General features: G+C 40.6%; 1 long non-coding RNA gene across 1 annotated transcript; it reads right to left on the bottom strand.

Annotated features, from left to right (window-relative positions):
* Positions 1–16,504: 16,504 nt before the first annotated feature.
* LOC140533200 (uncharacterized) lies at positions 16,505–57,467 on the bottom strand. Its single transcript, XR_011976827.1, has 4 exons — positions 57,314–57,467; positions 20,033–20,163; positions 18,189–18,325; positions 16,505–16,840 (listed from the first exon to the last, which is right to left on the bottom strand). It is a non-coding gene; the product is annotated as an uncharacterized lncRNA (long non-coding RNA).
* Positions 57,468–72,089: the final 14,622 nt, after the last annotated feature.

Raw genomic sequence — 72,089 nt, forward strand, 5'->3', positions numbered from 1 at the left:
GGTAAAGGAGAAGCCAAACATAGAGAAATTTTCATATACCATCTTCCTGAAACTGAAACGTCTTACTACTTCCTCTCCATTTGTCTAGTTCAATTCATCCTTCAAGTTTCATCTCAAGGGAAGCAGTATGCTATAGGAAAAATCACTGAACTTGGAGTCATAGCATCTGAGTTCAAATACCAGCTCTGTCATTTACTGTCTGTGAACTGGTGTACATCATTTAACTTTTCTAGGCTTATCTTCTCCTCTGTAAAAGGATAGTACTGGCCAGCCTTCAATAAACCCCAAAACATAGATTACCTAGGTAAGAGCTCTCTATTTGACAAAAATTGCTGGAAAAACAAGAAAGTAATTTGGCTAGGTTAGGTTTCACCAATGTTGTAACATTCTTCATAACAAAGTCATTTTTAAAGAGAGGATGTTAGACTGGATGACCTCTGAGGTCCCTTCAAGCATCAAGGTCCTTCTTCCATAAGTTAAATCCCATTTCCTCCCCTCCCCAGCCCATATTGCTCACTATGCTTTCTAGACTCTTATGATACTTACTGTCTATACTATCCACTGAGTACTTAAATTGGTGGGAGGGTAGGGGTAGAGGATGGAGGTGAGTGTTCGGTAGTGGTGTTTTGGTGTTGGTGTTAGTGTTTTGTTGCTGTTCAGTCATGTCAATTTTTTCATGACCCCATTTGGGATTTTCTTGGCAAAGATACTGGACTGGTTTGCCATTTCCATCTCCAGCTCATTTCACAGATGAGTAAACCTAAGCAAACAGGATTAAGTGACTTGTCCAGGGTCACACAGCTACTAAGTGTCTAAGACCAGATTTGAACACAGGAAGGTCAGTCTTCCTGACTCGAGGCTTAGCACTCTATCCAATGGACCTCCTCGCTAATGTGTTTTAAATGAATTATAGATCATATTGGGACGATATAGGGAAACTCCTGCTTTGGTGCATTGAGGCATCTCCCATGGAGTTAGACATGTATTCTGGTCTCTTGATGAAGAACATGATCCTTTTTGAGATGATACAGCAGCTCCTGATTGGCCATTAATGACAGGAGTTGCATCAGAGGTGGTTGATCAAAGTCAGGAGGTGCCATTTACTTGATTGGTGACAAGAGGAACTAAGGAGAAACAACTCACTCTCTCCTTCAGAGTAGCAAGTGTGAAAGCAATAAATATTTATTAAGTGTTTAGAAAGTGGCAGGAACTGTGCTAAGCACCCAGGCTACAAACACAAGTAAGAATTCTTCCAGCATGAAGGGAGGAGGGGCTTTCACTCCCCTCCCCTCTGCAGCGATGATGGTAATGAGAACATGGCACTTGCCTACAGAGGCCTGTGTCCTCTATTTCCTTCTGCTTTTTGCTTCTTCCCTGATCAAAGGCCACTCACCGGGCAGTGATCCTGAGAAATGGATGTTTCCAATCTTGATGGTAACCTCATGAATCTGAAATGTCAAGATTTTCTGGGTCCAGTGCCATCTGCCCAGCAGGCAGTGATTAATGGGTGTACTAGCACCACTACCAAGAGAATGACTAAGAAAAGGACGAAGAAAACAAGGGCTGAAGACCTTGCAAGTTGACCAGTGTGGGTTTGAGGTGGAAGTGAAATCTCTATTTCAGCAGTCTTTACCTTTTGGGGAAAGTATAATGCTTGTGATGGCTTGTTCTATGTTTCTGTATTTGTGAAAGCTTCCTTTGAGTCTTTTGTGTTTTAAATATTTTCAGAAGTGGACAAAATTTAATTATTGTCCTATACCCAATATCCATATTATGCATTGAATACCCATTTTCAGGAAGACCCTAGAATTGAGCCATATATTAGTTTGGTTTCAGAGAATTCCCAGAAGTTACTTTAGACTGAGGGCAATAAACCAAGGAGAACTAGAGCTTCCTGATCTCACTATCTTAAGGGTCAGGCTCCCCCTCGGGATGAATGAAATCTGTGTTAGCCTAGAGCTAGAGCCCTTTTGGGAGGGGCATCCCCATGCTCATGTCACAGAACATAGAGAACATAGTGGTTATCAAATACAACATTATTTAAAAAAAAAACACATAAAGATAGGCCTAGTAAATTGTCTAAGGTGATAGAGGTAAGTAACCCATTAAGTCAAGATTCTAATCCAGGTCCTCTGACTCCCTATTCAGAACTCTTTTCCCTTCATTAATAGTGGATAAGACAGAATTCATTATTTAGCTGAAAAATATAACAGTAAGTTGAGTCCATGAATGTAATTTAAAATGGTTTTTTTAATGTCAATCAAAAAGGCACAGCTATTTAGTGACTTTTCATCATACTCTATATAGAGAGAGACCTTTTAAATGTTAAACTATATTACAGGAACATGAAAACTTAAGCTGGAGTTAGTACATGAAGACTTGGAATGCCACTTCTGAAAGGCAGCCAGTTCCTAACTGGAAAGATGCTTTAATACTTCTGGCCATAGAACACAGCAGGGCAGTTTGACCGAAAGAACCCTAGGCCCAAAGCCAACAGACTCTCAAGTTCTAGGGCTAGTCACATTCATTTTCCTTTGTCAGCTTTGCCAACTCCAACAGGTATAAGGTAGAACCAAAGAGTTATTTTCATTTGAATTTCTGTAATCATTAGTGATTTAGGGCATATTTTTTCATATAGCCTTTGACAAATTGGCTTTTTTTCTCTGAAAATTGCCTATCCATATCCTTTGACCATTTATAGATGGGTTAATAGCTCTTATTCTGATGAATTTGACTCAGTTACCTTTCTAGCTTAGAAATGAGACCTTCACTAGGGAAATTTTTTCCCATCTACCTGCTACTCTTCTAATTTTAGATGAGGCAGAAGGAAAATGAGTGATATGAGATAAGAAAGAGGAGAGAGGAGGGACTTCACAGTAATTTACCTCAATTTTTTCTGTAAAGTATGATACAAGGTTCCCAGCTAAGAAAGTGGAGGGAGGGAGGAGGGAGAGACCTAGGTTGAAGAGAAAAGAAAAAATTTGGAATGGCTGCTGTGAAGAATGGTTTAATGAGTTGATAAGGTTAAGATATAACCATGATTTCTGATGTTTTTTGTAATTAATATAATTTTGTATTAATACAATTAATACAATTTTATAATTAATACAATTACATTTATATCAATTACATTTATAATTTTCATGCTATTGAATTAGTCTTGTATTCCTGACATAAATTTGACCTGGTCATAGTATATAATATTTTACTGTACAGCTATAATCTCCTTGCAAATATTTTATCTAAATTTTTTCCATTGATATTTGTTAAGGATATTGGTCAATAGTTTTCTTTCTCTATTTTGATTCTACCTGGGTTAGGTAGCAATATCATATTTGTACCATAATATAAATTTAGTAGGACTCTTTCTTTTTCCTTTTTTTTACCAAGCAATTTATGTAACATTGGAATTAATTATTCTTTGAATGTTTGATAAAATTCACTTGTAAATCCATCTTGTCTGAATTTTTTGTCTTTGGGAGTTCACTTAATGGTGTATTTAATTTCTTTTTCAAAGATGAGGTTAAATTCTCTGTTTCTTATTCCATTCATATGGGCATTTTATATTATTGTAAATACTCATCTATCTCATTTAGATCGTCAATTTTATTGGTATGTAATCAAGCATAATAGTTTCTGGTAATTTATTTTATTTCTTCTTTATTGGTTGTTAATTCACCTTTTTCATTTCTGATACTGGTAATTTGATCTTATTTCTTTTTTTAGTCAAGTTAACTAATAGCTTATGTATTTACTTGTTTGGTTTGGTTTTTTTTTAGCAGTTTTGCTTTTTTAAATCAGTGAGATTTGTTTGGGCTTTTTATTTTATTAACCTTTTCTTTGATTTTTAGGATGTCTATTTTGGCACCTAATTGGAGGATTTTTTAAATTTTTTGCTTTCTGAGGGGGTTTTTTAGTGACACACCCTTTCTCTCTTTTATTGGTGAATGTGTTTAGTTAATTTTCCCCTCATTGTTGTCATTATCTTTTAATGAAGTCATCAATTGGTTCTATAATTCGTTCTTTGACCAATCCATTCCTGAGAATCAAGTTATTTACTCATCAATGAAGTTTTAATCTTTTTCGCCCATAGTCCTTTATTTAATACAATTTTATTGCATTATATTCTTATAAGAAATGTTTGGCATTGCGTTTTTCTGCATTTGTGTAATTTTTAGACCCTGACACGTGGTCAATTTTTCTCAAAGTGTCAAATGCAACTGAAAAATATGTTTTTCCTGTTACTATTCCATAAGCTCCATCATTTTTCTAAAGTTATATTCAGGTCCTTAACTTTTTACTTGTTTATTTTTTGTTAGATTTATCAAAGACTGAAAGGGGTGAATTTAGGTCCCCCACTTTTATAGTTTTCCTGTCTATTTTTCTTTATAACATAAAGAAAAATTTCATTTATGTATTTAGATACTTCACCACTTGGTACATATATGTTTAGTACTTATATTACTGTATTATCTATTAATATATTTCAGCAAAATGTGGTTTATCTTTGGTTCTCTGCTTCTCTTTTCTTTCTCTTATCTCTCTATCCAATCATAGATTTTTATTCCATCTTTCCTTTCTTTTTAAAAAATATTGCATCATTCATAAAAAATCACAGAACATTTCATCTAGAAGGGACCTCAATAACTCAACTATGCAAAATGTAATTGAGGCAGGAGATGGAGATTAGGTATGAATAGACATATGCCCAACTAGAGAATGGCTGGACAAAGAATCCTATTTTCCTCAATATAGCCTGCCCTGGTGGGGTGACAAGTGTTGCATAGATTGGGGGGAAAAGGGTAGGAAACTCTTATATGTTAGAGGTTATCCAACATCTTCATTTTATAGATAAGGAAACCTATCTGTACAGAGAGGTTAAGTAACTGACCTGAATTACATAGGTCATAAGTGTTATAGGCAGGATTTGGATCTAAGTCTTCCCAATACCTGTTCAGGTGCGGTACTCTTTCCACTGTATCAATATAGTGGATATTGCCATATAGCTCTCCACTATACAATACTATTATGTTATGGCTGCTCCTACATTGAGAATTACCGGCTCTTAATAGTATCGTTTTGATGTGATGCCTTTTCAAAATAAATGTGTTCATTCCTCAATTATCAACTCTGAATACTGGTGGCAAGGTCTCACATCTTACCCTGTTAGACTCTGCCGTTGCCAGCATTCTCCATAACTCTAAAGGCCTGAAACAAGCAGCCAGCCACTCCAGGAAGGAATGAGAGCAGCTGTAAATCATTTTAAAGATAATTAAGACTAATGAGCTAACTCAGCAAGGGGTTGACTCTAGTCATAGGAAATGGTTCTTCATTGATAATGTGGTAGGGACCACAGTAGAAAACAGGACAGAATCTAAGTTATTAAAGGCAAACTAAGAATGAGAAATGAAGTCCCATCCCCTTAGCTGGTCCCTAAATTCTGCACCAACCGTTTTAGAAACACCTCTTATCACTGATCATCGACCATAGGTTTTGAACTCCTGAGTCTCCATTTTTTCTCCCCCTCTATTGTTAACTATGTTTCTCAAAAACCCAATTTCTACACAATCTTGGTAGGAGCTCTTAGAGAAAATTTAAGTGCTGACAGTATTTTTCCTCTAATAAAATAAATAATAAATTTAAATCATATAACTTTCAGGTTTAAATTTAAATAAAAAACTAAGTAAAAATAAAAATATATATAATTTAATGGATTAATTTAAATTAATTTAAATAATTAAATTATATATGTATTGAAAACACTGCTTGAGGCAATGTTTTTGTATGAGAATGAGATTATTTTCCAGACTGGCATTATGTAGGTTTTCTCAGTCTGAGGTTTATGACCTTGTTTTGGTTTTTAGTATTTTGATAACTGTATTTCAATATGATGAGCTTCCTGGTTTCATGTATTTTATCATATGCATTTAAAAGCATTATTCTAAGATGACCATAGACTTTGTTAGACCGAGGGATTCATCACATATAAGAAGACTCCTGGCATAATGGATGTTCTGCCCTCCACACCTACTTTGTGGCAAGCCACTAAACCTGAGTCCTAGATCACCTGGTTCTGATAGGTGAGCTTTTGCCAAGACCTAGACTTATCTGCCTATACTGCACCATGCTACCAAATATGTATCCTCTCCTTCTAGAAACTCTTATGTTGTCATTCCCTATTAGAAGGTAAGACCCTTGAGAGCAGGAACTGTTTTACTTGTTTGCATTTATATCCCGGCACTTAGCACAGTGTCATTGCAAGTTACTTAAAAATATTTTTTTCCATTTATCTATCATCTTTCTGTCTACGCATCTATTCATACAAGTTTTTCCACGTTTCTCTAAAGCAGCTCCTTTCATCACTTCTTATCTAATTTTCCAATTACTCAAGGTTTTTCTTAATCTCTTCACTTTTATTTTCTTTCATTTCCATTCTCTATGATTAGATATGAATTATTCTCTACTCTTTTGATTTCTATGGCAATATCACCTATATTGGTACAAATCTGTTTTAGGAAACAGCAAGGGATTACCCCAATTCAACTCATCAGCCAATATGCATTTTTTTAAGGGCTTGCTGCTAGGCAGTGGGAATACAGACACAAAAATGAAGCAACCTTGGCCCCCAGGGAGCTTACTTTCTAAAGAGGGAGCCAGCATGTGCATACATAAATATTTCCCTTCCCTTCCCTTCCCTTCCTTTCCTTTCCTTCTTCCTTTCTTGTCTCCCCTAAAACCTTAGACTTAGTGCACTCTGAAGTCCATGGATTGAACAACAGTGGGTCCCTGTCCAAGCTCCACTCAGTGACTGTTTTTGGTTTCTGGGTGAAACAACTACCCAGATGCTCCTGCCCCTCCCAGAGGGATTTATGTATTTGTTTATTTTTCTTTTCTATTAAAGGGGCCATCCTCCTGACTACTTTTAAAAGAGGCCTATTCACTGAATGGGTATTACCTCACTTTAAGTGAGTGCCTGAAAAGACCTTAGCCTAAAAGGCCAAGGTCGCCCATTGCATCCTGGGCCATCTCTAGTCAGCCTGATGACTATCTGGTCACTGGATCCAGATGGCTCAGGAGGAGAAAGTGAGGCTGGTGAACTTGCACAGCCCTCCTTCACTCAAAACAAAGTCAAGTGCAAGGCATGTCATCATTTCTTTGATGTCATGGTCCCCTTTGAAAATGAACGACGAGGGGGTGGAGCCAAGATGGCGGACTAGAAAGACACACTTATGCAGGGTCCTCCCCACAGCCCATAAAATACCTGTAGAGAGGGACTCTCAACAAATTTTGGAGCAGCAGAAGTGGAGAACAACAGTGGAGGAGATTTCCAGCCCATGGTGACCTGAAAGGCCCATGGAAACGTCAGAACGAGGAGCCGAGCTTGGAGCCCAGCCCAGCCTTGGCCAAGCGGAGCTTCGCAATGAGACTCTGGGAGGAGGACACCTTCGGGGGCAGAATCTCCAGTCTCAGTAGCAGGTCCTCAGATCCCTCCACCCACAGGCACTAAAGATCAGTGACCAAGTTTTATCATCAGGCCAGGAAGGGAGAAGGACCTTCCCATAGCTCTGGTAGCAGGAAGCAGTCACAGAGCCTGTACAGCAGCCCTTAAGGAAGCTCCTTTGTTGGAGCATAAAAACCCCTGGAGGCAATGAAGAGCTGAGTCTTGCCTCTGCCCTGTGTGGAGGCCCTGGGGGAGTTGGTCTTTGTCTCATACTGAATGGGAGCCCTGCCCATCCAGCTTATCTGAAAATCAGCCCCCAGGGCTGACTTGGGAACTGGAGGCCAGGTGGCTGTGGGGAGGTAACTGCTAAAATTCTGGGCATAAAAATCCCTCTCTGCCTCCACACGCTTGATTGTGCCACCTTGGAGGAACTGAGATCTCACAGATTCCCAGAGTATACCCTACTCTTGACAAAGGACCCAAAAGTCAAGTAACTGGTTGGGAAAATGCCCAAAAAAGGGGAAAAAAATAAGACCATAGAAGGTTACTTTCTTGGTGAACAGATATCTTCTCCCATCCTTTCAGATGAGGAAGAACAATGCTTACCATCAGGGAAAGACACAGAAGTCAAGGCTTCTGTATCCCAAACATCCAAAATAAATATTCAGTGGGCTCAGGCCATGGAAGAGCTCAAAAAGAATTTTGAAAATCAAGTTAGAGAGGTAAAGGAAAAACTGGGAAGAGAAATGAGAGAGATGCAAGAAAAGCATCAAAAGCAGGTCAACACCTTGCTAAAGGAGACCCCAAAAAATGCTGAAGAAAATAACACCTTGAAAAATAGACTAACTCAATTGGCAAAAGAGGTTCAAAAAGCCAATGAGGAGAAGAATGCTTTAAAAAGCAGAATTAGCCAAATGGAAAAGGAGGTTCAAAAGCTCACTGAAGAAAACAGTTCTTTCAAAATTAGAATGGAACAGATGGAGGCTAATGACTTTATGAGAAACCAAGAAATCACAAAACAAAACCAAAAGAATGAAAAAATGGAAGATAATGTGAAATATCTCATGGGAAAAACAACTGACCTGGAAAATAGATCCAGGAGAGACGATTTAAAAATTATGGGACTACACCTTGATCAAAAAAGAGCCTAGACATCATCTTTCATGAAATTATCAAGGAAAACTGCCCTGATATTCTAGAACCATGGGGCAAAATAAATATTGAAAGAATCCACCGATCACCACCAGAAAGAGATCCAAAAAGAGAAACTCCTAGGAACATTGTGGCCAAATTCCAGAGTTCCAAGGTCAAGGAGAAAATATTGCAAGCAGCTGGAAAGAAACAATTCAAGTATTGTGGAAATACAATCAGCATAACACAAGATCTAGCAGCTTCTACATTAAGGGATCAAAGGACATGGAATGTGATATTCTGGAAGTCAAAGGGACTAGGGCTAAAACCAAGAATCACCTACCCAGCAAAACTGAGTATAATACTTCAATGGTCTTTCAATGAAATTGAGGACTTTCAAGCATTCTTAATGAAAAGACCAGAGCTGAAAAGAAAATTTGACTTTCAAACACAAGAATGAAGAGAAGAATGAAAAGGTAAACAGCAAAGAGAAGTCACAAGGGACTTACTAAAGTTGAACTGTTTACATTCCTACATGGAAAGACAATATGTGTAACTCTTGAAACTTTTTTCAGTATCTAGGTAGTTGGTGGGATTACACACACACACACACACAGAGAGAGAGAGAGACAGAGAGACAGAGAGCACAGGGTGAATTGAATAGGATGGGATCATATCTTTAAATAATGAAATTAAGCAGTGAGAGAGAAATATATTGGGAGGAGAAAGGAAGAAATGGAGTGGGGCAAATTATCTCTCATAAAAGAGGCAAGTAAAAGACTTTTCAGTGGAGGGAAAAAGAGAGGAGGTGAGAGAAAAAACATGAAGCTTACTCTCACCACATTTGACTAAGGGAAGGAATAAAACGCACACTCATGTTGGTATGAAAATCTATCTTACAATACAGGAAAGTGGGGAAGAAGGGAATAAGCAGGGTGGGGGGGGATGATGGAAGGGAGGGCATTGGGAGGAGGGAGCAATTTAAGGTCAACACTCATGGGGAGGGACAGGATCAAAAGAGAGAATAGAAGCAATGGGGGACATGATAAGATGGAGGGAAATATAGTTAGTCTTATACAACACGACTATTATGGAAGTCATTTGCAAAACTACACAGATAGGGCCTATATTGAATTGCTTGCCTTCCAAAGGGAAGGGGTGGGGAGGGAGGGATGAAGAGAAGTTGGAACTCAAAGTTTTAGGAACAACTGTCGAATACTGTTCTTGCTACTAGGAAATAAGAAATACAGGTAAAGGGGTATAGAAAGTTATTTGGCCCTACAGAACAAAAGAGAAGATGGGGACAAGGGCAGAGAGGGATGATAGAAGAGAGGGCAGATTGGTGATAGGGGCAATTAGAATGCTCGGTGTTTTGGGGTGGGGGAAGGGGACAAATGGGGAGAAAATTTTGGAACCCAAAATTTTGTGAAAATTAATGTTAAAAGTTAAATAAATTAATTAAAATAAAATAAAATAAAAAGTTAAAATAATAAATTTTAAAAAAGAAAAAAAAAAGAAAACTCCAAAAGGGATCACAGAGAGTTGGACACAACTGAAATGACTGAAGAACAAAAATTCCAGACACTGTGCTAAGAGGTTTACAAATTTGTAAGGGAGAAAAGGATATAGAGATTATTCTATGAAAAGCTTGTACTTTGGCTTTGAAACATGTAGCTTCACTAGTTCCTAACTGGTGAGAGACTGGGGTTCTATCTCCCCACCAAGGAAACTCAAGAAATGACACCTACTCCACTCTTCCACCAAGAAACTGAGCCCTTCAGACTGGTGTAGTGAGCCAGCACTGTAAGGGGCAGTCCACACATGATAGCAACCTAGCACAGTGTTAAAGCAGGTGACATTTTATGTAGGGAGGGTCAGGCTCTTGCTCAGGTAGTTTTGATTGGTATGACAGGGCTAATGCTCAGTCATCAAGATCCACACTCGTCATACTCTAAAATCTCAGGGCACAGAAGTTTCCAATACAGAAGATTTAATAAAAACAGAACAAGATTACCAAGGAGAAGGCATTTTTAAAGCAGGAACATCCTGCCACAACAGAGACTAGGCCCCAAAACTCAGAGGCACCCAGTCCACTTAATACCACACAAGATGGAACCGCATTTCCAAACATGATCAAACAGCCTCCTAATCAGCCAGGTGTTGGATTTTCAATCACAAGCCTCAAAAACACATAATCAAGTATCAGCTAAGCAGGTGTTTGAGGCGTCGATTGAGATAAACAGTTCCCCTTTATGGTTATTTAAGAGAGTTTTAAAGCATTAAAATGGAGTTCCTCACACCCGGAAGCCTCAGACTTCAATCAGTTCTACCTTGCATCTCAATCCAGGTCTTAAATGGCACTGAAGATTCTGAAAATAATTCAGATAAAAGGTGTGTTGTGGTAGAAATCACAGCCTTGAGTTTACCTACCCGAAATCTCCATTCCTCTTAGCTTGTTTTTGTCACTCTTAAGGTGTGGCCCTTAGGAGGAAATCAGTGCCTGAAGGAATTAACTGGAATGCACTTTACTTTATGTCCAGTCATCAACAAAAGATTGCAGCCCAGCAAACCTCACTCAAGAAGGCTCAGGCAGTTCTCGTAGGCTCCAAGGGCCTCTAGGAACCCAGGAATTCCTCCCTGTTCTCTTGCCAGTTCTCTGCCTCTCTATCATAGGAACAGAAAATACAAGGAATTCTGAGAAGAAAGAAATCGTGTTTTGAGTTCAGACCCAGATGCAAAGGAAGACAATTGGGATTTTTAAAAAACACCAATACTAAGCAACTTCTTGAATCAAATGGAAAGTGTTTTTGAGAGGCTATGGCCTCCTAATGGCTCCAATCTATTTCACATGTGGTTTACTGGAGACGGTGGGAAGGCAGAAGAACAGGTAATGAAGAGCCTTGGGTCTATCACACAAGGACTGGTTGAAAGAGATGAAGATGTTTAGTCTTTAAATGAGAAAATTCAAGTAGTCATCTTGAAGTGTGTAGAGAAGGGTCTTTTGGAAGAGGCATCAGACTTGGGTTTCTTTGACCCCAAAGGTCAGAACTAGGGGCAATGTTTGGAAGTTACAAAGATGGAAATGAAGGCTTAATATCAGGAAAAACTTCTTAACACAACTGGAGATATCAAAAAAGGGGCATGAGGTACTGTGAGAGGTGGTGGATCCTTTACTGGAGGTCTTTAAGCAAAGACTGGATGACCAATTGTTGAGTATGTTATAATGGAGAGTTCATTCAGAGACACACTGCCTTCAGAGAATGAAGTCAGCAAGACCCAGGTTCAAGTCCTAACTCTAATATATACTGGGTGATGTAAGCCACTTGCCTCTTAGTGGCAGGTAGGTGATGAAATGGATAGAGCTCTCAACCCAGAGTCATGAAGACCTGAGTTCAAATGTAGCCTCAGATACTTCTAAGATATGTGACCCTGGACAAATCACTTAACCTTTATCTGTCTTAGTTTTCTCAGTTATAAAATGGGGATCATCATAGTATCTGCCACCCAGGGTTGTTTTAAGGATCAAATGAGATATCTGTTAAAGCATTTAGCTCAGTGCGTGGCACATTTAAGTACTTAATATATGCTTATTCCTCCTTTTCTCCCCTCAATATACCTAGGCAAGTCTATGATTCTGGGAACTCATGTAAATAGGGCATAAAATTAATAATGATCACATATTTATGTGATATTTACAAAGGGTTTTCCATACACCCTTGTGAGGTAGATGGTGTTAGGGCTGCTGTCTCCCAAATCTATTTGTCAAGCTCCTAGTCCCCACATTTCAATAGATGCCACTTAGATACCCCGCTGATGCCTCACATTCAACATGTCTGAACCTGAACTCCTTATCCAGTGAAATCTGCTCTTTCCCCTCCCCTCCTCCTCCCAACTTCCCTATTTCTGTTGAGAGTACTACCATTCTCCCAATCAAGCAAGTTCTTAATCAGCCAAAAAGCATTAACTTTTCACCAGTCTGTACTGTCTATGACTTCGAGGGCTTATGTTCTAAAGTGTGATCCAGCACATAGATAAGTAGGAACATACAAGATACATACAGAGTAATGAAAAGGGAACATGAGAGAAGAAGGCTTTAGCAGCTGGGGGAAATGTGAAAAGCCTCCTACAGAAGGCAGAATCTGAGCTAATTGTGGAGGAGGAAAAAAATGGAAGAACTACAAGCTTAGGGAAAACATCTCTCCACATAAAGAAGCCTCCTGAAGAAATAGACCTGTGGAGATGGGTCAGTAGAGACCCTCAGGCATTACTTTTATTGCCCTCCTTTCAGACAACAACAGGCTGAGCAAGGCTGATTCTATCTTGAAGGAGGTCTCCACTATTTTAGTCTAAGCACAAAGAACTGCATTTTCCCACTGATTTTTATCAGTTCTTGTATCTTCAAACTTTCTCCCTATTTCCTTACTGCTTCAGAATACAACTTCTCAAAAAACAAAACAAAACAAAACAACTCACATACATAAACACTTATTTTGAAAGATAGAAAAACTCAATCTTTACTCTAGGAAGCTATGCGCACTAATAAATTTCTTTTCCTTTCAGTTTGGCTACTCACACTATCTGAGAGCCCCTCCCGCAACATACACACACCAAATGTCATCAGTTTCAATCTCCTCATTGTATAAATGAGGAAACTGAGACCCAGAGATGTTACTCAAGTTCCCTCACCGGTAGTAAATAAAGCAGGAATTTGACCTCAGGACCATGGACTTCAATGAAATCCAACATTCTTTCCACACTGCCAAAATCTGACCTGTTGCTTCTACCTTTGCAAAAACTCTCACAACCTTCTCGTCTTTTTCACTTCCATTGCCACCATCACCTTCTCACCTACATCATTATAGTAGCCTAATTGAATTAAATCCTTAATGGTTTCTCCATCTTCAGGAGGTGTCTAAATTTCGCTTATTTTGCTTTATTTCTGAGGCATCGGAGTAGGAGTGTGTTGGAGCTAGCTCAAATTGTGTCATAGGAGCTGAATGTTAATTTTCAGTATGAGAAGATATTGGAACAGGGAAAAGCTGAAAATTTGAGCTTGATGTATTTATTGTTTTGTTGATGGTCTAGACTTAAGAAAGTGATAGAGATGACATTGATAATAAAGGAAAAACTCACAAGTGTGTTGTTTCTATTTCGTTGTTTGTTCTTGTTTTTCCTTCCAGGAAAGCCAGTAGTTAAACATTTAACAGTACTCATGCATCTGAGTTTTCTTTCTGAACCATGTAAACTCCTTGAGGGAAGGTTCTGTTTTGTTTCTGTCAGTACCCCTAGCATTTAGCACAGAGCCTTTGGCTTAGCAGGTGCTTGAAATAGAACGTTTATTGTCAAAGTTTCATCTTTTCAGTCTGGCTTCCAGTCACCACTCAGATACTATTAGTCACAATTTGTATCAGTCTGTCAGAGATACTTGCTAAACACCTACTGTGTGTCAGACAACACTGTGCTAAGCTCTGGAGATACAAAAAGAGGGTAAAAAAATCGTTCCTGCTCTCAAGGAGTTCCCAGTCAAATGGCAGAGAAAACGTGCAAACAGCTATACACAAAGAAGATCTATACAGGCGAAATTGGAGATAATCGACAGAGGGAAGATACTAGTATGAAGTGGGGTTGGGCGAGGTTTCTTGTGGAAGGAAGCATTTTAGCTTTGACTTGAAGCATTCCCGGAGGGGCCAGACAGTGAAAACGAACCTCTCTCATTTCATTTCCTGGAATTATAGAAGATGATATCACTTGAGGCTCTGCTAGTCCCCTCCTCCACCTTCAACATTTGGTATATTTATGAACTACTGACAGTTGGGAAGTTTGGCATCCTCACCCCAGAACTCATCATACCCTCCTAGCATCAGATGAGAAGAAACAGCCAGGATCAAATTAAGAATCTGAGGCTCTGATGTCTTTCAGATCTCATAGGATTTTATCTTGTGCTCTGAAATATTCCTTAAACCTATGCCTTATTTTTGTTCCAATAGTAATTATATTCCCATAGTTGGAATTCTTTGGGGGAGGGAGAATGGGGGGAAAGAAAGAGGGAGTGAGGGAAAGGGGAGAAGAGAGGGGAGTAGAAAGGCGAGGGGAGGAGAGGGGAGGAAAGAGGAGAGATGAGGAGAGATGAGGAGAAAGGAAAGAAGTAAAGGGAGGGAGGGAGGTGGCACACTTAACTTGGAGTCAGGAAGACCTGAGTTCAAATCTTGCCTCAAACACTTACTAGCTACTTGACTCACTTAACCTTTCTCTCAGTTATAGCTTTCTCATCTGTGAAAAAGGAATAATAGCACCCCACCTCACAGTTGTTTTGGGGATCAAATGAGATGACACATGTACAACACTTTACAAATCTTATAACACTAAATAAATACGATCTATTACTACTCTCAGTCAGTCAGTCAACATCAGGAAGCAACCTAGTCCCTGCATCCCAATTAATATATCCCCAATAAGTATGCTCACATTCTCTGTGTAGGGTGGTACCTCTTACATGTCCTCCCATCTCATTGCATTGATTAAAGCACTTTAATTGATTAAAGATCACATTGCAGGATCCCAGAGGACTGGAGATGAAACATGCTGTCTGCCTCCCAGGAGAGAGGTGATATACTGAGTGCAGGTTGAGACATTTTGGGGATGTGACCAGTGAGGAAATTTGTTTTGCTTGACTACGTATTTTTAACAGAGGTTTGGTTTTCTTGACTTCTCAGTGGGGGGAGAAGGAGAAGAGGAAATGAGAGGGATAGAATGATGGATCTTCATTTGAAAATTAAATGAAATTAAATTAAAAACCAACAGAGATTCATTTAACAGAGCAAGCTCTGCTGAATCCCCAGTGTACTTAAGGTTCTATTCCACGTTACTGCTGCCAGCTAGGAGATCCAGCTCCCCCTTCTGCATCGGTTACCTGGCTAAGATCAAACAAACATCTCTTCCGATGTCCTTAAATGAGCCACTCCATTTGGTTTTAAAATGAGAGCTAAGAGACACAATCAACTGAGTTGCATCTTGTACTTGGGTAGCTTTCAGTGTCTGGACATGTTGTGTAGTGGGAAAGACACTGACTACACCAGGAGACAGGAAACCTAGGGTTCTAATCTCTAATCTCTAGGGTTCTAATCTTCTAATCTCTGCACTTTTTTAGGTGCATAACCTTGAGCAAATCACTTTACCTCCCTGGCCTCAGTTTCCTCATCTATCAAATAAAGAGGTTTACTGTTACCCAAATGGAAAGTGACAGCTTTGGAGTCTGATGATGGATGACCCAGGTGAGAATCCCAGCTCTCCTACTTACCGTCTGTGTGAACTTTAACGACTTACTTTTACACACACACACACACACACACACAGAGCCTTGGTCCTCTTAAATGTAAAGCAGTCAGACTAGACAGCCTCTAATATCCCTCCAAGCCCTAAATCTATGATTCTAACTAAAGAAAAGGCCTTAAACTTCACGAAAGTTATTATGACTGTTGTCTGACTCCCCCTCTTCTCTACCCCAATTTACAGTGCCAGAATGTCCACACATAGACCCCTCTCCCTGCTCCCAGACCTAATTCTGGGTAATGGGAAACAGAAGACGGTTGAGCACAAAGCAGGGTACTTGTGCACCAGCATCCAAATTAGCATTGTCCCAGCAAATTGCCTTTGCCCTGACTTAGAAATTGGTAGGAAAAGACAGAACAAATCTAAGGCTTCTGGGAACAGGAGGTTATGTTTTAGTGGTGGAGGTGATGCATTCTGTTATATAAAACCCTGAAAGTCAAATAACCTGTAATTGGACAAGGTTGCCACAGTAGCTTCACTAGGGAATTGTTCAAAAGAGAGAGTACATGAAAGAATTCAAATCAAATAAGAAGAGGTTTGGGGAGGGGGAGAGGGGAGGTTGAAAATGCCTAACTGTAAAATTGCAAGGGAAGAGATGCACGGTTTTTGCATTTTATCCTTTTATTAAAGTCTGGGCTGTTTTTTAGATGGAAGGGAGAAAAGACTGAGAAATGCCTCTTTGCCTAGGATAGAGAAAAAGAGATCTCCTTTTTTTTGTCTGATACTATACTGTTTCAGCAGAGAGGTCTGGGTTCAATCAGTTTCTCTGTGTGGATTGCATTCCACTGAATGGCATGGGACCAGAGCTTCCCTGGGATCTTAGGTTGATACTTTCTCTTTAGGGCTTCTTTTCGTACTCCCTTTCTCCTCCACCTTCCATGTCTCAAGTCCTCCTGCATGTTTCATTGTTGTGTAGAGGCGATCCCAGGTTCTTAAAGGCTACATGAAAAGAGTGAAATCTCTGGTAAGTCCTACCAAGCTAGAAAGACATTCACTATGAGCTCATCGATACATTAGGTTAGACTAAATGAGACATGGCATTCATTAGGGGCTTACTATGTGTGAGGCACTGCGCTAAGCTGGAAATATATAGAAGAGGCGATCCCTACCTTCAGGGAACTCCCATTCTAATGGGATCAGGAGCCTCTTTCTCTTCCAAACAGCCTTTCTAAGGCTGGAGGAACCAATCATTAAGTTGGCTAAAGGATGATGCTCACTCAGCAACTGCAGCTTTTGAAGACTATGCCACAGAGGACTGGTAATCTGGGACAGTGAAAGGAAGTCCCCACACTGATGGAATCATACATCGCAGCTCATAGATTTAGAGCTGGAAGGGACCCTCAAGACCATCAAATACAACCTTGTCATTTTACAGGTGAGCAAACTGAGATAGAGAGGCCAAGTGATTTGCCCAGTGTCAAACAGTTAGTAAATGACAAATTCAGGATTTGAACCCAGACCTTCCTGACTCCTGCACCAGCAAGCAATCCACTATGCCATACTGCCTTGCATTCAGGTTCATGAATTACTGAAGTTGTGCAATCTCTTCCTCCTCTCTTCTATGACTCCCAATGCCTGGAACATCTAAATGACTGATGGGCACTTAACTTTTGTAAGTGACTCCTTGACAAAGACAACTTGCTTATTCATTCAATATTCTTTCAATATGTTTATTGAGTGATACTGTACCAGTAAAAAGAAGACAGTCCTTGTCCTCAAGGACCCAGCAACCCAGTAAGCAGGCTAAGAAGTAATATATACAAGGAGTTTTAAAATAGATTAGAATTTGATAAGTTTATAGGAAAGGCACAAAGAAAATATTATAAAAGACCTGAGGAAGGGGAAATGAGCTGGGCCTTTCCCCTTGGAAGGGGTGGCACCTAAGCTGGGCCTTTAAGGATGGGAAGGAATTCAACAGGTAGGGTTGGGGGTGGAAGGAAAGAAGAATACAGAGAGCAATCCTGGCACAGGACCTGACATAAGCAAAGGTACAGAGTTGGGAAAGGGCAGGAAGAGGGTATGGAGCAGTGAACAATATAGCATGGAACAGAGAGCCCCATTCAATCAATCAATCAGCAAACACTTTTATAAGCACCTACTATGTGCTTTCAGCCCTGGAGCTTCCCTTCTAAGGTCATCCATGTCTATTTTTCAGCCAGATGCTTTTGGAGAAAATAAGCACACATCTTTCCACAAAGAACAAAGAAAATAAAGGAAAAGCTTCTAGAAGTGCTTTCCCTCCCCTCCTCTCCTCTTGATGTTGGCATAGAAGAAATTTCATTCTTACCTCAAGAAGGGCAGTTGGTCCATGGCTTTGGTGCCTTACTGAGTAATCAGAGTTGGCACTCCATCTTGTGGGCACAAGAGTATTTGCATTAGATTCCCAGCTGTCTCAGTTAGTGTTGCTCCGGCCTGATAGTCTCCCTAAAAAAGGCAGCTAGCTTTACAAATGTCCTCATCCAATTTCATTTCCTGAGGAGGAGGAAGACTGGAGACCTTTCCCTTTAGGTTCACTGACCTCCTCCCCTGACCTCCTGCTGGGTTCTCCTTCCATCTGTCATCTTGATTCACAAGGCATAACATTCAGGGCTGTATTAGCATAGAAAAAGACAGCAAGAAATACAGTATGTGGGGGAAAACCTTCTGCTTTCTCCTTTCCCTGCAATTATCACTCAGCTGCTTCAGTAAACAACAAAATTGTTCCCCACACACATCGTTACTACTTACAAGATTAAAATAAGCTGGGGGTCAGGAAGGGGTATAATAGGTTGGTTTCAATTTGGGGTATTTTATTTTGTTTTGATTTTTAATAAAATGTTCTACCCTGGCTTAACCTTGCCCCTCCCTTCCCTTGGGAGACGCTGGAACAAGACGGGAGACAGAAATCAGGATGGCATTTCTCCTATCATACCTGAAGAAAGGATCAAAGTCAACTCTCACTAGAACGTGTTACAGTAGGAAAAAAGGAATGGGTCTAATCAAGCTCATGTCTGCCTAAGGACCCTCCTACCTCCTACATACACACACACATAGATTCTATGCAAGATCTCGGGCCTCAAGAGTAAACAAAAGAAGCAGCTACCCAGGATGCAAATTCAGGGAAGGGGATTAGGAGGAAAAGGAAAGGAGTACACATTTATGAAGCACCTACTATGTGCCAGGTACTTTGCTAAGCACTTTACAAATATTATCTTATCTTTATTATTTAATTTAATATTAATTTTATATTATTATATTATTTCAAAACAACTCTGGATAGTAGATTCTGCCATCATCTCCATTTTACATAGGAAGAATCTGAAGTAGGAGAGGGTTAATTGACTTAGCCAGGGTCCTACATCTAGAAAGTGTCTGAGGTTGAATTTGAACTCAGTTATAATATTCCTGACTTTCAGCCCAGCATTCTATCCACTGCGCCACCTAGTTGCTCATGGGGGAAGTGCAAAAGGGAGAGAAAAGGAATAACGCAACAAAGAATTCTTTTTCATCTTTGTTTTTATAAATGAACATATTTTTAATGCCAAAAATTTCTTCTCTCCATTAAACATAAATATTTGCGTAGTGAGCACTGAATTTGAAAGCTAAAGATCTGCTCTCAAAGCTCAGCTCTGAAACACGTGGCCCCTAGGAACTTGGAAAAAGCCACTTAATCATTCTAAACCTCAATTTCCTCATCTAAAAAATGCAGGATTAGACTAAGAGACCTCTAAGTTGGGGCAGCGAGATGGCATCGGGCTTGAATCAGAAAGATTCATTTTCTTGAATTTCAATCTGGCCTCAGACACTCACTATCAGTGTGACCTGGGGCAAGTCACTTAACTTTGTCTCAGTTTCCTCCACTGGTAAATGAGCTGGAGAAGGAAATGGCAAACCAGTTCAGTATCTCTGCCAAGAAAACCCCAAATGTGGTCATGAAGAGTTAGACGCAACTGAACAAGGTTCTAAAGGGTCTATAAGCTTACTAGGTAGTACAATTTTCTAATGAAGTGAGGCATAATGTTTAAACCATATCTAAGCCCTGTAGCTCTCCTGTTCCAGCACTGTCTGGGCTATATAGAGAATAGTAATTAGCAATATTTTCATCTAGGGCAAGGAGCTGAGGTGGGTGAGGGGAGGGAGAGAGAGACTCACCTAGAAAGCAAAGTCCAGGAAACTCAGATGCTTTGTTCCACATTGCTAAAGGCAGGAGCAAGGGAAGGGCTCAGGTACAGCTGCTGCCTTAAGTCATCCTAACCCACATCACCCGGTGGTTTTTCAAACTGCTGAAAATGTAACCATTTTAAGATTAGAAGCAGGTGGGGCCAGAGCTAGTCAGGGAAGAAAGATCATCCCCAGAAGGCAGCATGCTACTGCCAATATCAGGGGGAGAATAGGCAAAGGAGGAAATGTACCCCCAGGAAGGTGCTATAATCATTCTCTAAATTTTCCACATTGTGATAAACCCTGACTGTCCCACCCTCATTATGGCTTTACCTGTATGGAGTTTTTTTTATATACCTTTCCACTGGCAGGTGGCCTGCAGGCCTAGAATCCACAGAGGCTGACCACAATTAGGCGCTGTGAAGTGAAAATGTAAACCTCCCTAAAGAATGTCAGAAAAATAACCAAGACAAAATGATCAAGACAAGCTATGGGGCAGGAGAAGCAAAGGCTGAGACTGTGAAGCCTGGGGGTTAGGGTCAGGACAAGGGTTTGGAGCTGGGAGAAAAAAAAGAGAAGACACAATTCTTAAAATTTGTCTTGGCTGCAAACATAGCCAAGTTTTACCTGTGAACAAGACAGGATGCAGCCTTGCTTGGTATCATGACGTAGGAAAAAAAAATTTTTTTGTATTTTCTTATTGCTTCTTTTTATTTTGGAATTACATTCGTTTCTAAATGTCTCCCTCCTCCTTCCTTACCCATCAAGTCATCCCACATAACAAAAGTTTAAAAAGAAAGAAGAGTCAATTGTCTTCATTTAATTAAGTGCCTACTACATGGCAAGCACTGCACTGAGATAGAACGATAAAAATAAAACAGCCCTTGCTCACAAGGAGGCTTGCCATCTATCACAGGAAACAGCGTGTTTATATACATACAGAAATATACAAAATATATACACAGGAAAAAGTCAGTTCAGCAAAAACAACCAACCTGTCAACTCTATACAGTATTCCACAGCTCACTGGTGCACTTTTTCATTAATTTTACCGATTTATCCATTAGATGATTTGCTGATTCAATAAGCATTTATTAAGCCCAACACTGAAGGAGATATAATAGGGACTGGGAGAGGGATAGGAAAGAAGTTGGACACACAGTCCCTCAGCCCCTAAGCAGCTTATAGTCTAGCTGGCAAGATAAAATACACCACTGGATACACTTGTTAATGAGGAAGAATTTGGATTTCTGACCTCCTTTGAAAAGCCAATGTCATATGGTTTCAATTCTTTCCTCCCATGGACTACATATATGGGTGAGATTGAGGGATAACCAGGCATAATTTTTCCCTATGAAAACATGCGATTGGTCAGAGGAGAATAATAAACAAGAGACTCCTGAGACTAGGTCACCATTAGTGGATAAGTATCAAAGGGAGTCAAAATTGGTCTCTTTATATCTTGTATAAATGAAAATGAGCCTATAATAGAAGCCTATTCCTTTTAGCATTACTGGCCTGACTCTTTTGTAAATGCTTCTGAGTCCCAAAACATATTGAACGGAAATGGAGTATCCTGAAAAAAATCAAGCCAACTTTGGCCTCATTAACATTGGACTATAACCAAGTAAGCCAGCCAGCCCAGACGATTCCCCCTCTCCACGGCACCCTACTGCAGATGGGAGTAGGGGGTGCGCACCCAGTGACTGCTCCCACACTGGTCATCTCTGCTCCAGACCATGTTAAGGACATGAAGATTGAAGTGTGAAGCAGAAAAGCAAACCCACTGTCTTGACGCCATCCTTATTACCCTTCCCTTCCAAGACAGAGAGAAGCAGAATGAAAAGATGGATTAGGTCTCAATTACACCAAAGTCACTTCAGAAAATAGCATGATGGCGCTCTAAGGACAGGGTGCATCCGACTGGAATGATTCCTGCCAGCTGCTCCTCACGCAAATGCTTTTATGCTTTTAGAGGGATCCGGATCAAGCTTCCTGGAGGGGAGGTAGAGCTGTGGCTCAGGGTCAGGGACCAGAGAAAAGAGCAGGGAAAGAACAGAGGCTTTGGAAGTCGGGGTCCCACATGGATAGCATCTGGCAGTCTGCAGAGACTGGAGATGCAGGAAGGGTGAGCAGCTTTAAGAGCTCCATAAAGAAGTGGATTCCCCATTGCCAGAGGTTTTGTGGTTTTTAAGTGTATGTTCTCCCTCTTCCATCATTCTAGTCCATAAAATCTATTTACTTTCTTCTCCCACCCATGAAAAGAGATTTTCAACCCCCAAACAAATGCAGCACTCATGTACAGCTCCCTTCTCTGTGTGTAAAGGGGAAGAGGAAGAAGTCTCTTAGTACAAGCATGTGTGTGTTTGTCTTTCGTTGCCAAAGAAGACCATGCCATCAGAGAAACAATGACATGACTTGCACTTGACTTTGTTTTGAGTGAGGGAGGGCTGTGCAGGTCACCAGCCTCACTTCTCCTCCAGAGTTATCTGAATCCAGTGACCAGATATTCATCAGGATGACTGGAGATGACCCAGGATGAGGCAATTGGGGTTAAGTGACTTGCCCAAGGTCATACAACAAAAGAGAAGGAATAGGTTCATGTAGCATATATTGGCACATGAAGGCCTTGGGATTTCCCTTGATTGAGGAATATTGATGGCCTCATAGGATTAAAAGCTAAGAGAGATCATCTAATAGAGAAATTCTTTTTTGTTGTGAACCCCTTCTGGTGAAACCTATGGATCCATTTTTTAGATTATGGTTTTCAAATGAGAGCTACATATAGAAGATTACAAAGGAAAACAATTATATGTATATGTAACATGTCTATAACAGTTATATATACATAACAAAATATTAAAAACAAATCCTCAGACCCTACATTAAGAACCCATGATAATGCATCTCCTCCATTTTACAGATGAGAAAACTGAGGCTCAGAGGTAGTTATTTTTTCAAGGTCACAAAGACAATAATAGAACAGCCAAGGTTCCAAGCTTGACTTCAGTTCCAATACTCTCTATTATACTACAGTCTTTTATGCTAGTTCTTATACTTCCATCTACATTCCCAAGGTCAGAATTCAAAAACTGATATAAAAGGCAGAGACGAGAAAGAAAGCCAATTGAAAACAGCTGTTAAAGAGCTTGGCTAACTGAAGAATTCTTTTGTGGTCAGAAAATTGGAGACATTGAAAAGAAGACGCTGAAGTCCCATGGAACACTGCAAGGGCAGGTCACCTAAACAAAGAGACTCTTGGGCCCATGCTCTTGAGTATTTTGATAGATAGAAGCAGAGCTAGAACTAAAGCAAGAAATTTCATGAAAGGGTACTAAAAATTTGGAAGTTGGAATCTCAATATAGTTCTTTCTTTGGGGCCACCACTAATCCAAAGTACTGGTGACTTGTTGGACAACTTCCAGCTGCCCTAAGCTAACTATCAATCTATCTATCAAGCAATCTATCAACAAACATTGATTAAGTAGCAGTCACTGTGCTGGATCAGGAGTACAAAGACAAAAAGTAAAACAGTTCTTGCCTTCAAGGAGCTTGAAATCTAGTCAAGAAAGAGAGCATGCATACACATCAGTTTGAACAAAATAGATACAAGATGATCTTGAGGAAGTGTTAGGAACCAGGAAGGTCTTCATGGAGAAGGTGGTGCTTAAGTTGGACTTTGAAGAAAACTAGGAATCCAGAGAGGGGGAGAAGAGGGGAGGTAATGCATTCCAAGCATGAGGAAGGGGGGAGGGGAGCACCCAATGGAAGGCCTGGAAATAGGAGGAATATTGATTAAGGAAGCCAATGTGGCTGGATAGATGACAGAAATTGGTTAGGACTGATATCTGAGACATGACATATGGAAATTTTCATCTCTTATCCTTTTCTTGTATCTTCCACAGTACCCAATATAGTACTGGCCATATAACAAAGAATTCATTGATGGATAAGTGGATTGGATAAGTGAATTTCCTCACTATAGATAGTGAATTCAATCAAGGTAAATGACTTTCCAAGTGTTCAAAGGAGACAAAACAAATGGTAAGATGGAGGAAGATTTCAAATCCTTAGGAATCACAGTTCATCTGGAGAAAATATTCTTACCCTTGTTTAGATCATAGAATAGATCCCTTTGGCAGTCTGGTGAACATTGTGGACTCCTCAGAATAATCTTTTTAAATGCATGAAATAAAATATGAAATTACAAAGGAAGCAAATTATACTAAAACACGATCACAAAACAAAATTTAAACAAGTTTAACAACTGCTGAAAACTATCTACAGACCTCCTTGAACTCCGGGTTAAAAAGTGCTGCTTGGAGGGGAAATATGTCTAAGGAAGGTGGGATAGAAGAGAACTGACAAGTGTAGCCTGATTAAGACCTCTTCTGTTCCTAGAGATGATGTCAATCAATCAACATTCATTGAGCACCTACTTTGTGCCTGGCATGCTGCTAAGCACTGGGGATACAAAAAGAGGCAAAAGACAGCCCCTGCCCTCAAGGAGTTTACAGTCTAACAGAGGGAGAGGGCTGCAGTGTTAGTCTATATTCGGGTGCACAGGAAAGCTCCAGATTCTTCTGGTTTTAGGTGTTCTACAGGGAAATTTCCACCAAGTACCACCAGAGAGCCAGAGAAGGAAGAAGCGATGGAGTCAGGTTTCATGTTTATCCCACTGAGTCAGTAAGAAGTGAAAGATGGGTTGCTTAGAACTGTTTCAAAATGGGGAAATGTCCAAAAAATGAGTGGGCAGCTGTTTCCACTACTTTGTCACCAGACTGTAGTCAATCCTCATGACTCTTAGTGTGTAATCATCTTCAATACAACCCCCAATTCCAGTCTATGGGACACACTGTGACCAATTAGGGGTGCCCGTCCATAGCTGTATCAGTCCAGCAAGCTATGTGTTCACTCCACAAAGTCAGAACACATATCCAGCTCCATAGGAACAGTTGCCCTGATTTCTCCTTTTACCCAATTATTGGTAGGCAGGGTACAAACAAGCTTGGCTGAAGTGAATGGAACATGGGACCAGGCAGATAAAGTCTTATCTTAGAGACATTTCAGTTGAGTTGCTTTTTTTTCTAGTAGTGGGAATGGGTTGCCCTCAGCAGTGCACACTCATCCCTGGTCTCTATTGTGGCCAATAGTGATACATCCATTTGTCTTTTAGTTAATGAGAGAGATAAATTAGGAATTTTTGTACTTGGAAAAAGTACCAGAAGTTTTACCTTAGGCAAATGTCATGAGCCCTCAGTTGAAGAGAAAGAGAAAGACATTGCCCTGTTGGAGGGATAAACCCTAGGATTTCAACATATGGGCAGCACTGGAGAGGCCATGAGGGGGTACAGACAGAATGGAATAGGGGAGGAGATAACCCTAATACCCACCATCTGGTAGCTTCCTATTTTTAACTAATTATTATTACTAAGTGCTGAAAATCTGTTGTTTCTAGGATGCCAAAGAACTACAAATGTTGTCAGTAAACCCTAAATTCAATATGCTTTCCATTTAAAGCGCTGAGACAAAGTCCCAGTTGTCCATTCTAGTTATGGCTTTCTCCATAGAAGAATGAACCGGTCTGTCCAATGACTAAACCTACAGTCTTGATTCAAGTAGTCTTGTGTACTGATGAAGTTAACAAACATGAGTAGATAAAAGGCCATACACTTGAACAACAAAGTTGCTAAGGGTACTACATCTTAGTCCACATTTGGATTTCTTGGCTTTTTTAGACATCAGATAAGAACACCAGGTCCCCACGAAGCCAGGGAGAGATCCCAGAGGCAATAAAGGTGCAAGCTGCCTCCTTTCATTTCTAGTTAATCCACTTCTCCCAGGTTAGCAAGCTGGAAAAGGAGAATTTGCTCCCATTCTCTCTCCAGGTCCCCAGACAGCTAAGGACAAAACAGTAACAGAGAGCCAAAGAGAAGTTGAAAAGGGATACGATTGACGATCAGTGACAGAAGGACCTTTGCTGCTCATTCACATCCATTCACAAATACCTAGGGAGAGCTTACTTACCACTCTTGGAGTCTGCCACTTCCTGAAGAGGCAGCAGATTTTGTCTTCATAGTAATAAATCTCACGCTCAAGAAAGAATTTTCTTTAAAGATGAAAAGCTCTCGTTCCCTTGACCTGATTGCTGGGAGATGGCAGCTGCTTATGCAGTCCTTTCCTAGATGCCATATGCTCAAACTCCTACTACTTGGGGAGAATTACTAATATAACTAAGGCTAGAGAGGCACTATTGTCCTGCCTTATGAGACAGGTAGAAGAACATGATGACCTCTGTCATTAGTCCTATGCATACCATGGCTAGGGCCAGACACACTAACTCCATTCATAAGTAAAGTGAGAGTTAAGAAGAATGTGACCTAAGTGGTACTATCTGATGAGCTACTGGAGATTGTAACCCAAACTAAATCAAAAAGCATTTAAGTGCCTACTATGTGCCAGACACTGTGCTAAGCATTAAAAATACAAAAAGAGGCAAAAAGCAGCCTCTGACCTCAAGGAGTTTATAATCTAATGAAAGAAGATGACATGCAAACAAATATAAACAAAGGAAGCTATATACAGGAAAAACAGGAAATAATTAACAGAAGGAATAATTAACAAGAATTAAGAGGGTTTGGGAAAGGCTTCCTGTAGCTAGAATCCCAGATCAGAGCTCTTTTTCTCTCATGGAATGTCAAAAGAGCTGGTTGGAAATTGGCCGACATGACTGAAGAAGATTCTGGATCCTTTGAAGTCAGGCTTCCCATAAAAGTCAGGTCCCCTTTCCCACCTGTTTCCACCACAACAATCCTAAGAAAACCAGCAAGTCAATTACAATTTGTCAAATATACAAGCTAGTGTTTAAAGTCTTCTATTTGTCTTCAGTATCTAATCAAAGCACCATACTCTATGAACAAACTGTTCTCTTGGTCTGTCTGTCTGTCTGTTTGTCTGTCTCTCTCTCTCTCACTCTCTCTCTCTCCTTCCTCCCTCTCCCCCCTTTCTTTCTTCTCTATCCCTCTCTCTCTTTAAATTTCCCTTTTTATTATTATGAACTTGACAAACATTAACAAAAACTGAACATTTCCCTATAAAAGAAGGAAAATAAAAAGACTGTATATGAAATCATGACTCATCAGTGCTTACGCCTTGGGTTTTTCTTCTTCTTCTTTTTTTTGGTATAGCTCATATTTGACATGGTAGTTACTACAATGCCCTGAATGTCTTTTTCTCCTTCTGAACTTTCTTCTGCTCTCTTATTTTTTTTAATGATTCACTGATTCTCTTTTCTTTCTTTTCATCCTTTTTAAAAAATTACTATCTATGTCCCCAGTTTTCCCCCAAACAAAATCCCTTTTGGTAACAATAAGTATAGTCAGACAAAACAAATCTACATTTACATTTATAAATATAGCCATCAAAGGAACTACATGACCTTGAACCCATGGTCAGAGCAGGTTCAAACCAGTTGAAGTCAGTCTTGTGGTTTCTATGGAAACTCCCACTGCTGCACCTGGAGCCCTGTTCTGACCAGATGTCATTACTCCTTGACCTCCCCAGCCTTATCCACAGACTTTTAACTATTTTGCAAAACAACTTATGTAACAGCTTCGAGAGGCTGTGCCTTCCATGAGACTTCTTCTCTGATGAAGTATATCTAAACTCTGTCCCTTCCAGATACTCCAGTAATTCAGTGCTGTGTGGTATCCCAAACTATACTTCTCTTGCCTCTATTTAAGTTGCTTGTTGTTCCTACTTTGGGAGCCCTCTCTATTTCAGGTTGACAAAAGCAACCTAATATGACCTTAGCTTTCTTGGCTGCTTTATCCCACTGTTGACTCATTGAATTTGGAATGCACTGGAACCCCCAACCTTTTTTCAGACAAGCTGCTGTCTAGCCATGAACGGCAGCTAGAATGATGCAATGGATAGAACTCTGGGACTAAAGTTAGGAAGACCCAAATTCAAATCCAATCCCAGACACTTACTAGTATGTGACCCTGTCCACATCACTTAACTTCTGTCTGCCTTGGTTTCCTCAACTGTAAAATGGGAATAATAATTGCACCTATGCCCTAGCATTGTTGTAAGAATCAAATGAGATAACATTTACAAAGTGCTTAGTACAATGCCTGGCACATGAGAAGTGCTTAATTAATATGTGTTTCCTTCCCATGCCTCCCCTTTAATCACATATGCTTTTGCCTTGGTCAGACAATGTCATCTGGCATAGATCTGATAAGAAGCCTTAATTTAGTAAGTAAAAATAATAATATCTTCATGTCATTATGTCATCATTGGCTTCAAAAACTTGCTACTTTCCTATTTTGAGCTAAGAATAATTAGAAATAGTCATTTACATATCACTTTTTAACAAGGCTCTTTCCTCCTAAATATATGAGAAAGATTTTAGAGGTATTATTATCCTTTTACAGATGAGGAAACTGGGGCACAGAAAAGACAAATTACTTTCCCTTAGATCATGAAGAGAGTAAAGATAGAGCAGAGACTTGGTCCAAGGCCTTTCTAACTTGATGGCTAGTGCTATGCTGACTGCACTATATGGCACTCCACAAAAACTCTAGTTGTTCTTACACAAAAATTGTATTTCTGACCAGTTGTCAACAGGATATAAGTTGTTCCCATAGTGGTAATAGTTTATAATGACTCATGCTCACTCTCTCACTTGCTCTCCCATGTGACCAATTGGGCATGTTTTTGAGATGACAGTCAAAGGGCCGAGGGTGAAGGAAAGTCATCTCTGGGATCATTTATCTTCACTTTAAAACTAACAAATTTTGTATGGTTAGATTTATCTTTTGGGTCTACTTCCTATTTTAGCTCCTCTAGTGGATATTTCAACTTCCTCATTTTCTTCCCATTCACCAACACCAAACCATACAGCCATATTCATAGTCCCCACCAATCACCTCCCCTTTCCATATCATCTTTCCCCATTCTTTTGCAGACTCCTTGAAGGCAGGAAAGGGCTGTCTTGCTTGCTTACATTTGTATCTCCAGCCTTCGGCTCAATTCCAAGCACCTTGTTGCTGTTCAGACATGTGGCCTTCTGTCCATGGCAAAGATATTGGAGTGGTTTACCATTTCCTTCCCCAGTGTGCCCCCTTTTATAGATGAGGAATTGAGGCAAATAGGGTTCAAATGACTTCCCAAGGGCCACACAGCTAGTAAGTGTCTAAGACCACATTTGAACTTGGGTCTTCTTGACTCAAGCTCTATCCACTGTGTCATCTAGTTGCCCTCCTAGCACATAGCAAGCACTTAGTAAACGCTTTATCTTCCTATTAAAACAAGCCCCTCACTATAATTATCATCCCTCCTCTGCCTGATATCAAGAAACAGTATCCTCACACTGGGCTCTCACTGACCCAGAATAAATATAGAACATAAAATGGGGATAATAATAGCGCCTAGCTTACTGGGTTGCTGTGGGTATCAGATGAGTTAACATCTGTGACATGCTTTGCCAACTTAAAGTGTCATATTAGCCATTATTCGATTATCTCCCAAGAATCCTTTCCTCTAAATTGCTCTCAAGTACAAAGAACAGTATACAGGAGGAAAGGGGCTATACTATGAGAAAAAGACCAAGGCTTGGCCAGAAAGGATCTGGCCAGAGTTAGAATAAAGTGAAACATCAATGCTAACACCTTCTTCTTTGTGAAAATGGGAGGGACTATGGGTGCAGAATGTTATAACCTTTTTACTCTACTGAATGACAACATGGCTACAAGATAAGGAAGAGTTGTTGTGTTTGTCCTTCGTTTTCAAAGAGGGTCATGACATCAGGGAGATGATGACATGACTTGCAATTGACTTTGATTTGAGTGAGGGAGGGCTGTGCAAGGTCACCAGCCTCACTTTTTCCTCCACAGTCATCTGGGTCCAGTGGCCAGATGTTGTACTATACAAAGGGGAAGCAACTAGATGACTCATTGGATAGAATGCTGGGCCTGAAGTCAGGAAGACTCCTCTTTCTGACTTCAAATCCAGCCTCAGACACTGTGTGACCCTGGGCAAGTCACTTAACCCTGTTTGCCTCAGTGTTCTCATCCATCAAATGAAGGAAAGGGCAAACCATTCTGGTATCTTTATCAAGAAAACCCCAAACAGAGTCACTAAGAGTTGGACACAACTGAAAAAAAGACTGAAATACAAAAACAGAGAGGTAAATGAAGTACTTATGGTTATAAAAATGAAATTCATTAATAAAACATTTTAAAAATTAGTATCAAAAATCATCACCATTCTGGGTGCAACTAGGTGGTGCAGTGGATAGAGCACCAGTGCAGGAGTCAAGAGAACCTGAGTTCAAATCTCACCTCAGACACTTGACACTCACTAGCTATGTGACCTTGGGCAAGTCACTTAACTCCAATTGCCTCATCCTGAATCATCTCCAGTCAGCCTGATGAATACCTGGGTCACTGGATACAGATGGTTCTGGAGGAGAACCTGAGGCTGATGACCTGCACAGCCCTCCCTCACTCAAAACAAAGTCAAGTTCAAGTCATGTCATCATTTCTCTGATGGCATGGTCTTCTTTGGCAAGGAAGGACGAACACACCCACACATACAACTACAGTATCTGATGGCTGACTGCTGTCAGAGTACTACCTTACCCTTTAAGGAGTATAAGGGGAAACTCCTTCACCTGGTACCAATATCAGACAGAGGAGAGGTACTCCTGGTTACAAGCTTGACTAAGAGATGATCTTCAATAGGGAGCAGAAATCCCCCCAAAGAGGAGTCAAAAAAAAGGATATATTCTCATGAAGAGTCAACATCTTTGATTTCTAAATGGGAAAGAAATAAAGCTCCCTTTACAAAGTGCTAAGAGGATTGACTTCTAAGATGTCAGAGGGAAATGAATATTATCAGTGGAGCTCCTCAAAGGCTAGTGAGAGGCTCTCAAGTTGTTCTCAAGTGGAGGGAAAAGGACACGGCATCTCCGCCTCCCCTTGATGCATGAGCTGTCCAGGAGAAACAGCTCCTCCTTGGTCAAGTCTTAACCTTTTCCTCAAAGTATACTTCATTGCTATTTTTTAATTGTTCCATATCCCTATCAAATACTGGATTCTTTATTTTGTTATATTATTATAATGTTCCTTCTCTCTTCCCCAGCACAATTATGCCACCCAAGTAGCTTCTAGAATGCCTTTGAAAGAGAATCTTTCTCTCCTAGTACACTTGTTTTCCCATTAAAGGGGGGAAAGGAGAGTTGGTGCCCAGAGCCATAAAACTAGGAGAAACTAACCTGAGCTCTGCCCCAGGGTGCTGATATTAGTTGAGGTATGAGATGCTTCCTCCTTATGGTAGTCTTCTAGCATACCACATGCAGCATGGCCATCTCTCTCTTAAGCTTCATCAGCCCATGACTCCCAGGGTTCTTTTGCAATGGTACCCCTCAACCAGGACACATCTTCTCAGCAAGCTATCCTCTACCAGCCACCAAGTTCCCATCCCAGCCTTTTCCCAGAGGTAAGAAAATCAGGGACCCTCGATTCTATTGCAAAAGCAAGGACTCTTTTCTCCTTTGCACCCTCCCTACTCTCCAAACTGAATTTTTCTTACATTCAAGAACATACATCCCTCCCACAACATCAAAACATGCATTCCCAACTCCATGGAAAGTCCCCCAATTTGGCAGATCAAAGAGTTTCCCTGCTCACTCCTGTTAGGAGTTTTTGGCAACCTAGAAATAATGCTGTCATAGCTGTCATCTTGATAACCTGCTCAGGTCCCTAGGAGTCATTCTTTTGGAAATAGCCACAGATATTTCAAAGTGTCTAATCAGTGGCATACTCATAAGGAAACCAGGAGAACTAGTAAAGTTAGGGAAGAGAAGAGATGGTCAATGCCCATCCATGACTGGGTAAGGATTGATTAGAGCTATCCCACTTGCCATGTCTTTCAGCTTACAAGGTGCTGTTAATTATGGGGTTCCATTAATGGTTCAGAAGCAGAAGGTCAGTCTGGATTGGCTCTTTCTTCTTCATCAGGTCCCTAGACTGTCAGTGGAAGGTTTAATTGGAGATTTAACTGGGTGTGGGATTGACAAAGAGACATAACCTCTGCCAGGCTAACTCTCTCCCTTGTTTGTCACTGCTACTTGTTTTCCTCTGCAGTGAATCAAGGCAGCTTACTTATGGCTTCAGCTGAAAGTCCTCTTAATTCTTCTGCCTAAGTCAGTTTGCCACTCATCTCCTGCAGAGGGGAAAGCCACAGGGGCTGGAAGCAAATTATTTTTAATGAGCTGGAAGGATTGTATCTGGGACTTGTCTGCCATAACCCAACTAAAGAGGATTTTTCTTCCTTCTCTGTCCCCTATAGAAATTCCTCATTCAAAAAGGCTTACAGTTCTCCAAATCCATCCTGCCTCTCTCCTTTTCTTTTATCTCCATCAACCCCATTATGAGGGAAGGAAAAAAAACACTGAGAAAATTGTCACATATGTAAAGTTCTATTATTTTTAAGCAGAAGAGCTTGGTGATGTCTGCTGTTTTGTTACTTACCACATACAAATATTTAGATCATTGCACCATCTTTCTTGTACAAGATCTCTACTGAGCCCACACTAGTAGGAAACCATTTTGAGTTGTTTGCCCAGTGGGAGGGAAGGGTTTCATCTTGTGGCCAACTTTGGTTTGGTGGACATTATGAAGCTATAGAAGAATCTTAGAATGGGGGCACAGGTTTGGCTCCCTGCCCCTCAATATACCCCCTATTCCAGCTATCCAAGGATCACAGGAAGCTTCAGCTGAATCAGAGTGATTTCTGCATTCTCTGTGTGATTTAAGAGAGAAATCAGTTGTGAATGGGGGGAAGATGGCATGCAGTAGGTAGGATAGGAAGGTGAACCAAGAAAAGTGGGGAATTCCTGAAGGCTAGGCTCAGTGTACGTGCACACGCACACACACACACACGCACACAAGTGCACACACACAATTGACAACTCTTAAAGGATTCTTTTAGGCATTGTTCTACAGCTGGGAATGGGGAAAAGAAAATACCTGAGTCCCTCACCTACACAAAGGAGTTTTTCTGATAACATTCCTCTTGATTCTCCAAACTGAATTTTCCTTAGGTTCAAGATCATTAATCCCTCTGATGGAGCCAAAATGAAATTAGGGAACTAAAGAGGCGGTCAACAGCCAGCCGTGGCCAGCTAATGATTAATTAGAGCTGCCCTCATTCACATACATCTTAGCATGAAAAAATGTCTAATAAAAAAAGTGTCACCTTCAGGGGGTGACTGATATGAGATACTGGCCTACAGAACATGAAGGGAAATGATGTGACTTCCTGGATAGGATATTGTTCTTGGAGTCAGGAAAACCTGAGTTCAAATCTAGGCTCAGCTATTTTCTAGTACATGATCTTTGGCAAAACATATCTTCTGGGTCTCCATTTCTTCATCTGTCAAATAAACTGGGTGAATCCAATAAGCAATAACCAGACATGGCAGAGACTAGATTTATTTTCTTTGTGGAAGCAATCAGGGTTAACTGACTTGCCCAGGGTCACACAGCTAAAGTGCTTCAGGCCAGATTTGAACTTACGTCCTCCTAACTCCAGGGCCAGTACTCTATTGACTGTGCCATTTAGTTGCCCCAGGGTCTAAGGTTTCAATCCAGTTTTGAGACCATCCTGGAAATTCTAGACTAGGAAACAAGGACCATTCAAATCAAAGAAATCCTTATGCTCTCCTTGATCCATGATTCTTGCCTTTTTAATCCAATGCTAAAACCCAAATCCAATATTGTGGTTCCAGAACATGCATTATTCTGATTTTATTCAATTAAAGGTATTTGGAGGCAGTGTGGTATGGTGACTAGAGAGACAGAAAGACATGCTTGGGTTTTGCCCCTGATACATCCTAGTTCTCAATGGTCCAGACAAGTCTCTCTAAGATGACAAATTACAGTAAAGGTCATCTACATTGGTGGAGGTGTCATCTACACTCTTTACACTGATGTAATCACTGGTTCAACAGCAATACAATCTATTTATTGAATTCATTCTATGTGCTAACTGTGAAGAAGACAGTTTGAAGAAGACATAGGTCCACTCTTCTTGGAGCTTAGAGTCCTATAGGGGTATATACAACTAATATAGAACAACTAATATAGAACAATATGTGATAAGCATATAAAAAAATCCAAAGCAAGGGGTCTATAAAGTCATTACTGACTCAGGGTGGATAAGGAAAGCCTTCTTAGAAGAGTCAACCTTTAAAGGATGGGCAAGAACTTAACAGGCAGAATGTAAAGAAGGGTCTTTCCTTCCTTTTTTTCTTCCTTCCCTTCTTCCTTTCTTTCTTTTGGAGACAATCAGGGTTACACAGCTAGTAAATGTCTAAGGTCTGATTTGAACTCATGCTCTAACCATAAGGGTATTTCCAGACACAGGGAAAATGGTAAGCAAAGATGTGGAGGCAGAAAAGTCCAGCTGAACTAAAGCAGAGTAGAATGAGAAGATGCCAGACTGGTAGGACAGTGCCAGATTGGGGAGAGAAATGGAGGCCTTGAAAGCTGGGATAAGGAGTTAAAACTGTTCTCATCAAGTACTAGGGAGCCATGGCAAGGGCCTGTCAGAGTCTTGCCCCTGTCTTTTGATAGCTATGTGACATTCACTGTTTCTTCACCTGGAAAATGGGGCAGTTTTGGAATAGAAGGCCTCCAAAGTTCCTCCCAGTTCTAAAGTCCTGTGAATCTCTCTCTTCCTGAGTTTTTTTTTCCCCTTTTCTCTCTTCTCCTTCCATATCTAGCTCCATGAATGATAGATGCCCAGAGCTACAAATCCATTTATAAAAGAAAGCTCCTTGGACTCAGCTCTCATTTTTCTTAAGCTAATGAGAAAATGCCTAATTACCCAAAGTAACTCAAGGGAAAAAATGAAGCTCTAATCAGTTTGGGTTTCCTGGACTATTAACAACTCTGGTGTGAGTGTACTGACCTAGGAGGAATATCAGAAGGAAATTCTCAGAGGAAAAGAGGAATGATGGAACTGGAGCACAAACTCCAGGTCTGGGGGAGCAGCATCTCAGAAGAACAACTGGGATTGCCTTTGAATCCTCAGTGTCTAGCGCAGTGCCTGAAACAGGAGGTGCTTAATCAATGCACGTTGAGGGTTTGATCCTTCCTTAAACACATTAATGATTAAATGTCTTAGAAAATACTTAAGCAAGCTTCCCTGCTTTTGCTACCACCATCCACAGGCTTGAAGTTTTGTGGCTTTCTGAAGGCAGTGTGCTACAGTGGAAAGAGCCCCAGGCTCCTCTGTCAGAGGATCTGAGTTCAAGTCCTACCATTGATGCTTACTATCTGTGAGATCTTGAGAAAATCACTTAAACTCCCTGGGTCTCAGATTCTTTGTGTGTAAAATGAAGGGGATTGGGCTGTATGGCCTTTGAGACTCCTTCAAGCCCTAGATCTAAGATATAATCTGACCTCTGTGTGTGTGTGTTCCTCTCCAAATCACTTTCTGTCTTTATCTCTTTTCTGTCTCTCCATCTGTCTATCTGCCTTTGCCTCTTCTGTCTCTGTATCTCTGGCTGCTTGTCTCTCTCTCTCTGTTTCTCTTTTCGATCTCTCTCTCTCTCTCTCTCTCTCTCTCTCTCTCTCTCTCTCTCTCTCTCTCTCTCTCTGTGTGTGTGTGTGTGTGTGTGTGTGTGTGTTTGTCTCTTTCTGTCTTTCTGTCTCTCTGTCTCTCTCTTTCTCTGTCTCTCCGTCTCTCTCTTTCTCTGTCTCTCCGTCTCTCTCTCATTAGTTGCCACTGCCTCCTGCTTCCCACTATCTCCCCTCTCTCTTTTAGACAGAATAGCATACCTAAGGACTATCAGACACATTTCTAGCTCTTTCAAACAAGCTCAGGGTCTGAATACCTCTGAACCACTTAATACAGTTTTTTTTCCTATTCATTATATAGCCTTGCCTCTCAATGCACAGACATCCTAGAATCCATCAGAAAAGGATGTTTTGAAACAGGGACTAATCTAAGGGTTATGTTTGCAAAGAGTTTGTACTAGGAGAGAGACAATGGAATCACAAGACAGAGAAAGCTAGGACTCAAGGGGCAGGAGATGAGGCTACCTCCATCTTGGAGCGAAACTGACTTTTTTTTTAATATTTTATTTTTATTATTATTTTTAATGTTTTACAATCACTGCCATGAAATTAAGATTTTATCCCCCCCACACCTACCCCCCACTATCCCCCTTACACCCCACTACCGCATACAATTCTGTATAGGTTCTACATATACTTTCCTATTGAGTGTATTTTCACTATAGTCATGCTATGTAGTCGGACTAAAATAAATGGAAGAAATCCTATAACAAATCAAAACATGATACACAAAAACACGCACACACAAACATGATCTACTACATTCTGCGAATGACTTCCATATTTCTTTCTCTGAGTGTGGAAGGCATTTTGCCTTAGAAATCCACCATTGGGATTTTTTTTTTAATAAGTTCTTGCATTATTAGAAATTCCAAGTCTACCAGAAAAAACTCTCACACACTGTGGTCTTTGCTGTGCACAAAGTTCTCCTGCTTCTGCTCCTTTCACTCAGCATCAGGTCATATAAGTCCTTCCAGGCCTCTCTGAAGTCTTCTTGTTCATCATTTCTTATGGCACAATAGTACTCCATTTCATATACCATATTTTATTCAGTCATTCCCCAATTGATGGGCATCCCCTTGACTTCCAGTTTTTGGCAACAACAAAGAGTGCTGCTATAAATATTTTTGTACGTGTGGGACCCTTTCCCATTTTTATGATCTCTTGGGGATACAGTCCTAGTAGCAATATTGCTGGGTCAAAGGATATGCACATTTTTGTAGCCCTTTGGGCATAGTTCCAAATTGCTCTCCAGAATGGTTGGATGAGCTCACAGCTCCACCAACAATGAATTAGTGTTCCAACTCTCCCACATCCTCTCCAGCATTTATCATTTTCTTGTTCTGTCATGTTTGCCAGTCTTATAGGTGTGATGTGGTACCTCAGAGTATACTGACTTTTTCAGAAGCCTTCACACACAGCCTTCCCAAGAATTCCAAAACACCCATTTCTGGTGGATTGTGGGATGGATGTATATATCACAAGCCAGGGCCACAATTAAGCATGCTCTAAGTCCCACTCATCACACAAGAAGTCCACATCAGGTGCTTGTGAAAACTTCTTGACTTGTCTTTGTTGCTCCAAGGGCACCAAAGTTTAGTTCTTGGATGAGTTAGGGTGACCTGGCTACATTGACCTCTTCCCTCTCCTGCTCAGGCCTGCCCTCTCCCCAACCAGCATAGCCCACTAACTGAAGGGCCAAGGAAAAGTACTTCCATCCTTTCCCATTGCATTTCCTATTTCTGACATTGTTCTCAGTGGCCAGGGTTAAACCATACACATTACACTGAGAGAGCAGGAGACATACAGATGGGGAAAGGAAGAAGTTGGTGGCCAGTGAGGGGGGCATTGTCACAATGGTAAGGATTTGTGTTTCTGTTACATAAAGATCTCTGCCTTGATGTTCATCAACAATAACTCACATTTGTTTTGTTTTATATGTAACCCAACTAGAATATATTTCTACAAAGTATCCTCCTCATAACAATACTGTGAAGTAAGTTCTAACTTACAAGTAGCATTATACCCATTTTACAGATGTGGAAATGGAGCCTCATGACAGCAAAATGATTTGTCCATGGCCACACTGTGTCAAAACCAGAATGTGAATTCAGGTCTCCTGACTCCAAGTCCTGAATCCTTACCACTCACAACAGGCTCTGTCCCCTGAGTAATTAGAGCTATTAATACATAAAAGCATATTTATCATTTTAGGAGTTTATATTTCACAAGTAAGAGCCTGGCTTAGCAAACACACTCTCATGTGCTTGTGTAGTCATATCAAAAGTCCCTACTGAAAGGATTAACCTTTGAAAGAGGAGATTCAAAAGCAAAATGTACGACTTTACTGGTAGGATTTAAAATCACGGTCACATTTCCATCAACCATCAACTTAAATGAGCCCAAGGTCATCGGCCAACTAGACTCTCTGGTCCACAGCTTACTGGTATGCCTTCCATCCAGCCACAGCTGACACCAAGCAGAAAACAGCTTCTCATAGAAGTGATGAGAGGTCACTGATACCCAAGAAAAGCTTGACGTTTCAACACCAAGAAGGAGCTTGTGTGCAGACGCCATTTAACTATTTACTTTCACACTCTAGGACTGCCAGTGCTCCACACCCCAACGGTGCTAATCGACTGACACCAGGAAACATTTGGACTCTAAGGAGGAAGAGTCATAAAACCAGAAATGTGGCTGCTCACTTTCTGCTGCTGTTACAGTATCTGGAACAACGAGTCCAATGAATTCTCCCTCTAAGGGACTCCACATAAGCTGTCTGAAGCAGCTTTTTAATCTGAAGTACCCTTCAAATGGACCATCCCCAATGGATGAAGATGATGGTACAGATGCTACACCAAAAGAATTCAGTTTGAATTGCTGTTGTTTTTTTATGGTAGTGGGGATGGATTGACTCCAGCCACCCATGCTCAGACAACCTGGATCAGAATCCATACTACTTACAGGATTTTGGACAAGTCATTCCTCCTCTTGGGACCTCAGTTTCCTCATTTGTAAAACAAGAGAGTTCTACTATGGATCTAACTCACATGATCCCATGTTCTTACTCTCTGCTCCTTTTTCCCCCATTGAACGGTAGTATAAGGCTGGATTTTGCAGAATTTTTGAGAGCCTAGAAGACTTCCTTTGTGTCAAGCTAACTGTCCTATAGAAGGCTCATATCCATGATCTGAGACAATGCTTTTCCTACCCTCAACAACGCCACTAGAGGAGACAGTGTATCCCAGGCAGAGACAATTCTCTTCCTTCTGGTTCATCCACCTACCTGATCCCTCTGCTTACTGGCTGCCTGGTGCTCTGAGGATGACTGTACCTTGAGGCCAACTCAGTAACTAGTGAGTCCTTGACTGTAACTGTCATGTCATAAGAAGGCCTAGCCTGTCCTATTCCACAACCACATCAATCTACTCTACGTCCACACCAACTGCCTAGACCCTCCTTACCCCTCCCCTACCAAAAAAATCCCTTTTTCCATCTCCTCTTTGTTTTCGTCTTCCCCTTTACAATATAAACTCCTTGAAAGTTGGAACTTTCTGGTTTTCTTGGTTGTGTATCCCAGAGTGCCTAGCACAGTGCCTAACACATAGTAAATACTTAATAAATGTTCAGTCTCTTCCCACTAACATGCCATGTGATCTCAGGAAAGTCATTTAATTTCTCTGCCTCAATGTCCTCAAATGGGAAAAATGTGGGGATGTCAAATGGAAATTATTATTATTATCATTCCTACTTCAAAGGAGGGTTATGAAAGGAAGGTTTTTAAAAAGTTCAAACATGTCAGTATCAGTTGTGGGCCCAGAGAATGTAGGCCCATCCTAAGGAAAGAATTCCAAAACTACCCTGTCCTCCCAGCTCAAACTGTTCCTCAGCCTGTCCCAATACAAAATCCAGAGGCATCTACTTAATTCCACTCTCCTTAATTTTATAGCTAAGTCCATTCCTTGTATGCCCACTAGACCGGGCATGTTGTCATTTTTACAATAGTAAGTTATTGATCTGAACAAGACAGAGCCCAGAAACAAGGTTGAAAAAAAACATTAGAGCCAGCAGGGCTGTCCCCTGGGAACGACAAATCGGGGTAGTTGTCCTGGATGTCAGGCTGGTGTAGCAAGCCAGAGTGACTTGAGTAGCAAGTAGCACATGGGAGGTGGCACCAGCAGCTAGTATCCAAAAAAAGCCAGAGTCATGGAACAAGGAGCAATCTTTTTATTTGACAGACGATGAAATAGATGCAGAGAGGTTAAGGAAATTGCCTGTGGTCACATAGCTAATTAATTAATGGTGAAGTTAGGACCTGAGATTCAGAGACAATCAGGATGTAACAGCACTACCCAGCCCTGTCCCTACCCTGCCTCATGACACTAAGACAAATTAGGCAGGAATGGAACTGGGTGCACCTCCTTCCTCCATCCATATGCACTCAGGCTGTGATGCCATCCAAGGGCATCGCCTCCCTTTGGCCAGATATAACCCTTTTACCAACTGCAGTTCCTTCTCTTCATACTTACTGTTCCTTTAATCAAGCCTACTCTTGATAACAGTTCTCATCTGAACCAGATTTCACTGATATCAAAAACTTAAGAAGAATGCACGTTGTCACTTGTCCCAAGCTCCCTCAGACTCTCATAGGTGAAATGAACCAAAAATTTTATAACTATTTCAAGTCATAGCCATACTGTTCCACTTGGCCCGATGGTCCAGACCTATTTGTGTGGACTCATAGATTTAGACCCAGAAGGAAATGTAGAGGTCATCAAATCCAAGACATTTTATAGATGAGAAAACAGAGGCAAGAGTGGTGAAGCAGCTAGTCTCCATTCCCACAGTGGAAATCTGAAGCTTCCAAATAAAGGATAGTTTCCATGACACCACACTATTCTATTAAACAGAAAACTGTGAAAGGTCAAAAGTATAAAGTAAACACGAACACCATGACGGACACATGGAGAACGTGAGAACAGGGCAGCAAAGTTTAAAGGTCAGTTTTTCTGAAAAAGTTCCCGGTTTTGTTCCACTTTCTGTGGACAAAAGTTGCTTCCTCTTTTTTTTTTTTTAACCTCCATATACTGCAGATACTTTAATCTTATATGCACATCCTCATTCCTTTCTTTCCTTTCATTATGATAAAATGGACAAGCACTCAAGGTCACTGACTGGAGAATAATTTTAAATCTGAGTCTCCATATAAGCATGGTGAAAAGACCACTTCCTTCTCCATATCCCAATGATCCCCTACCTCCCCATTATATATCTCTACTCTAACACCTCTAGCTGATGACCAAAACTTATTAAAGACAACTAGTTAGTGCAGTAGAAAGAGTACCCAGCCTGGAGGCAGGAAGACCTGAGTTCAAATCCAGCCTTAGACACTTACCAGCTGTGTGATCTTGGGCAAGACATTGGACCTCAGTTTCTTCATCTGTAAAATGGGGATAATATGAGCTACCTAACTTGCAGAGTTGTTGTGAGCATCAAATGAGATATTTGTAAAGCATTCAGCACAGTGCCTGGCATATATACTGGTACTGTATAAATGCTAGTTCTTATTACCAACCCACAACTGAATCTGCACAGGGAAATTTGGAAGCACTGAATCCCCTACACACACACACACACACACACACACACACACACACACACACACACACACACACACCCTTCCCTTTCCTTTAGTTATTCATAAGGTAGCAAGGGAAAAACTAATGAAAAGTTCAAGGATTCAGGAGTGACCAACTGAGGATCCTATATTTCTGAAACATCTGTGCACACTTTTTTGTGTCCTCAAAAACAGTGAAAAGGATGTTTGGAATAAGAAGACACAAGTCCAAATCCCCTTTCTGCCACTCACTACCTGTGGGACCTTAGAAAAGTCTCACCCACCCTAATCCTCAGTTTCCTCATCTATAAACCTAAATGGGTTGAACTAAGTGGCTTGGAACCCTTGCAACTCTAAATGTTCAATCTTATTATGCTATGATGATGTGGGTTTGGGGCATGGTTTGGATTACAATGGTTGTAGAGTCTGTAACTTGGTGATCTTCTCATGCTGAATCAATAGATGACCAACATGAAGTAGTAAAAAGAGGCCTGGACTTTACAGTCAGGAGATCTGGGAATAACACAGCAGGAAATAACACAGCAAAGAGGCAATGGGGCAGCTAGGTGACACAGTGAATAGACCAACCAGCCCTGGAGTTGGGAGACCCTGAGTTCAAATTCAGTCTCAGACACTTGACACTTACTAGCTGTGTGACTTTGAACAACTCACTTAACTTAAAATCTCAACACACAAAGATAGCTCCAGGAGTTCAATGATCATTCTTCTCTTCCTCCTCTATGTCAGATGCTTTTGTCCTCCAACCTTTCAACACAAAATCAGGGTCTCATCTTCCTCTTTGCATTCTTTTTCCTTTATAAGTGTTTTTCCTCCTAATCTTTCATGGAACTGTTGAATAGGTAGAGAAGAAATAGAGACAGTGCTTGTACCTTCTCCTCTAGCAAGGAATAAAGATTGAATTTTGCGCACATGTAACTGCTTCTTAGTTGCTACTGACAGACACCCAAACATCATATGACCTCTGAAGGTCAATGAAATATTTCCTTGCCTTTTGGGCTTGCTGAAATGGAATTCCTTAGTTCTGTGTCCCATCTGACACGGAGGAGGAAGAGAAGAAGGACCATTGAACTCCTGGAGCTATCTATGTGTGTTAAGAGATTTTAAACTTTTCCTATAAAGAATGAATGGAATTAAACATTCTGAGGAGAAAGCAACTTCTCATGTTCTAAGGGATGGCAGCAAAGACCCAAGAGGTCACCAGATAAGAGACTATCTACTGGTTGCAGGAATGAATGGAATCCAGGTGGTTGGTCATTTCTCACTATGAGAAACTTACAGTGGACAGATGTTGACCTGAAGGGGATAATGGAGGATAGTCTGTCTTTGAGTTACTGTTTATCTACAATATGATGGTTATCCTCTCTAGATATATTAAAACTGACTACCAATACTTGCTTCTAATGCCAGATGTATGGCAGGACAAGTGATATCATCAGAAAGTGATAGCAAATAAAGAAGCAATAAAATATCTCCAGAGAGCATGAAATCCTGGTCAATAAACTAAAGAACTTTGGAGCACAAGTGGTGTTTTCATCCCTGTTGCCAATTGAAAGTACAGGTTTCAGAAGAGAAAGGATGGTTAGGGGTTATGATGAGTCAATTAAAAAAAATGATGCCGGAGAATTTTCCTATTTCTGTCAAGATCATCATCATCGTTCCAGGCATCTAGATGTGCCACCTCCATGTCATAATTGACTCCTTACTCCCACTCACCCCATATATTCAGTCAGTTGCCAGGTCTTGTCATTTCTTTCTCAATAGCATCTCTCAGGATACATTCTCTTCTCTCTGTTTATATCCTAAGTCAGGTCCTCATTGCCTCTTGCCTAGATCAGAGGTGGAGGCCACATGTGGTGTCAAGACCACAGGCTCCCCACCCCTGGTCTAGACTATTGTAACAACCCCCTAATTAGTCTCTCTGCCTCAGTTCTCTCCTCACTCCAACCCATCAGTCATCCACACATTTGCCACAGTGATTTTTCTAAAGGGCAGTTGTGACCAGATCACCTCCCCAATCAATAAACTCCAATAGCACCCTATTACCTTTTGGATCAAATAGAAGCCCTTCTGTTTAACATTTAAAGCTTTTCACAGCCTAGTCCCTTCCTACCTTTCCAGTCTTCTTCCCCATTATTCCCTTTCATATATTCTACAGTCTAACTATATATTCTGTTCCTCACACACACACCATTCTATTTTCCACCACTGTGTTTTTGCTCTGCTGTCCCCATGCCTGGAATGCTCTCCTTCCACACCTCTGCTTCTTCCTTCCAAGCTCAGGTCAAATGCTGTCTTCTATAGGAGACTTTTCCTGGTCCCCAGAGCTCCCTCTAAGATTTTCTTGTATCTATTTTGTAAGGGTCTTGTTTTTGCCTACAAATGTATCTGTCTCTCCCATTAAAGTCTGATGTCCCTGAGGGCAGGGATTCTATACTTTTGTCTTTGTATCCCTAATGCTTAGCACAGTGCCTGGTCCATGATAAATGCTTTTTGATTGATCAGTTGGGAAAAAAATGGCAGCCTCTTGGACAGATGTGGAGTACATTTAATAAGAATCATTCATATGTGTGTATATGTATATATATGTGTGTATACATATCTATATATACATACATATCTAGATAGATAGGTGATAGATAGATGGATAGACAGATAGACAGACAGATATGTATGTATTTGCCTAGACTTGTGGACCTAATCAAGATGGTTATAAGCTGACAATGGAAGGAAGAGAAAACTTACCATACACAATCACCAACCAAGTAGTAGATATGTTATAGGAAGAAGGCAGGTGGAGAGACCCAATAATTCACAAGGAGGAGAAATAATAATACTCATTGCCTCATAAATGCACAAACTATAAGGAATAAGGAAAGTGAATTAGACAGCTTAACATGAGGAAATAAATTTGACCTATGGGGTCAAATGTCACTGAATATCACTGAAACTTAATGGGATCTGACTAGTGACTAGAACATAATATTTATTCAAAAGTAATAAATTAAATCAAAAGGGAAATGGAGTAGCATTGTACATAAAAAGGATGCATTCCCTATGACAAAGTCCATGAACCAGGGAGGGGAGAGTATTTGGAGAGATCTGGGTTAGAATCACCATAGAAAGAAACAGATGCAATATTATGGTAGGAGTATACTATATGTCATGAAGTCATAAGAAGGAAATGCAGAAACAGATTTTTTAAAAAAACCTATTATGTGTGGAAATATCCTAAAGGAAATTTATTAGCCATAAGGAAGAAATATCTAAGTACTTGAAATAGATTAAAGGTCCAGCACCTGGACTTGGTAGAGCATGATGGAAGTATTTCAACCACCCAAACATCTGCCAGAGCTTCCTCTCTGCCAAGAGCATGATAAATGGTAAAGTCTTATTACGATCATCTCATACTTCAAAATGCAGAGAAAGTGATAAGAGGAAAAACTATTCTGAAACTGATTATGACCATAAGAAGAAACTTGTTGCCAAAGTAGAAATGACAGCAACAACTGGAGGGAGTATTTCTGCCATATTTGAGTTTGTGACATGAGGAAGGGAAAGACAGGCATGCCATGACAGTGATATCCGCCCTAGATTTAGGATCGTCTCTTGGACAAATGTCCCATCAGGGGAGTTGGCCCAAGAACAACATGAATCTCCCAAGAAAAACCAGAAGCTATAAGGAGAAGTTGTCTCCACATAAGTAGGGGAAAACTTCCTAACAGAATTAGAGCACTCCAGACATGGAATGAGCTGCCTCAGGAGGTTTCCCCTCATTGGAGGTCTTGAAACAGAGGCTGGATGATCACTTGTTCAATCCTATTCAATTCAGTAAGCATTTATTAAGCACCTACTATGTGCCATGTGCTGAGCCTAGGCACTAGAGATATTTGCCAAAGACATTTCTGGGGATTTTGTAGAGGGGATTCACATTTCAGGTATGTGTGGGCCAACATGACTGTTGAAGTCTCTTGCAAATCTGAGACTCTGATTTGGTGAAAGACATAATGAGAAAAAGAGAATAATGAAAAATAAACAGGGAGAGAAAGAGAGACAGAAACAGAAATAGAGAGACAGAGAAAGACAGAGAGAAAAGACAAAGAGAGACAGAGAGAAACAAAGAGAGAGATGGGACAGAGAGAGAATCATGAAAACAGAAAGACAGAGGCTGAGAGATAAAGGAAGAGATATAGACAGAGAAGGAATAGAGAGACTAAGATGGGATGGAGAGAGAGAGGGAGGAGAAAATGAGAAAGAGGGAGAGAGGGAGAAAGGAGAAAAGGAAGAGAGAGGAGGGAGAGAGAAAGAAAGGGAAAGAGAGAGAACACTAAAGAAGTTAATCCACTCAGTTCTTTCCCTCTTCCTTTTTTCCTAAGCCTGTACCAGAGGACGTCTTCCCTGGAGCCTTGCCCTTGGCCTGCTAATATTAATAACTATTTGCTTGATCTAGTAGAGATCTGCTTCTCATAACAGAGGGAAGAGATATGTTACCGCAGTTGCAATTCTTCTTTTCTCTCCCCATGACTGGAATGTGATTGCAGTCCAAAGTGAGCCAGGGAGGCAGCAGGCAGCCACCGAGGCAGGCAGGAGGCAATAAAAAAGGATCAGGCTTTCTGCTACAATTAAGACATTTTAAACCAATTGGGGGTGGGAGGGTGGGAGTGAAATAAAAAGCAGAGCAGCCATTGTTCTGTTTCCTTGACAGCTGGAAATTCCACTGAAGAAGTAAAAGAGTCAAAACAGACTTAGGTTTGGTGGTCAACGAAAGACAAAGATCAGAAACTGGCCCCATTTCTGTCTACCCCCATCTCTATCCATGAAGGGAGAAGAAGGAGCATATATGTACCCCCACCCCAAGGTGTCACCTCCATGGAGCCGGGAAATTCTGTCCTTCATAGGACCCCCTTCCTAAACCCAGCCTTGAACTGAAACAGACTCAGTAAGGAAAAAGTGATGCTGCTCCTTCCCCTTTAACCTATCCCGATATCCTAAGAGAATGTATAAAATTAAATCCTGGGTCCCCAAGGAAAAAAATTCTATGAACATCACCCTTCACCCCATCCAATTACAGATCTCTAGGAAGGCTGACCTCCCCCTACCAGGAAAGGACCATTTAGGTTATATATGACTGGGTGAGTGGCTGAGATGGGCGGACTCCCTTGCCCACACTTTAACTTGCTCTCCTTTACATTTTATTGGAGGTAATCGAGATGGAGTGACTTGCCCAGGGTCACACAGCTAGTAAGTGTCTGAGGCCATAGTTGAACTCAGCTCCTCCTGACTTCTATCTACTGTACCACCTAGCTCCCCCTCTCCATTATCTTTAAAACTTTTCTAACCTGACCACAGTCCTGTGAGGTTTTCAAGAAGGACAGGAAGTTAAAATCTAATACTGATTAAGGCTGGTTGGTTCCCTTTGTGCATGTAGAAACAGACATGTGAAAATAGATGCTTTTTTCCAGGATCAGCCAATTGGAGAAAAAAAAAGCCTAATTCATACAATATGGACCATTGTGCATTGCAACTGTACCCTAACAGGCAGGCTCTGATGGCATATGGTCCAAACCCATACAGGTGACATGGTAGTTACCAGCCAAAGGACATGATAATGGGAGGTAACACAGTCCCTGACGTTCCTTCTCCTCTGTGCAGACCAAACTGACCCACAGACAAAGCCAATTGTATACTCTTCATGAAAGCTGCTGATACAAGATACTGCATACTCAAATGAGCCCAGGGTCAGGTTACCTCCCAGAAATGCCTGGTAAAATTCCCAAGGGCCAGACTATTGAGCAGGTCATCTGGGGACAAGGTCTTAAATGGCCTATTCTATTTACAAAATAGAAATTTATTTGGAAGAAGCTACTAAGCACATCTACATGCATGTATGGTCTGTGTGTATTGTATATGTGTTTAAGTATGTTTGTGTATTGTCTATGAGTGTCTTGTATATGTCTTTATATTGAGTGTGTGTGTTGTCCTGTGTATGTATAGATATTTAATACAGGTATCATTATCTCCTTTTTACAGACAAGGAAACTGAGGCTTAGTGGTTAAGTGCCCATGATGACACTAAATATGAGAAGTGGGACTTAAACCCATATCTCCTAATTGTATGTACAATACAACACTGCCTCTCAATGGGTAAAAGGGAAATACTGAGGGGGGGGGGGGGGCTTGAGCAGAAGTCATAGAATGTTTGAGACCATATAACACAACTTTCTCATTTTACAGATGAGGAAGTAACTCTCAGAAATGTTGAGTGACTTGCTCGGTTACTGGATGAGCTGAGGCTTGAGTTCAGATCTTTTGACCATTAGGTCTGGTTTGGTTTTGTTTTTTTTTTCCATCGTGCCATGATATAGAAATATACTTAGAAAGTTTGCCATTGAAGGAAGGAGAGGCTAGAGCAAAGAAAACTATCTAGGAAACATCACATATGAGCTGATGAGGGCCTGCACTAGGGTGGATTTGGAGAGGAAGGAAAAATTTGGGAATGATTTCCAAAAAAAACAAAATTTAACAGCATAATTTTGATGTCGGAGATGAAGGATAGGGCAGAGTTGGAGACTCCCAGCTTTGGAGCCTGGTTATAGGAATAATAGTGGTGTCATGGTCAGGTATGAGGAAATTGGAAAGGAGGGATATCTTAGAAGGAATACAAGTAGAGTTATGGAGGAGAAGGGAAGATCATATTCATTTTGGAGTACTTTGAGCTTGAGATGATAGAAGGACATCCAAGTGAAATGCCTGATAAGATGACATCATTCCTAGCCAAGGTGATACGCCCAGCAGTAAGCAGATACACAATGCCCAGTAGAGAATGGTACAATGACACCACCAACGGATATCAGCATCTCTGTATTATAGCATTGTGAGTTGCCCCGTCCATATGTGTGCCCGAGTCTGATGCGTCTCTAGTGGGCACCCCTTCACACAAGTTCCCTGGCCACAAATGTTCCCTATGTGTGTACCTTTTATGTTTGTTTCTGGTCATACATATTTTCTGTATAGGATCGCCTCATCCTATTGGTAGTAGGTATGGTCACCTGTGGGAGAAAGTACCTCATTTGTTTGTGGGGTGATCTTTTCTCTTCCCTTTATTTCCTATGTTCTTTGATGAAATGGTTTTTTGTTTTGTTTTGTTTTTAATTGATGTACCTCTGGCTGGCTGGCAAAAGTGAACAAGCTGATGGGGACTCATAAGCTATGGTTTCTGAGGGAGTCCTCGTGGGTTAATAGCCTGAGATCAATCTTCTGAAGGTCTTCTAGTGAGGGAATACTTCCATATTTACATACAAAATAAGCAACCTATGGACTGGAGTCCTGAAATGACTTGCCCAAAGTAGGTTATGAAAATAGAGCCAAGATTCAAATGCAGATTCCCCGACTCCAACTCCCATGCATTCTCCATTAGAACACACTGCCTTTCTCCAGGGGCTATTGGGGAAATTCATATTGTCTGGGTATTTGTCAATTTTCACCTCTCCTGTATAGCTCCATAAGAGCCTGCCTTGTTTCTCTGGTTCCACTGGGGAACAGCAGCTTGACTCACCAAGTACTCCTTGTTTCCTGTCCTTACTCTCTCATTCCCCTTTTCCATTCACAAACCCCTCATTAAGTACGTAAGTGCATGGATCGATGGATCCATAACACTCATCAATGGGGCTACTCCCTCCCTACGTACAAGACATTTAAGTATTTGGGCAACAAATAAGCTCCTCAGAAGAGCGGGAACCTACACTCTGGAAGTTTCTCAGGAAGTGAAAGGAAGAAATTAAAGTAACTACAAAAAAGGGATGGGGAGGGGGGTGAAAGTCAGCCTGCATTCCAAGCTGACCCTCCAAGATGTGAAATGAAGAGATGACCACCCATAAAATCATAGATTTAGAGCTGAAAAAAACCTTAAAGATTATCTAGTGACCCCTCCCCCCCCACCCCTGTTTTACAGGTGAGGAAATGAAGGCCCATGTACAACTTGTTCGTGGACACATAGAAAACAAGTACCAGACTGAATCTAAGCTTTCTTACTTGAAATGCAATGATCTCTCCACTATGCCACTCTTCTCCTTTCCCATGTGCTCTCTACAAATGAGTACATACACTACTCTGCCAATGGCGAGTTAGTAGAATAAATGGGGGAGGGGGTGGTATGCAGTGATGGGTTGTGTGGAGGGTATGAACTATGACCCAAAACCTTCCAGTAAGCAACTTTCAGTAAGGTTACCACTGAATTATAACAGTCATCACCCAGATATCTCTTACATTCCCACATCTGGAACCTTGGCTACATTTGATGACAATGGCCAGACCTATTCGTGTCTCACTTTCCTATTAATGACCTAGAACCTTGCCTAGCTTTTTTCTTCTTTAAAAAATAAATACTGATTTTTTACAATTACTATCATTTCCCAATATCCCACCCTCTACTACAGAGATCTCTCTTCTTACAAAGAACAGTTAAACAATTGACACATTGGCCATCTCTTGCCAGTGTATGTCTTATTTCTTATTTGTAGTCAACCATCTCTCTACTGAGAGAAGGGAAGTACGTTTCATCATTCCTCTACAGTCAATTTGTCATTGCATTAATAAGTGCTTTTTTTTCTAAATAAGAGAAATGATGACTTTATTTGAAGCAGTTAGATGGCTCAGTGGATAGAAGACTGGACCTAGAATCAGGAAAACCCAAGTTCAAAACCAGCCTCAGACACCTAAAAGCTGTGTGAACCTGGGCAAGTCGCCCAATTTCCGTTTGCCTCTGGAGAAGGAAATGGCAAACCATTTCCAGAATTATCCTAGATAGAAAACTATCTAGGAAGCCATTTCATATGAGCTAATACAGGCCTGGATTAGGGTGGATTTGGAGAGGAAGGAAAATTATCCAGAATTATCTGGATAATTATACAGAATTATCTTTGCCATGAAAACCCCCATGGACAGTATTGGCATTTGGCCACAGGGTCAAAAAGAGTCTGACAGCTGAATGAACAACAACAAAGACTTGGATGATCAACTAATTAAATTATCTCATTTTACACATCAGGAAACAGAAACCCAGAGAAAGCAAAATGACAGATTCAAGATTAGAGTAGATAGAAGAATTAGAATTAGAACCTTTGATTTCTGACTGTTAATAGTGTGATTTGCCATAGAGACAGCTTCTGATGGAATGTCATTGAGTCTAACCACCTCAATTAATAAGGTCTTCCAATATTAATTTCCTTTATAATTCCTTGGTCATTTATTTGTTGCTGTCCTGGTTCTGTTCTGCATTTGTTAATACAGATCTTCTCAAGCTTCTCTGAATTCTTCCTATTCCTCATCTCTCACTGCACATCAATCCTAATCCATTATATTCACATACTACAATTTATTTAGCCATTCCCTCAATTAATGTACACTCCTTCCCCCCTCCCCAGTTTTTGGGGTTTTTTTACTATTTCAGAAAGTATGCTAAGAATATTTTAGCATGTATGTGGTTCTTTTTTTCCTATCATTGATCTCCTTGGGATATAAACCCAATAGAGCCCTAGATCACAAGGTATGGATGCTTTAATGACTTTTCTTAAATACTTCTGTATTGTTTTTCAGAAAGGTGAGGCCAACTCAGAACTCCCCCAATAATGTCTGAATACCTGCAATCCATCACTTGCTTTGAGTCTGGCTCTTTCTTCTGAATTTTGTTTAATCTAATTTATCTCATTTGCACATTCCATTCATGAAGACTAATGAATGCTCAGTCCTTGATTCTGGATTATTCTTTGTGGATTTTTAACACCTTGCTATCGCAACTGAGTGCTGGGCTAGCTATAGTCCTCCTTCCAGGGGCCTTTCTTCCAATCTGAACCTTTACTAAATGTACCCCCCCACAACCTCCTTCTTAGATGCAAAAGAAGCTCTTTCCAAGAAAATGTACCTAGTAAAGCAGGCTCTGGAGGATGGTCTAAAATGGAAAAGTTTAGGTCAGAAAAGAACAAGAAAACAAGAAGAAAACATACACCCAAGACCCAAGGAAACTGAGGAGACGGGGAGAAATACTAGTTCTCTAAATTCAGTGGATAAAACCCAAGACCTGGAGTCAGGAAGAGCTGAATTCCAATCTGGTCTCAGATACTTACTAGCTGTGTGACCCTGGGCAAGTCACTTAACCCTGTTTGCCTCAGTTTCTTCCTCTGTAAAACAAGCTGGAGAAGGAAATGGCAAACCACTCTAGTATGTCTACCAAGAAAATACCAAATGGGATCACAGTCAGACACAACTGAAAAGCAACCAGGATGATACAGCTTTCTTTCTCAGTTCTCAATTGAGCTAGCTGATATAAGGATTGATGTAGTTATTGATATTAGGATGTCATCATTTAGATTTTATTAAAAACTCTTATAAGTATCTACATAGCATTCAGACTAACCATGCAACTTGAGGTCATTCATCCCTAGGCTAATAGAGTCACAGGTAGGCCATATCCAAATGACTTGGAGAACCAATGATTCAATGAAACTCCAGCTTCAGAGTGAGAAGATGGAACTGAGGTGCGGAACAAGGGAAGGTCACACATCCTGGGCCACTCAGTAGGAGGCAGATGTGTTATCAGAAGAGTGGCCACTCCTCCCTTGGTGAGGGAGTTGAAATTCTGGTGCAAGGTAAAGGAAAGATGGAGTGCCCCTTTCACTTTTACAAGTCACCTAAACCCTCTCCATTTTGCCAGAGAGCACCACCTAATGGTTATCACATGTATTATCTATTGAATTCAGTCCTCAGGCAAGACAGGCATAATTATTTCCATTTTAGAGATGAGGAAACTGAGGCCCAGTGGAGTTAATGATATGCCCGAGATCACCCAACTGGCCATAGGAAGAGCCAAGAGGAAAACAGTCATCTTCTGAGTAATCTGGAGTTCACCATGCCACCTTCTTGGACTTTTACATTATTTTTCACTATAAAAAGGAGCCTTTGTGTTCTTTGTGCTCCTTAAAAAGTGGCTGAGCTGGGCCTCTCTCCCACTCAGCCTCACAAATAGGCTGGTGGGTGGAGAGGAGGGCTGCTTACAGACTTTTTCCAAAGCCCCATGGGGTTCAAACTAAGAGCTGCTATTAATGGTTTCCAATCCCTACAGAAAGAAATCAGGAACGTTTCACCTTACCCCTTCAGCAATGTCATCGTTTATAGTCAGATAGGGGTGGATCAGTTGTCTCCAGCAGAAAGGGAGAGAGGCTGTGGAATACATCAGGTCATAGTGTCCTGCCTTGGCAGGCCAGAATTCATGACTACTCAGGGAAAGAACGAACTCCCTTGGGGCCAGAGATATTCTATTCCAGGAAGATGAGACTATGCCAATCTGCTTACCTAAGTCAGGTTGGCTAAGGACCCTGGCTTCTTTCCCAGAACCCCCAATTTTTGCTTGACTGGGGAGTAATAAGTAATCCAGGTATTCTGACCTATATAACCTAGCCAAAACCTCCAGGGAGATCTAGCTGAATCTTGAGGATTCTCTTTCTGATTTTTCCTTATTCACAACTAGTCTCCTTCCCCTCTCTGAGTTCCTCTTCTGTAAAATCAAAGAGCTTAACTATATTGTTTCTAAGTGTTCTTCCAGGTCAAACATTCTAAAGGTAATTCTTTTCCCTGAAAATCTGAAAAAATATCAGTCTTTGGTCTTTTCTTTCAGCCTCCCTTGGAGGTAGGTTATTTAGAGGCTGGTGATTTTCTGTAAAAGGAGAGAAAAGAATCAGAACTCATGTTTATGTCATGATTCAAGATCTACCAAGTATTATTATTTTTCATATGAGAGAACTGAGGATGAGAAAGGTTGAGTGACTTGTCAAGGGTCCTACAGCTAGTAAGAGTTATAGTGGGGATACAAACTTAGGTCCTTTTGACTCCATTTACAGCATTCTTTACTTTATAATAATAGCTAGTATTTATATAGCTCTTTAATTTTGCAAAACACTTTACAAATAATATTTTATTTGATCTTTGCAAGAGCCATGGGAGATAGATGATATTATTACCCTCATTTTTACAGATGAGAAAACTAAGGCAAATGGAGTTTAAGTGACTTGACCAAGGCTCCATAGCTAATAAGTGTCTGAGGCTGGGTTTGAACTCAGGTTTTTCTGACTCCAGGTCCAATACTCAATCTTCTGTGCCACCTTGCTGCCTCCTGAAGAGCAGAATTGAGAGTTTCTTATGGAAATTCCTTTATTTTTAGTTTGATGTAGAATATTCAGACTTTCACCATATTTGAGATTGCTTCAGTACCTTGACCTATCAACTAGAAAAGAATACAAAATGATTTCATGTCATTGTTCTATCCGAGATATAGCCCCTGTTAACCCAGAGTCCCTTTTCTTCATCCCTTCAAATAATCTTTATTGTCCCAACTAAACCTGTTTGACTGAGGGGACCAGTTAACTTTGGATTGAAAAAAGAAATGAGTAGTTCTTCAATGACCTTTCTCCCATCTGTGTGTGTATGTGTGTCTCATTTCCTAGCTTGATGTGATTGAATGACCCATTCATGTTCTCCTTTTCCAACCTTTATTACTAGGGTACCCAACTCAGACAATTTCTTCTCCTCCTCATCCTCCTCCTTCTCCATGGCTGCTTCTCTCTCTGCTGGAATACAAGATCAAAGCAGAATTCACAGACTCTCAAGAGACTCAATAAATACTTATTGATTAATTCAGATTCTAGATGGGATAAGCCATTTTGATATGGGAAATTGGGAACCCTCTCTCTCTTTCCCACCCTGCCCCCCTACTCCTTCACAGTTCCTTATGGGTTGTTTTCCTCCATTATTTTCCTGCCCCTCTCATCATCTCGGACATCTCAGCTGCTTCCTACACTGTCCTTGTCTGCCCTCCTTCCTTTGGCTCCTTCTCTGTCCCTATTTTTGTCTGCTTCTCATCTTGCTCTAGGGTTACTTGCCTACCCTTGATGGCATTCAGCTTCTTTATTCCTTCTTTCCCTTCTATTTAACAGTAGTAGGGTCAATGAAAAGGAGGAAATTGCTCTTTGTACTCTACAAATAATGCCAAAGGACCCCTCTCCTTCCCTACCAATCTTCATGTTTTTGTAGAGCCTCCTCAATACCATAATTCACCTCCTAAAAATAATAATGACTAATATATTCTGGGCTGTATCAAGTCCCCAAAGAGCCTCCTTAATAATACGTGATTATTCAAGAGATTGGCCTGATTATCTACACAGGAAAAACTAAATGGATGAAAAATTACTAGGGCATACAGTTAGATAACTGGTTCACTGAATTAATCCATCAGTATTTGTATCTTGGACAGGCAATGTCAGAGGACAATGAGAGGGCATAAGAAATACTGAGTGACGGTTTTAGTGATCCCAACCAGCTTCAAAGAGCAAAGACCTGCTTTTTCAACATAAATACTTGCCAGATGGTGCCATATGCTTGAAAATCTTGAAAAACCATGATCTCTGAAGAATCAAAATTGAAAGTAACCTCAAAGGCACCAATAGGTATCTCACCTCAGCTGGGAAACTCTGTGCGGGATTCAGTGTCCACAAGCAAAAGAAAGGCTATCAAGCAGCTTTATGATGAAGAGCCTAAGAGATAAAAGAGCTATCAGGACAGCAGTTCTGAGTAGAAGTCAAATCGGGTGAACCTGTGTCCTATATAAGAAATGATCTTGTTTCTCCAGGAACCAAAAGGGGACTGAAGGAAACTGCTTGATCTTGGACTGGATTACACAAGGTATTCCACCAAGAAAAATCACAATCCCAAGTAGCAGGAGTATAGGAGGGAGGTTTGAGATGGGAATGTGAGAAGAGTACCAGAAAATCCTGTTTAATGTTGTGTTCTTGGACAACCAATCAACCTGCATTCATTTATTAAGTACCAGGCACTACACTAAACACCAGGGACACAAAAACAAAAGTGAAATAGTCATGGGAACATAGGATCATAAATCTAAAGATGGAAGAGAACTCAGAGACCATCTATTTCAACCCCCTCATTTTACATTTGAGGAAACTGAGGTAAAGGAAGGTTAAGTGACTAATCCACTGTCACACACGTAATAAGTGGCAGAGCTGGAAATCCCTGCCCTCAAGGAATTTATATTCTGTCAGGGAAAACAGAATGCATACAAATAGGTGAAAAGTCATGGGAGAAGGTGGAACTAGAAACTGGGGAAAATCAGGAAAGGATTCATAAAGGAGATAGGAGTTGAACCTTAAAGAAAGCTAGAGATTCTGAGTCAAATGCGAGGAGGCATTCCAGACACTGAGTTCTGGACAAAGATACTATTAGCTTTCTAGGCCTCAGATGGTTTATCTCTACAAGTCCCTTCCAACTATATATTTTTATGATTCTTTGCTTTAGACATTTACCTAACTGAATAATATTAAGACTGGGCCTTGCAATTCAACCTTAGAAATGTTGTACACCCAAATTCCTTTGAATGGAAAATTTAGTTATGCACTTGAATTAACTGTGTGTATTGGACAATGGGTGGGGTTACCACTGGAGATGAAAAGGTATTGGGAAAAGGCCATCAGTCTTTGCAGAAGTACGTTTTCCCCTTTTTCATCCTTGGGTAGTAGCAATAGAAAATTAATCAAAGATCAAGACTTGCCAGGAACCCAGCTGAGAGAAGTCTTCTGTCTGGCAGTCTCCTAAGTAGGGTACAGGAATTATGGTACTCCCATAAGAAATTAATTATAATGCCCCACCTATAAACCTTCTTATGCAGACAGAAGATTTAGAGACCCTTGTGATTTGTTAGGTTGGGGTTTCTTTTCCCCCACATAAGGAAGATAATTTATGCCGAGCCATGGAGTCAGTGAGATGCATTTGTGGCACCTCAGGCCAAAGATTTTGACCTTATCAGGGCCCTTTGCGTTCTGTTTTCACTATGGTTGTCTGTTCTCCTAAGAAGAGTGCGCCATCTTGTGGCCAAACAAAGAAGTTCAGGCCCTTCTCATAGTATTTCCTCCCCTTGTTTTCTCAGAGGTTGGGTCAGGTTTGTGCCCTGATGATTTTATCACCATGGCCTTACATTATGGGATTATTTTTATTTCTCTATGTATTAAAGAAGAATATCATAGAAGTGCAGCAGACATGATAATAACAGCTTGTGTGTTTTTAGTTTTTTTTTTCAAAAATACTGCATTTCCCACAGCATGCAGCAAGTCATAGATTCAGAACTGGGAGGGACTTAAGAGACTACCTAGTCCTACACTCTCGCATTAAAACCAAATTAGGCGCTTATTTCAAATTTATACAATTTTGGAAGTAACTCAAGTTCTATTTCTCATATTTCTCACTCTGCAAAATAAAAGACAAATGTGAAACGAGGGACTGCCAATGTTATAATTAGTCAGTCAACAAGCATCTATTAAGTGCCTACTGTGTACCAGGCACTGTGCTAGGTACTGAGAATACAAAATCAAACAAAAAGAAAGACACTCCTGTCTCAGGGAGTTTGCAATCCAATTCAGAATAAACATACAAAAATGAACTGGAGAACTGGGAGGGGAGGAGGAAGAAAGAGGAGGAAAGTACAATCAATTCCTCCACTTTCACAAGGGTAACATTCCTAGAAAATGGTGCAAAAATTAAAAACGCAAATGTTGTTACATTGACCCTAAGGGAATCAAAGGGCTGGGTTCCTGCATGCATCAAAAACTGTAATCTTTCATTAGAGATAGCTGAAAATACACTTTTCTGCATATAATCCTTTATAACAAAGCATTCATGCACTTTTCCTAACACAGTAACTGTGAAATAACCCATAAAATGCAATATACAAAATAAAACTGGTAACACGTAAAACATATTTCTCCCTAATAATTCCCTAGAATTCTGTGATCTTTGGTGCTAACACCTCAATTTTTAAAAAGAAAACTTATTTCAGACAATAATCATATAACAAAGTCTAGAGTACCATGAATATTGTATGGCAAACAAAATTCTTAAAACTAAAGCATTTTTTAATCTGAATCTTACCTTCCACTACGTCAGACAGTGGTATGAGGATGTTGTACTATATATTATACTGCTGCAAACCTCTCTACCTTGGCCACCCTTTGAAAATCAAAGGAAAAGATGCTGGGACTTTAGTTGCTGCCACCAGAAGACACAAAGCTAGAGAGATCTGAACATCACCTGGGACACTGTTCTTCACAGCTGGTAGATGGCATTGGAGATTGTGAAGGAAGCATCCGCTTGAATATAATCCATCAGAGACATCTGCTTCCTCAGCCATTTGAGTGGGATCCTTAAGGGTCTCCAGGTGGAAAAAGGCTGCAGCCGCGAGGGCATGAAGTTTATCTAACATCTTTATTTTCTCACTTAGCCACATCACTGACTTTGAATTTAGAAGCAGTGTTTTGCTATACACAAAAATCTCTTATGTGGCATCACCTAACAAAGCATAAAAAAGGAAACATTGACAGGTTAGCTCTAAGGCCAAAGTGCAAGGGGTTAAAAACCAAACCCCACCCCCACCTCTGGAAATGGAAAGTTCAAACCAACCCAGGGACCACCAATCAAGTTAAAATGAACTAAGCTATTAAACTTTAACCCCTGTTAAATTTAACCTCATGTTAGAAATTAGTTGTAAATTAGACAATTACTTCAGATTTACAGGATTTAAAAAAATACTCTTGTTTCCTAATTTTACATTGGCCATTCTGTTTGTGTCTATCACACAGTAGACACATAATCAGTGTTTATTGACTGATTTATTGACTGATGGACTGATCCATATTTCATTTTACAGTTGAATTCATAAGAGGCAGTATGACCAAATTAGGATTTAATCTCCAAATCTACAACTGGATGAAATATTTTAGGTTACCATCTAGAAAGGATCAAGGCTATAAATCCAGATTCCTGCGTTGTCATACTATTCAAGGAACACCAATCCAAGATCTAGGAGACCTGTTTTCTAGTCTGGCTCTCGAACCAACTACAGGTATTGTTTCATAGGATGTAGAGATAGGAGTGACCTTAGATATCCCCTAGTTCAACCTTTTTATTTCAAATATGAAGAAATTGATTCCTAGAGAAGTAAATAATTTGCTCACTGGTTCATGGTCATCAGAAACCTAGGAGAAGTAGAAACCAAACTCATATCTTCCCATTCCAAATCCAGTTCCAAATTCCAGTTCTTTCCAGACCTGAGCCAAGCCACTTAATTTTCCTGGGAGTCAATAAGGAGGTTAAATTAGGTGATGTCTCTAAAGTCCTTTTTATCTCAAAAATTCTGTTCATCTTGACAAAGGGAAAGAGGAAGGCAGCAAGAAGCAGAGGAAAGGAATTATTCAGGAAGAAAGGAAGGAAGACCTGAGCTTAGGGAAAGAAGTCAACAGGTTCCAGGGCTGTGGCTAGACAAAGTCGGTGGTACCCAGGTACAGGTACCTCATCCCCAATAGTAACTAGAATTAGACCTCCTGCAGCTATTGAGAGGCAAGGTTTAGGATTATTTTGTTTCTTCTTTCCTTTTTTTTCTTCCTTACTTCCTTTCTTTCTTTCCTTCTTTCTTTCTTTCTTTTTTCTTTCTTTGCCCCAGGGAATAAGGAAGACCATGCATGGGGCAGAGAGTGGAAGAATCATGGACTACTCTCTGTCTCCTTCTCCTGCACCTAAAAACACTAAAATAGGCATACCTCTAGAGCAAGCCCTTAGGATTAGGTATGTTGTAATTTTTAAAACACAAAAATCTCCCTACTCACCCCAAAAGACATGTCCCCAACTTGCTCCCTGAAGCCTGAAATTACTTTAACTTCAGACAAAGCCTTTCATTATAAAATACATGAGATGCGGTTTAAAGTGAAAATATCTAAGAAAAAGATAACAAAGGGATGGTGGGGGCCGACCTATATCCCTAAAGAAATTCACACTATAGCGCAAAAAGGAAAATGAAGAAAGTAGAAGGGTACTGGACTGGTAGGAGTGAGAGTGGGTGGCAGAGAAGAAGCAGCAAGGTAGAAAATTACAAAGAAAAAAAGAAGGGTGAGATTGTGAAGACAAATTTGATTCAGTAGAGATAGCTAACAAACTACATTTGTTAAGAGCCTATTATGTGCCAGGCATTGTGCTAAGGGGAAGGAGGGAGGAGGACAACCATTGAGGATATGGAGGAGAAGAGATGTTGCTGTGCTTATCAGCTTTTTATTGTACCTGGAGCCAACCTGTCAAAACTTTGTTTACTTCATCCTTCAGAGAAAAGTTTCCAGTCCCCACTCAAACCTGAATTAGAATGAGTGCATTCCAGTCTCTTGATTTAAGTGTTTCTTCCTTTGTCATAGTAACATCTGTCAAACTTCCAAGGAGGGGTTGTCTGAGTCCAGTGTCTTCCTGACTGATACACACTAATCTTTTCTTTGCATTTTGACTCACCAAAGCCCAGGATAACCTACATTTCCCCTGTTTTATGAGCATTGGGAAAGTATGGACATATGGACAATTCTCTAAACACTGGGTTTTAGGAAAAAAATCATTTTCATCAGAGGACACATACTGTCTTCCCTGGATAACCCTACACTATCTAGAATAGAGGTCTTAACCTGGGGCCCACAGATATCTTTCACGGAAATTTTTAGGGGGTGTATTTTTAATGTATTTTTGCATTTTGGGAACAGTTGGATACAACTGAAACAACTGAACAACTTTTCAGCTCCTTTCAAATAGAAGTTTGAAAACCAGCCTCTGAAGTTGACTTATCTGTAACCCTTCTTCAGAGAGGAAAAGTAAAATCAATAGCTGATTCCTCTAGAACAGCGGTTCTTTACTTTCTGTGTTTAATGGACAGCTTTGGCAGTCTGGTGAAAACTTACGGACACTTGCTCAGAATAATGGTTTTTTTTAAATTAACAGTGGATTTGTTTTCATATTTGTTGTTCAGTTGAGTCCAGCTCTTCATGACTCCATTTGACGTTTTCTTAACAAAGATACTGGAGTCGTTTGCCATTTCTTTTTTCAACTTATTTTATAGATGAGGAAACTGAGACAAGCAGGGTTAAGTGACTTGCCCAGAATCACACAACTAGTCTGAGGCTGAATTTGAACTCAGGTCTTCCTGAATTGTATCCTACTCTTCACAATCCTGCAGATCTCTGTTTGTGGGGTTTTCTTGGCAAAGATACTGGAGTGGTTTGCCATTGTCTTTTCCAATGGCAAACAGAGGCTAAGTGACTTGCCCAAGGTCATACAAGTAGGGATTTTCTAAAGCTGGATTTGAACTGTTCTTTCTGACTCCAAGCCCAGCACTCTATCACTGGGGCATGAACTGAAAAGTAGTAAAGAATAAAATATGCATGTTATGATTCATTCAAATGAATTCATTCAAATTCACCATCATCTATGGACAAGGCACTATGATAACACTATAGAGTATTAGAAAAGACATTTAGACATACCTGGCCCTCAAGATACAATATTGTAAAGAAGGTTAACATGTACACAAATAACTGCAATGCTAGTTATTTATTATATGTCAAATTCCATAAGAGAGAGAGAGGGATAAATTCTTGCTGAGTGGACCAGAGCAGGCTTCCTGGAAAAGGTGGCATTTTATCTAGGACAAGAAGGATGGGAAGGATTTTACTAGATGGGGATGAGCAGAAAAGAGGACATTCTTGCAGATACAGGCAATAATACTCAGGAACCATAAATAAATTAGCTCAGCTGAAGCATAAGTTTCCTGAAGGAAAATAAGGTGAGATAAACCTAGAAGGGGATTACAGATAGATTAAAGATGAGTATTAGATAGATTCTAGATAAGGATCATTTAATACTAGGCTTTCAAAATTGGAATCATTTAGTTTGGCCTTGATCTAAAAGTCAGTGAGGAATCATTGAAGGATTTTATTTATTTTTGGAGGGGGGAAGGGTGCTATACAAAAGATTATGTGATATAGAGAGGAGGAAACAAGATTGAAGTTCTAGGTTCATATCTTGGGTCTGCTACTTGTGTGACCTTCAGCAAGTTATTCAGTTTCTCCAGGCTTCAGTTTTCTCAGCTGTAAAATGAAAGGTTGACCTAAATGACCTCTAAAATCCCTTCCAGAGCTAAATAATATCTGGTGTGTGGAATAGATTGGAGTCCTGAGGAAAAGAGTACAGTGAAGGAGACCAGTTGCAAAGCTACTAAAATATAAAATGAGACAAGAATAGAAGATCTCTAAGGTACTCTCGAATTCTAATACATGATCTCATCCCTCCTACATTCTAAAGGATTTTTCTATATCAATAATCCCCCTCTCTTTTGTTCTTTAATTTCCCATAACTATTTCCTCTCTCCCTCCAAAAAAAAAAAGAGACACCCAGATCTCTTCCATCTCACAAAGAAAATCCCTACATCAACTGGCTCCAGTCAAGTTGATCTACTAATTGTTTCCTGCACATACCACCACAGCTTGACTTCCCTCCGCCTTGGGATGGGCTCTATGCTCCTGTCTACTTCTGTCTTTTTAAACTCTTTTTTAAAATTCAATTCTATTTTATGTTCAGTGCTGAACTCTCTGACTTCTAATTCATTCTCTCCCTCATTGAGAGAGATAAATCAATCCCCTTATAAATATGTATAATCAAGCACCACAAATTCCCACATTAGTTGTGTCATAGATACACACACATATATATGCATATACACAGGTGCTTATATATAAATGTATGTATACGCATATATATTTATATGATATGTTCATATGTCTTAATCTATACTCTGAGTCCCTCACCTCTCTATCCCAATGCAGAGGCCAGCCCCTCTATCCACAATGCCATGCTGGCTCTCCATGCACGCACTGGTAGACATTGAGGCTCCTAGAGGGAGGATGACTTGCCCTCTTCCACAAACTTTAAAGTATTGGAGGACTCCAACCTACCTTTCTCATTCTAATTTCATTGATGTTTTCACTGCAGGTACTGTTCCAACTAACTGAGCTAGTCTGTCTAAATGGCTAATTAGAACAAAATATACAGCCTGTTATCTGAAAAGTAAACAGACAAAAAAAGCCAAATGGTAAAATAAAAGGTGAAAGATCTCTCAAATCATTGATAATAAGAGAAATGGCAATCAAAACAATTCTGAGGTTTTACTTTAGACCTAGTAGATGACAAAAGATGAAAATAGTTAATGCGGGAGGGGCTGGGGGAAGTTAGGCATCATTATTGGTAGAGCTTTGTTTTTGGTGACTAAAATACCCATGCCCTTTGACCTAGAGATCAAAGCTAAGCACATGCCCCCCCCAGTAGGTCAAACACAGAAAAGTCTTATAGACATCGAAAAATTCACAGCAACACTTTCTGTGGTTGCAGAGAACTAAAACAAAATGGTTGCCTTTGGATTGGGTAAAGGCTTAAAAAAAAATGGCGGATAGGAGATGGGGAAAAGGTAAGAAAGATATGCTGGGGCCACTCAAGAAAATGAAGATGTGACTTGCTCCCAGGCAAACCTTTCAGCTGACTGAAGTAAAGAAACCAGAGACAAAATTTCCAAGTACAAAACCCAGTCTTCCCTGTTTGCCCTGCGGAGTATCCTTGATTGTTTTTTTTTTTTCTATTATTTGGTTCTGCTGTTTGAAGAGTGGACAGATTGTCAACCTCTTAAGTAAAAATGTGAGCTCTGGGTGATCTAAGCCAGCCCCAGGGCAGTATATGATAGAGGGAAGAAAGAGAAAACAGTTGGGCACAAGGGGAGAACACAATAAGCTAAGATTTCAGGGACTGGGAGGCCTCATCTCTTAATGGGGTATAAAACTGGACTAGTCACTCTTCTGTTCTGTGACCTTCACCTCCTCTTCCATAAAATGCAGATAACAGTGATAGATAGTTCACCCTTCAGAAAGAGTGTGAAAAGTAACCAGGGGAAATAAATAGAGAGGATTTGGAAAAATCCATAGTTCAGTTCCAGACCTAGCAAGAAATTTGTTTTTCCTTGGATTTGATGGGTTTTTCTAGCTCTATGGGTTCATATATATACATATGAATGAACTATCAGTATCATTACCACCACCACCATCATATCAGTGTAATTAATCAACAAGATTTTCTCATAACAAATCCCATTACAGTTTTTGTACAATAAAGAAGATTTCTAAGCTATGGCCAATCTTCCATTTATTTCAAATTTTTATTTTCTCGCATTATGTAAAACATATCTTAGAACTCCAGGCTCCAGGGTTTATATGCACTGGGTTCAAATCTTGAGGGTATACCACAAATGATGCTAATTGATGCCCTAAATCAGGGCTTACTCTGGAAAACTCAGAATATGACTGGGTCCTCCAAACCCTCTCACGTAGGAAACCCCTGGAAATACATATATCATAATATAGTTCAAGTATAGTTCCTCCCAAACAGTCATGAAAGGGTCCTTAGTTCCTGTGCAAATAAACAACAATATGTATTAAAGAGTAGCCTTTATTTTACCCCATCAAAAGAATGCAAAAACCATAAAGGAATTATGAGAGGCCCATAGACTGTCAAAGACATCTCTCCTTTCCTCTCCAGTGAGTCCTACCTTTCTATCACTGACCAAAACAGTGGAGACTGTGGTTCATACTTCCCCAGAAAAGAACTACATCAAAGGCCAATGGAGAAGAATCCCTCATTCTCCCATCAGCTCTTCTCTCTCCCCTTGGGAACCTATATAGTCCTCCAGACTTCTAGTGATGACTTAACGTTTTAGGCTAACCCTCAAATTGGGACCTTTGTACTTGGAGTTGTATTGTGATTCAATAGCCTATATAACAATGGTAGTGGTCTAGGTTTGTTTTTCCACAATGGAGTTGAGTCCCTAACTGTTACTGTAATTCTGGGACCCCTATCTACTCCTTGATGTTATGACTATTTCTTTCTGCTTTTAGATGAAGGGGATTTGAGATGGCCACAATCTTGTGAGCTTTGAAAAGTCAAGATAGCAAGCTATAGGAAGTGTGGGAGTAGATTCCATGATCTTTCGGACAGTTACCTGAATTTTTCCACTTTCCTTCTAGATATGTTGGTGTCAGTATTTTTAGTGCTAACAGCTGCCTAGATCTCTTAGGTTGTGTCTTCATAATGCCAAACATCTGGATTTGGGGAGACTTCAGAAAATAGACTGAATTTTATCCAGATGTTTATTATTGTATTCCTACAGTTAACATTTAGGAATATGATCTAGACTTTGGTAGATCTGGCTTGAAAGATGAAGCAGGGGCTACTAGCATTGAGGTGCTGGTGAACATTTCTTTCTGTCCATAACATCTTTTTAAGCTATCTGTAAACTCAGATTTTCATTTCCTGGGTCTATTCAGGAACAATACTCTCAGAAGTCTCCATATGGTCCAGAAACTTTTTCTGGTTGGAATTATCTGATTTCATGTACCACATCACTAGCCTAGTGGGAAAGTAAAGACGGAATAAATTTAAAAGCAGTCCTAGCAAATTTCCTCGGTACTACAATCTGTTGGAGAGAGAGAGAGAGCTGAAGAAGAGCCAGAGGGCCTGGGTTCAAATCCTAGTTTTCCTATTTTCTAGCAATATGGTCCTAGACAATTCACTTCCCCTTTCTGGCCTCATTTTTGCCGCTACTGTGGCTGTTATCCATCCTTCATTCTATAAATAAAGTGGTCAGATGAAGGTTTTGGGAGAAAATTGTTAGGTGAAACTAAGGGAAGCAAAAAAATATTTAGGGGATCTTAAAGCAAGACCAGTATAAGAAGTTTGCATAAATCCCTTTAAATTTATTAGACAACTTTTTAATTTTCAGTTTTTTATGCAGGGTGGAAGGCAAGGCAATTGGGGTTAAGTGACTTTGCCCAAGGTCACACAGCTAGTAAGTGTGTCAAGTGTCTGAGGCCAGATTTGAACTCAGGTACTCCTGACCCCAGAGCCTGTGCTCTACTCACAGCACCATCTAGCTGCCTCATTAGATAACTTTAAAAATAATCTTAAGTTACCTGGAAACCACTGCTAAACGATGACCTCCTTCTTAACTTCCCCTTAGACACAATGAACTTCAGCTCACTGATGCAAAGCCAGAGGGAAACATCTAGAAAAGCTACATTTTATCCAAGCTACATGGCCTTCCAAGTGTTAGCACTAAACATGAATGTGGACCAGTGCCTTAGTTTCACCTAGCAATTTTCTCCCAAAACCTTCAATGTAAATTAATATTGTTATCTTGCTAGTCGCGTATTTATCATGATAAAACATATCAGTGACAAATCAATAATCAGTAATCAACAAAGTGACAATTCGAATAGACCCATGTACCCAATTGGTACCCCACATATATTTGCTAAGGAAAAAGAAAATGCACAGAGAGGTGACGTGAATTAGTCTAGGACAGAAAGCAAGAAAAGAACATTCTATCGCACCTCACGTCAGTGCTTTTCAAAGTAAATCAGCACGTGGAGAGGAAGAGGGAAAAACCAGAGGTGCTAGTTCCCGGGAGATGATCGTTAAATATTCAGCGTGAGCAGGTACACCTCAGAAATGAGCAGATGCTACAAACTGGACTCGATTAGTGATGTTGCTGTTTTCTAGAATTAAGAAAGTAATAGAGAAAATGTTATTCATTTAGACTAAATTTACAAGTGTGTTGGGCATATATGTTGCTTTTTGCTGCTGCGGCTGTTACTGTTATCTTCATTGCTGTTTTGGGGGGTACCAGTTGTTAACCAATTACCAGTATTCCCCTAGGTGGGCAACACACATTGGTCAGAAAGTGTGTGTAGTAGAAATGGCAGTGCCCTAGAGTCACATCTAGAACTGGATTCTAGATCTAACACTGCCATGAACGAGCTTGTGGCATCAGGAAAGTTAAGGAGTTGCTTTGCTTTTCAGTTTCCTCATCTGTAAAATGATGAGGGGGAATCAGATGATCCACTTCCACCCGAGGATTGTCCATGGTTGCTCCCTCTACTTCCTCCCAATCGACTCGCTCCTCAAAGTCTCGTAATCTGACTTTCCAATCCCATAGAGTGAGAGGAGGCAGGATAGTGCAGAGGAAGACCGTGGAATCGGGAATCAAAGAGCAGCTCTGCTGCTTCTCACCTGCGTGATCGTGGGCAAATCCCTGTATCTCTACAGGCTCTCAGTGCTTCATCTCTAAAATCAGGAAATTGGAATTGATGACCTGGAAGGGCTTTTTGGGTTCTAAATCTATAATCCAATGAATAGCCTGGACTCAACAAAGTCTAAGGTCCCTCTCTCCTACTCTAATACTCAATGGTGCATTTTATAAACCCAAGAGGAATTCATAGACCCAAGAAGATCTACAAAATCCACAGGGTCACTGGATCTGACTTCTTTGCACCAAATTCTAGACACCATCATTAACTGTCCTTCCAGTGATTGTCCAAAATGCAGCCAGTTGTGTGGGCCTAAGACACTAAGCCTGTAGAAAAATATTGTCTCCGTTTTTAGTTGAATTTACATATATATCTATTTTCTGGCCAGAACATTTGCTACCCGATTTTGGGGAACTTAGCAAAGTGCTATTGTGTTCAGCTCTAGACCATAAAGCACATAGGGTCACTGCTTACTCACTACAAGTGATTAGAGTTTTAATGTTCTGCAGGGTCTATATTATATATGGGAATTATCAAGGTTTATCATGTCAAAAAATTTTCTTAGATGATAGTATCCACAAAGGTAACCAACTAGGTAGAGCCTTCATTTGATCATGATTTAATACATGGTTACTGTTGTTGTTCAGTCATGTCTGACTCTTCCCTTTTGGAGATTTCTTGGCAAAGATACTACAGTGGTTTGCCATTTCCTTCTCCAACTCATTTTTTAACAGATGAGGAAACTTGGGCAAATAAGGCTAAGTGACTTGCCCAGGGTCACACAGCTAGTAAGTGTCTGAGGTCATATTTGAACTCAGGAAGATGAGTCTTCCAAACTCCAGGCTAGGCACTCTGTCCACTGCACTGCCTAGCTGCCTTTTAAAATATTACTGTAGTTCAAATAGTGAGACCTTTCCATGAGCAATAAGAGAGATGGGCCAAGTCCTTAGTCACAGCTCCAGTAACCTAATTTCCAGGGTACAAAGACCCCAGGAACCAAAGAAGAACTATGTCTGCATTGATTTCAGCTTTTACTGTTGGATTTATCCCAGATGCAGACAGGAATCTCCTAGGAGTAACATGAAAAGTGGACAGAAGTCTTGGCCAAAGCTTCCCCTGAACACCATGGTGGTCCCTCCTCAGCTCCCCCTTAAACTGGAGATCTCAGAGCAGATCTAAGGTGGCAAAGTGCAAAGCTTCCACCAGCAGCTAGAGTGGCAGAGGCATAGGAGGCTCTCCAAAATGAATCCAGTCCACTCCAGGGTGTGACAACCATTTGGCCAGAGATAGCTGGCAAGGGTCTGAGAGTTTGCAGTTGTATGAAAGAAGAATGTTCCAGCTTGTTCCATTGTCTTGGTTCAGCATCTCATATAATTATAAAACGCTTTGAAGGGAGCAGGCAATGATTTTTGACATTTATGTGAGTGGATCTCTTTACAGCCTGGTGTAGTGAAATCAGTGTAGACCTCAGGGCCAGAGAACATGGGTTCAGATCCTGGATATTCTACTTATTACTCATGTGACGACTTTAGGCAAGGCAACTCCCTGACATACACACCACATGCCCTGGGTCACCCTGTCCCCACCTCCTGTCCCCTGTTGCTCTCTTTCCAATGAGAAATAGGAGGTGTTCAGAAAATGCACAATTCAAGATCTCCCATATTAGACAGAGTCTTATCCATACCCTTTTATGCTAGCTTTTTCTACTAGTATCTACCTTCTAAAGGGCAGCTAGGTGGTGCAGTGGATAGAGCACCAGTACAAGAGTCAGGAGGACCTGAGTTCAAATCTCCTCAGACACTGGACACTTGACCCTCACTAGCTGTGTGACATTAACCCCGATTGCCTCATCCTGGGTCATCTCCAGTCATCCTGATGACTATCTGGTCACTGGATTCAGATGGCTCTGGAGGAGAAGTGAGGCTGGTGACCTGCACAGCCCTCCCTCACTCAAAACAAAGTCAAGTGCAAGCCATGTCATTATTTCTCTGATGGCATGGTCTTCTTCAGCAACGAAGGACAAACACACACACACACACACACACACACACACACACACACACACACACACACACACACACACACACACACACACACACCCTGACTCCTCTATCTCTCTTGACTTTATACTGGGTGCTTTGTGAGATCTGGCCAAGTGCTGGGATCACGATCCTGAAGCCCACCTGACTGCTCAGTGTGTGGCCCGAACATTTTGACGAGTTGGGTGACCTGGATCAACTGTCAGGGAGAAGTTGTTCAAAGGAGAAGATCCCTGAGGACAGTTCTCAGGGATTAGTAACTGAGGCTTAGCTTGTGATGAGGGCAAAGATGTTGCCCATACACTCTGAGGGCCGAGGGCAGGAAAATGCCATCTGATCATGCCTTGACCCAGCTTCCTGTGAAACAGAGGGGATCCCTGCACTCCCTTGAAGCTGGGGCTCTGGAAAGGAACTCACTTTGGTGGGAACCAACAGTAGGCCTTTGTGTGGGTGACATAAAGCCTTCTAAGCCTTTGACATTGTCATAGGATAAGCTGTGTGAGCACTTTCTCAGGAAATGAGATTTTTCCCCCTTTCTTTACAATAACCAATAACAATTGCACTGTATGTAACTACGGAATAGCTATGTTTTACATATATATAAAAATATATATCTCTATCTATAGTTCTGTCTACAGCTATTCTCTGTAGAAACATGGAAGAGAGGAGAATGCCAAGGAAATTATCTTTGTATCAGAGGACTGAGGGACAAGAGAGCCCCCTCAAGCAGCATTAGCTCCTCTCCAACCCCCGCCTCTGCTATGTAGAGGCAGTTCACCACTAAGAAGTGGATTTCAGCATCCCAAACCCCTGCTATTTCCCATGTTTCCCAAGAATGCCGAAGTTCACTCCTGGCCCAGACCAGCCATTCTTAACCTTTGTTCCTCTGTGTTCTTTCATGGGCTTCTGACTGACTCCTCTTGGCCGCTGACTTTGGGATCACCTTCCTTAAAGGAACTCAGAGTCTCTTGCATCTAAATCACCACTGGCCAGGAGCCCTTCAGAAATTGGAGCCCCCTGTGTTCACAGGTAAAGGAGAAATGTGGAGAGCATCCCTACATGCCCCCACAAAATCAGCCAAAGCCAGACAGATGTTTTCCATTTGCTTTGCCTTATATTATTATATGGTTGTGATTTTCTTTATGAAGAAAGCGTCATGAATATTTTATCCCTGAGCCCTGAACCACTACTTACCCTGCTCTCCACCCCAAATCACCGTGGATAAGCTCCTCACCAGAAATCTCACCAATACAGAGGCTATTTCATCTCTGATACCCAATGCCTCCTCAATACCTTCTGCCACCTCTCTCCTCTGACTGGAGGGCTGGAGCAGAGAGCAAAAGCTCCTCCCGGATCCCTCCTTTATAGAGGAGTTTTCCACCCAGCATTTCTCACCCTGCTCCAGCACCAGGTACTCCTGGTGCTCCTCCCAGCTCTTTTCAGCTTCCTTCTGTGTACTGTTTTTCCCCATTGGATGATAAGCTCCTTGAGGGTAATGCTCACCTTTCTTATTCTTTGTCTCCCCAGTATGTAGCACAGTACCTGGCACATAGTAGGTACTTAATGTGACTATGACCATAACAAAATCCATATAGCCAGATGGGAAATGGAGAGATGGCTGAGATTTCTACCCCATCTCCTCTCCTTATATGAAGTTTGAGTTCATTGATTCACCTTCCAATCAGAGGAATAGAGACTATTGATGAGGTGTGAGTACCAAAGCTTAGACCTTTACAAGATCATGAGATTTTTTCCCAATGATGGGTGTGATGGGGCTGTGGTAGAGAAGTCAAAGAAATCCAAAATGAGTACAACCAAACGGGAGATGAGGAGATGTCTGAAGGATAGACCGAGGGAAGCAAAGCAACATTTATTAAGCACTTCTCAAATACTATCTCATTTGATCCTTACAGCAACCCTAGGAGGGTTATTATCCTCATATTCTGAGACAAATAGAGGTGACTTGCCCAGGGTCACATAGTTACTAAGTAGCTGAGGCTGGATTTGAACTCAGGTTTTCCTAATTCTAGGACCAGTAGTCTAACTATCATGCCACCTAGCTGGAACCCCGGAGTGATTAAGAGGGGAAGCCTTGAAAGCCAAAGAAAGTAGCTCAGAATCAATATGACAAGTAATGGAGAACTGCCATGGTAACTTGAACAAGAATGGACACAGTGTGAGGGATGTTTTAAGAAAGGTTGTGTGTTATAGTGGGAAAAACTCTGACCCTAGAGTCAGGAGACACTTGCATCAGACTCAGGGCTCTGGCAATTACAAGCCTCGCAGCAAGTCATTTAACCGCTATTTGCCTCAGTTTCCTCAGCCATAAAATGGGCAGAACAACAGCTACCAAACAGGGGTATGGTAAGGATCAAAAAGTCCTCTGAGTGACAGCAAGAGAATCCTTTTGTTAAGCAAATAACGTCCTAGCTTGCATACTCTTCAAGTTTATTAGATGTTTGCAAAATATATAGATCAGAGCAAGATACACTTCTGTGCACATTCATTTATGTGTGTATGCGTGTAAAAAAACAATATGACAAGTTAACAGATTTCCTTTGTGTGAACTTAGCAGGAGCTTTTTCCCCCTTGTTTTCAAACTGTCTACTAATTCAATTAAAATCCAAGTTTGTTAAATTAACTTGTTTTCCAAAAATGTTTTCTTAACAGTCTTTTTTTGTACCACAAGCATTTTCCAATAATTTGCCCTTACCAACCCAAAGAACCTCCTCTTAAAACAAAGAAAAACAATTTGGCCAAACCAAAGAATGCTACATCTGCCACCATGCTTTCCACAGCCTTTCTCACCCAGAGCTCCTCGATGCTCTGCCAAGAAAAGGGAAATACATCTTATCACCAGTCCTTTGGCTCCGTAATTAACATATTTTGGCATTCACTGTTGTTTAACTCATTTTGTTATTTTTTTGTCATTCGAGTTAATTTCATTGTGTGGTAAGCTTTTCTCTGCACTTGAGTAAGCTGCATCTGTTAATTTTCATATGGCTGACTTATATATAACATATGCATCTTAACATATGTATATACATACAAATACTTTAGATAATTTGAATCTGAAGCTGGCCTTGCTCACAAAGAGCTAAAACCAGGGAGTGTAAATTGCCCTGAATTTAATGTTTTGAACATGATCCTTAAAAATGCCTTTATTCCTAAATGTTTTTACTGATAACTTACATGCTTTTTGTTTAGGGTTTATTTTTCTTTTGGAAGGAAGAATATAAGAAGATTGTTCTAAGGGAACTTTGAATTCTTCCAAAAAAACACTCACAGCTTCCACCAAAATTAACATGCACAGGATGTCCCTGGAAAGTTTGGGGCCTGGGAGGGGCATGGGTGGCAAAGAAGGCTATATTTTTAGCTCTGGGATGAAGTCGCCTGATTATCCTTCATGTTAGCAGGAAACTAAGGGCAGAAATCACTAGGCTGAGTTTTGGAATCATTGTCTGGCTCTCCTGGAGCACGTTCTCTGCGGCTGTTCAGTAAAGAGATGGTTTTCCGGAGGGGAAGATGAATGGCAAAGGTATCTGAGGAGTTTCTGGGAAAGGTCTTTGTGTACTAAAAAGAAATTCCACCCCAGCAGCAGATTAGCTTCATGCCCACCTACTTCCCTTTCCTTCTCTGTCCTCCCACTTTTCTTTTTGTCTATTCATGATCCTCCCTCCC

The sequence above is a fragment of the Notamacropus eugenii genome, chromosome 3, assembly GCF_028372415.1.
Source record: "Notamacropus eugenii isolate mMacEug1 chromosome 3, mMacEug1.pri_v2, whole genome shotgun sequence".
In the NCBI taxonomy this organism is placed as follows: domain Eukaryota; kingdom Metazoa; phylum Chordata; class Mammalia; order Diprotodontia; family Macropodidae; genus Notamacropus; species Notamacropus eugenii.